The 62779-nt window shown below is 42.0% G+C and overlaps 2 protein-coding genes across 5 annotated transcripts; both read left to right on the top strand.

The window, feature by feature from the left end:
• The first annotated feature begins 3210 nt into the window (after positions 1–3210).
• Positions 3211–16489, top strand: MTA2 (metastasis associated 1 family member 2). Of its 2 annotated transcripts, XM_075188565.1 has the most exons (18): positions 3211–3354; positions 7769–7836; positions 7970–8063; positions 8804–8921; positions 9155–9218; positions 9372–9489; positions 10230–10332; positions 10549–10648; positions 10801–10989; positions 11086–11160; positions 11245–11303; positions 11386–11483; positions 11618–11751; positions 14321–14549; positions 14632–14721; positions 14801–14919; positions 15508–15659; positions 15903–16489. In XM_075188565.1, the coding sequence occupies exons 1-18, from the start codon at positions 3327–3329 to the stop codon at positions 16069–16071; spliced, it is 2007 nt and encodes a 668-aa protein (XP_075044666.1). In that variant the 5' UTR covers positions 3211–3326; the 3' UTR covers positions 16072–16489. The 2 variants fall into 2 exon arrangements, with proteins under 2 accessions (XP_075044666.1, XP_075044667.1); XM_075188566.1 differs by lacking the exon at positions 15508–15659.
• Positions 16490–20076: 3587 nt separating this feature from the next.
• On the top strand, positions 20077–31479 carry TUT1 (terminal uridylyl transferase 1, U6 snRNA-specific). 3 transcript variants are annotated; one of them, XM_075188563.1, is made up of 10 exons: positions 20077–20217; positions 23433–23623; positions 25161–25364; positions 25659–25773; positions 25859–26139; positions 28816–29003; positions 29121–29230; positions 29443–29565; positions 29650–29742; positions 30227–31479. In XM_075188563.1, exons 1-10 carry the CDS (start codon positions 20109–20111, stop codon positions 31339–31341), a joined length of 2529 nt encoding a protein of 842 aa, XP_075044664.1. In that variant the 5' UTR covers positions 20077–20108; the 3' UTR covers positions 31342–31479. The 3 variants fall into 3 exon arrangements, with proteins under 3 accessions (XP_075044664.1, XP_075044663.1, XP_075044665.1); XM_075188562.1 differs by having other exon boundaries at positions 29647–29742; XM_075188564.1 differs by having other exon boundaries at positions 20113–20201; positions 29647–29742.
• The last annotated feature ends 31300 nt before the right edge of the window (positions 31480–62779 follow it).

The following is a 62779-nucleotide window of genomic DNA, read 5'->3' as shown; positions in this document are numbered from 1 at the left end:
ATCTCTGTCTGTCCTTAAAAAGCAATTATGGCATGTGGCGGCCATGAAAGAGATCACTTACTACTTACATGATAGAGGTTACACTTTCAACCAAGTGTGGGAACCTTGGTAGTTCGCAGAACGTTCGTTCCCCTCTGGCCCTTTAAAAACTTCGTTATGACCTATGACTCCGCTCCTGTTCCGCCATCTTCTGTCCTCTAACATTTACATTTTATCTTCTTCTCGATCACACTCCTGCATCAGCCTTTGTGGTCCCCCCTCCCTTTCCTTTCTAACTCTCCTTCACCCTTCACCCCCCCCCCCATTCTACCGTATTATTGGTTCATATACTTTAACAAAAGCAAAAAAATGAAAATATGGTCAATTTAAGTTTCAAGTTGTCGAAGGGCGCCTTCGTTGGATTTTACTATAATGTTAATGTCCTCCTATGTGTATATTGTAAACGTTTTACCTCATATTGTACATGCCTTTTATTGACTGACCATCTAAAATAAAGAATTTTTTTAAAAAAGTGGCAGCATAGTGTCAATCTCCGGAACCTGGGCATTCCACTTTTGTGTACAGAGCATTACCATATCTAACGCAGACTCAGGATAATTATTCGCTATGGTCACTGCATCTGACCGTATACAAAAAATCAACAGATGTCAACATTGCAAGGGTTGAAAATACAGCATATAGTGTGTTTGGGTGGTGTGCTAAGACAGAAGGAGGCAAAAGTGGTCACTGGGAAAATAGGGTCTTTCATAAAGCCAATGATTTCACCCACACATGTGGATGTGTCCGTGCTTTCAGTAGGATGTGGGAAAATGAATTCTAAGTTACAGCGCAGGAGAAATCTGTAAAAGCAATGCCACCAGCGTCGTGAAGATACTACAGGGCGCAGAAAGCTGAAAATTATACAAAGAGCAGAGAACTCACCACTGCTCAGGTGCTGTGGAACAATATGAATCTGCTCAAAAATTGCTTTTAGGCAGGGGAAGGAAATGTAACGCAGCAAGGACCAACACATCTAGTTAACAAGAAACAAATGACCTGTAGCAGTATCTCCAGTATCATGTAAATCTGACTAGGGACCCAAGAAGTAGAAGGCTTTCCTGCTTTGGTGCGTTATAACTATACAAGTTTATTGCAGTTCAGCCCTGGTCACATTCTCTTCAATTGCATTTTACATGTGTATAAGATGAAGCAAAATTAATGGCGGTAGTCACTTGAAAGCTGTGCCTGCTTAAGCAAGGGCATGTCTATCATGCGCTCATGGAAAGTAAATTCTCTCTGCAACACATCAAAGGAAAACGTATACAAATCAGAGCTTAATATGACTATTTTATTATTTCGACAGCTGTCGCTGTTACAGATTTCTGAAGCAGCAACATTTGGGAGTGGTACACTGGTAACTCTGTGGGCAGACACTCGTGGGTCCATACACCCTGCAGAATTGGAACAACATCGTTGAACGAGATTTTTAGTTCAGTTTAAAAAAACGATACAAAAGGCTTTGGAACAATAATAGTTCATCCTTCCAGGCAGTGTTCCCTCTAAGCTGCGTGGCCGCTCAGCTGCCAAAACACCGCCGCACACTGTTCGCCTGGCTCTGCGCAGCAATGATGCACGTTCTTAAAATTATAGTTACAGTTAATAAGATAAGATGACCTGGCATGCTACTGTTGAGTGTGAGCCGAGAACTACACGCCTGGAGACGTCGCAAACCAAGCTGTTGATGTGGCACGTGTGATGACGCATGCCTGTCTATAACTAGCTTCTGAGTTGTCAGCGTTATGAGCGACCCAGATACGATGACAACACTGCTCCGCTGATGCTGGCCTATCTAGGTCGAATGTTGAATAGTAGACCATTGTGCATGGTCTGGGTTGACCGTCCAGAATCGCCACTGATGTCTTAGATGCTGTATGGCTAACCAGACTCGGGCTATAGACGCGAAAAAACGCCAAAAAAAAGAGTAAAATAACATTGACCGTCGACTGACGAGGTATAGGATCAGCTTGATATAAACTATTGATTTATGTTAAGCAAAAGTATATTTTAATATACTGTAATGACATAATTGACATTTATGATTGTGTTGTTTAATAGTTATTTCACACAACAAATACGTATTTTATCAAATACAGTAAGTCTGCTACATGCCTAATTAAAAAAATTATTGTTACTTCTGCAAGTTCCGCTCAATTTTTGCTTTATTTTTTTCCGCACACGTTATCCTTTTTTCCACACAGCCTCCAAAAAAATTAGAGGGAACTTTGGTTCCAGGCTACACATTTCTGTGATATCAGGCCAACCAGTGATCGCCCGATTATCGGCTGAAAACACTGTAGCGTGTACCCAGCCTTATACTGACTGGTGCTGCACCACACAAGTAAATGATGATGAACAGTATACGGGAACATCCTGTGTGACAGAAGAAACATGAGAAATAGACCTAAGAGGCACAGAAGAAAGAAAGAGTAACAATGAAGAGTATGGCAGATGTAACTGGACCCACCTGCTGAATAAGTAACATACTACCCTGCCTTTACAGACCCTGGGCCCCATTCATTAAGGATCTTAAATGAAGAGGATTCTTATCTCAGTCTCCTGGAGAAAACCATGTTACAATGCAAGGGGTGCAAATGAGTGTTCTGTTTTGCACATAAGTTAATTACTGACTGTATTTTCATGTAGCACACAAGTACTTGATAGCTTATTTGTACACTGAAACTTAAAGTTGATATGTGTGTGTTACATGAAAAAACAGTCAGTATTTAACTTATGTGCAAAACAGAACACTCATTTGCACCCCTTGCATCTAACATGGTTTTGTCCAGGAGACTGAAATAAGAATCCTCTTCATTTAAGATCCTTAATGAATCAGGCCCCCTGTTGTTAGACTAGAGATGCCCACCCACCCTCCTACTGGGCCTTGTAGTTTGGGTCCCACATATTCCCTGCCTCCAATATAACCTGTCACACCCCTCACTCTAGATGCCCAATCTCGTTTTCTCACTAACTAAAGTTGTGATTGGTTATCACATTGCCACGTGGTTTCAATCTTTCAGATTGATTGGCTGCAATGTTGACTTCGGCAATGTTCGGAGATTCCCATGTGTTCTTATGTCCTGTAACAGCCGGTCACACCTTCGGGTATTTTCGGAGCTGGTGACCTTTCTCCCCGGAAGTAATTCTTTAAACCATCTTACTTTTTTTTTTCTGTCCGGAAGTCCTTCCCTCTCTTCTTCTTACCGGAAGTATCCCCCTTTCTTCTTCCCCACAACGGGCACCGGAAACACACTCGGCGCCCCGAGTTATTGTGCGCGGGAGAGAGCAAGATGGCGGCGAATATGTACCGGGTGGGCGGTGAGTACGGGCTGTATGATGTTCTGAGATATGAGATCAGTTTATATATAGCGCATGTATACAATGTATCGTATGCAGTGGGGAAGGGCTCTGTCCACTGCGCCCCCTGTAACTGCCATATACTCTGTACGTGATGGGGACCCGCAGCTATTCTATGTACTGTACCAAACTTGTACTTTACAAACATGGCTAAAAGTATTAATGCGTTTTCGGACAGACTGGTGGGTGTGCTGCAGTGTTAGTGACATCTATATCCCCTGTGTTTCCTGTATCTGCAGGGGATCTATGAGGGAGTACTGTGTAACTGATGCTTACAGCACACCTGCACATACCACAGAGTAGCTGTAGTTTGGAAAAATAAATGGGGAGTCGTTTGTGTATAAAATGAACCTTTTATTGCTACGTTCTGTTTTCCATGATAGGGTTGTTCTAGTTTGAAAGTGGAGTAATGTAGTAGATTTTTGTAATTGTGTGGCAATCACAACATCGTGCAAAGAAATACACATGAACATGCAGCTGTTCCTATAAAGAAAAGTGATCGTAAAATAAAAATCATAATTTTAAATGTGTATAATTATCTTCATTTTGGCTGGCTTTTTAGAATGAATGGGGGTGTTTGCGTAAATGTCCCCCACCCCCAAGCCACTTAAAACTACCATGCATAGGCATGTCTAGTGGTTGTGGCAGGGGGATGTGGAGTGTATATATGATTTCCTGATCCCAAGACTACCACACTTATAAATTTATTCACCTCCTAGATGCTGTGTGGTCATTAATCTGTGTTAATGTAATGTTTTTGTACTAGGTGTTGCTGGATAGAACCACAAGGTCTTGCATTTCTTTGGTTGACAGGAAAGCTCCTGTTTATCTTGCTCACTTTATGCCGTCATATATTTAGAAAGTTTGTCCCGAACAATTCACTGAATTAGTGTAATTGCTTAAACTAGTCTAAATCAAAATGCCTGCTTACAGTTTTCATTTTTGAAGTGGCACAGCATTGTTGTGAGAGGCTCTTAACAGTCATTTAAAAAGGTTTACTGGAGCAGACTAATATAAGAATTGTAGCTTATTGTATACAAACACAGGAAAGTCGAGCTATATGGGTGAAATGATGATATATATAACAATGATATAAAAATAGTGCTAGCTAGATCCTGTAAGAAAGTGAAATAATCATTCAATGAAGATTTAGTTTTTGGGAAACTGGGCTATAGAAAAGACTTAGCCACTGTTTTATGTTTTACAGCCTTGCTATGCAAAAAATAATGTTGGCGAATGCTTAATTCTTGTTAACCTCTCTCTCCCATAGGCTAATTATTTCCTTTAGTCTTTCCATCCTTTTTTACATTCATGGTGATGGGTTTTATTTTCGTTTTACAAATTCCTTTCCTCGTCTACCTCATTTACATTGTCAAGTTGCAACTTCCTGCCCAACCATGTCATACCTGACCGTAGGAAATGCAGATTGCCAGTTACCATTTTTTGCTGGCAGTTTGTTTTAATTGTCTACATCAAAATAGCTCTCAATGCTAATCATTTTTTTCTTTACTGCGCTATACGGCACAGGCAGACAAAACCGCTGTCAGCCATTCTTCCATGGAGGACGGTTTTCTATCCGCTGGAAGATAGGGCTTTTGCTGATTGCAAGGATACTGATCAGCATGCTGAGACATGGCAGTCTGAATTGACAGCCTGTCATAAGTGTACCAGTGCATCTGGGAAATGAGGTGTTGCAGGCAGGATGCAAAAGTGACAGCCTGATACAAGTATATAGGCTGGTGCAGACAGCATGAGGATTAGCAACAAATAGGGACAGATTCTTCACATGGGCTGAGGTAGATAATAAAGTCTAATTGCAGGGTTGCTGAGCAGTACAATTGTGGGCTACACTTTTTCTCTTATATGGAGACATGACATCAGTATTCAGAAAGCATTTGCTCAAGTCTTTTTTAATGAAACTGCTCATGTTTGTGTGTTATTACCTGTGCAATGAATCTTGAGTACTAATGTGAAATACACTCTCAGCCAAAATAGCAGGTTAAGCAATGATATCCTTGTGATGCTGAGGAGAAGGCCTCACTATTCATTTGTGCCAAGGAAATGTGATGTTATTGCCCTTTAAAAAAAAAAAAGAGAAGGAGAAATATAAGACAATACACAGCCTCCAATTTAATTTTTCATCTTTGCTTTTACCTTTTTTTGCTCTTAACTTGTTTCCAGAAAGACTTTACTTTTTTTAAGTTACTTTCTTTAAGTAACTTAAGTTGCAGTTAGTAAACATTGCCCTGAAGGAGTTCAATATTCATGTTTAAAAGAAATTGATTAATTTATAGCAATCAGCCACAATATTAAACCACCAACAAATGAAGTGATAAGTAACATCTCCCAAATGACAGGTCTTGTGTGGTGCACCCAGTATACACTGGTTAGTACCCATTGAAAGTGGTCCAAAGAAGGACAACCGGTGATCCAGAGACAGGGTCATGGGCACCCAAGGCTCATTGATGCGTGTGGGTAGTGAAGGCTAGCCCATCTGATCCAATCCCACAGAAGAGCTACTGTAGCATAAATTGCTGAAAAAGTTAATTTTAGTTATGATAGAGAGGTGTCAGAACACTCAGTGCATCACAGCTTGCTGTGTAGGTCCAGACCGGTCAGTGCCAATGCTGACCCTTGTCCACCGACGAAAACGCATACAATGGGCACGCGAGCACCAGAATTGGACCATGGAACAATGGAAGAAGGTGGCCTGGTCTGATTTATCATATTTTCTTACATCATTCGGACAGTCGTTTACCCGGTGAAGAGATAGCACTGGTGGAGGCAGAGTAATGCTCTGGGAAATGTTCTGCTGGGAAGCCTTGGGTTCTGTAATTCATGTGGATATTACTTTGACACGTACCACCTACCTAAACCTTACTGCAGACCAAGTACACCCCTTCAAGGCAATGGTATTCCCTGATGGCAGTGACATCTTTCAGCAGTGTAACACGCCCTGCCACACTGCAAAAATTGCAATGTATTGACTTGGCCTCCCAATTCTCCAGATCTCAATTCAATCAAGCGTCTGTGGGATGTGTTGGATAAACAAGTCTGAGCTATGAAGGCTCCACCTCACAATTTACAGGATTTAAAGGATCTGCTCCTAATGTCTTGTGCCAGATATCACAGAACACCATCAGAGGTCTTATGGAGTCCTTGTCTTGACGGGTCAGAGCTATTTTTGTGGCATGAAGAAGACCAACACAATATTAGGCAGATGGTTTTAATTTTGTGGCTGCACGCTGTATACTAACTTATATCAGTTTTACGTTCGCTATAGGGAATTGCCATAATGTTTGTGACTTACATAGGTTAATGAATTGGGAATAAACACTACTTTAAACAACATTGCAGTTTATTCATTTAAAGCTGCCCATACATGTACAGTCAGCACCCCCACTGAGCTCAATTCAGCTACACACATCCTATAGGGCTCTGCTAGTCATTGAGCAAATATTCCAACATCCCCAATTGACATTAAACTCCATTCAGACATCGATCTTGATTGATGCTAGTTTTAGGCCCACGTATGAAGTGATTTGTAACCAGTTTAGTCTAAAATGAGTGGACTGGCTGTGTGTATAGGCAGTTTAAATCAGTTATTTAGGATTAAAAAAATACCTGCAGAGATATAGAGAAATAAATTATGTTAAGATTACAACTTTAGAAATGTAAACAATCAGCCCTAGATTGTATGAGTTATTAGGCAGCTAAGAGAGAAAATGGTAAATGCCACGAAAGATGTCATGGAATTCTAAGTTTCTAAAATTATGTATGATACTTGTGGTTGAAATTATTTGTATCCGGTGTATCTATTCTAATGGTGTCCATACACACTTGCATGTATATGTAGGCTAAATCTGAAAGATTTGTGACCTGATCACTTGGGACCCCATTAGTGCTGTCAGATGACATCTCATTGGTCCTATAGACATCTTTAGTCCCACTGTAGTAAATAAAAACAGGGTCATAAATAAATGGGAGCATGTTTGTAAAAACAAATTTACCATACACTTCTAATGTGATCCTGCCTGCATATCTTTAGCTTTATTTTCTTGAGCAATAAAGCTATATATTTTATGGGTGACAAGTGTGTAATTGCACGCTGGTTGGGAATCAGGAATTACATTATCTATTATTCATGAAACCAGAGGAGAAGAAGAGCTGGTACCCTCAAAGCACAATTGTTTTGTTTCATTATTTTGTAATTGTACGTTAAATTTTATGTTTTTTTTTTTTTATTTACTCGCTGATTAATTTCACCACTTGGTAAGGCAATTAATTGTAGGGTAGTATGGAAAACTACATTACTGGTTGTTGTAATATTATTCTGTGTAGCCATATGTGATACTTAAATTATTTTTCTCTTTAGATTATGTATACTTTGAAAATTCCTCTAGTAACCCATACCTGATCCGCAGAATAGAGGAACTTAACAAGGTAACATAAATGTTTTCAAAGATACTCTATCAATACATGCATTGTATACGTGTGTGTATATTTAGAGATGTGATCCAGAAGGTGAGGTTTCAGGAATATGTCATTAAAATGTAGCCCCCACCTCCTTTTGCAGACTGCAAATGGAAATGTGGAAGCGAAGGTCGTCTGTCTGTTCCGTCGCAGAGACATCTCCAGCAGCCTGAACAGTTTAGCAGATAGCAATGCACGTAAGTACATCTGGCAAAGTTAATAACTGGTTTTACTTGCATTGTGTTTCCTAGGGCATATTCAATTCTCGGTGGTTTCCGCCGCAGAAAAACTATTACCGGTATTACGGTAATAGTAAGCCGGATTTCAGCTCGCGGTTCCCTGAGCCGTCTTGCTGAAATCCAGCGAGAAAAGTACCGTTATACCAGTATTTACGCGCACTATTACCGTAATGATGGTAATAGTGCGCGCTGCGCATTAATTTTGGCTATGACGCCAACAATTGAATATGCCACCTAGAATGCTAAAGGAAAATGCTGCAGTTATTTTAAATATTGATATTGACATGTTTGGTGATGGATAGTTTTTGTTGCCTTATGTCATTTAACAAACTAATCATGTATACTTGTTATCTGATTATTTTGGATGTCGTCAAGGTGAATATTCCATCCTTCCTTTCCTCTACACATAGACTATGTTTTTATTTCTTAGTGTTCTTTTGTAATTTGTATGTTCCAGAACATCTTTATTTTTCTGTTCTGCTTTGCTAATGGGTGAAGCGAATGTATAAAAGTGAAATATAATAGCTGGACAAAAAGTTTTTTCTTGATGGTCTATTTTTGAGACAGCGTAAAAACATTTGGGCTGGTGGTCACTAGGTTTCTGTGTTGTGAGATGCTATGTATTTAGAATGTGTAAAGTATCAATTACTGAAATTGCTGTTTATTGCTGACACTAATTCATGCCTGCTTTGGTACAGGGGAGTTTGAGGATGAGTCAAAGCAGCCATCGGTGGGTGAACCACAGAGACACCAACTGAAACACCGGGAACTTTTCCTGTCCCGGCAATTTGAATCCCTTCCTGCTACACACATAAGGTATAGTCACAATAATTGTACATCTATTTGCTGTTTTCATATGACTGCATGCATGAAATGATTTTATAGAATGATTTTAAAAGATAAATGGGTTAGATGAGACCATGTGCTGACCTGTTGAAATAATTATTTTTTTCTATATTAAAACTGTGTTTATGGAGCTGACTAATTAAAACTGCAGATTCCTTTATGAGATCCATGTAGCTGATATACATTGCTTGTGTATTGTGCAGGGGGAAATGCAGCGTAACTCTACTAAATGAGACTGACATTCTAAGCCAGTACTTGGAGAAAGAGGTATCCCCTATTCTCTACCCACTCAGTGTGTCTGTTTATGCATACTGTCCCTTTCTCTCTTGTTTCCCTTTTGGTCAATTATTACTTTTCTTCTGGTTGTTGTTCAGTTTTTTAGGTATTTGCTTCCTTATGTGATCTTGCTTGTGGTTTTAGGATTGCTTCTTCTACTCACTGGTGTTCGACCCCGTCCAGAAGACTCTGCTGGCTGATCAAGGGGAGATCCGGGTCGGTTCCAAGTATCAAGCAGAAATTCCTGACCAGCTGGCAGAGGGTGAGTAATGAGAGGATAAGTTCATAGCACCTTGCACGAGTGCTCCTTTAATCCAGATTTGCTTCCATTATTTATTAAATTATGTAGCTCATAAATATTATGCAGCACTTTACATAGAGAATATTTAATCATTCACATCAGTCCGTCCCAATGAACATTACAATCTATATTCCCTACCGCGCACACACACTATTGTTTATTAATGTGTGTGTGTGTATATATATCAGTATTTGCATAATCTAACCAGTCCCCCGCCCCCTTAATAGTCCAATGTTCTTTGTTTTTTTTTAATATATAGCAGCTGATTCAATATGGTCACTTTGTAGTGTATGAATATCGCAACACTAGTTGTATTGCAGTTAATACGGTAATTTTAACCCTAGATTTTTGCTCGCGGCCCTGAGGGCTGCAAGCAAGAATCAGCGTTAAAATTACTGCGGTAACAGCAATAGTGCACATGCAGTATTATTCTTAGAATAACATGACCGAATTTAATCAACCCCATGGCATCCCTTCTTAAAAACAAAACAAAAAGTACATCAGAAGGTGTTGTGCTGCTCTCTGAAGGACAATATAAATGAAAAATTGAACATTGGTTACTATATGGTGGTTTTTTGATTTTTCACCCCATACTTGCCTATTTATTTATTTTTTGTCTGATATATGTTCCTTCGTTATGCCAGCTTCTGCTCCTTACAGGACTACTTTTCTGTTGTTTGAACTACATTTTTTTCCTTTAGGTGAATCCGACAATAGAAATCAGCAGAAAATGGAGATGAAAGTTTGGGATCCAGAGAACCCACTGACAGACAGACAAATTGACCAATTTCTTGTGGTTGCCAGGTAACTCCTCCAAGCTGTCTTTGAACATGAGATGGGCCGATCAGCTTCTTGGCTTTACAGTCCTGTCTCGGCTGTTTATGAAAAATAACTCTTGCTGTCACTTTTATTGGCAGAGAGATCTTTATGAATTGTCTGACTGATCTTAGCAATGCTGTATTTTTTATTTATTTTAATTTTTTTTAATTGTATTTCCTTGTGGTCATTCTCTCTCTTTAGAGCGGTTGGCACATTTGCAAGAGCACTAGACTGCAGCAGCTCAATCAGACAACCAAGTTTACATATGAGTGCAGCGGCTGCGTCCCGTGACATCACACTGGTTAGAATCAAGTTCCTCTGTTTTCATCAAGAAGCATTTGTTGTGGCATTGAGTCCTTAAAGCAGTTATCATGAGATTTGTGTTAGTCTCTTTAGCACTACACCCTCGTCCTCACACAAAGGTCATGGTAAGTCTGCTGTTTCTCTTTCTAGTTCCACGCCATGGATACACTACAGAGGAATGGTTATGATCTTGCACGTGCAATGTCCACGCTTGTCCCTCAGGGAGGTCCAGTTCTGTGCAGAGACGAGATGGAAGAGTGGTCTGCGTCAGAGGCCATGTTATTTGAAGAGGCATTGGAAAAATATGGAAAAGATTTCAATGACATCCGACAAGACTTTGTAAGCCAAATAGATGTATTAATTTGTGCTACACCAGCAATGGTTTTATCACCTGTGTCTTAAATATTTATCACTTACTATTTTTTCCCTCATCAGCTTCCTTGGAAGTCTCTGGCTAGTATTGTTCAGTTCTATTATATGTGGAAAACTACAGACAGATATATCCAGCAGGTAAGGATTGTGTGAATTTGGAGGAGTCATTTATGTAGTAGTGTAAAGTATGCCTTGACAGTCCCATCTATTTTTTTTCTGCAGAAACGTCTTAAGGCAGCAGAGGCGGATAGCAAACTGAAACAAGTCTACATCCCGACTTAGTGAGCAGTTTACTTCTTTGTACATCTACTGTAATGTGTGTCTTGGTGTATATGTCTGTATAACTCATGTTTTCTACCTTAGCACCAAACCCAACCCCAATCAGATTATATCTGTTGGATCCAAACCTGGACTTAATGGAGCTGGATTCCAGAAGGGTCTAACCTGTGAAAGCTGCCATAGTAAGTGAATCTTGACACAAATTGCAATTTGTACTTTTCCATATGCACTTGTTCTTTGTGTTTCTCTTTGTCTTTTTTCCTTCCTTAGTTTTTTTGTTACCCACATATCCTCACTCATATCTTTTCTCTTTCAGCCACAGTGTCCGCTCAGTGGTATGCATGGGGTCCTCCCAACATGCAGTGTCGCTTGTGTGCATCTTGCTGGATCTATTGGAAGAAGTATGGAGGGCTTAAAACCCCAACGCAGCTTGAAGGTGCAGCAAGAAATGTAGGTGTACGTGTGTGTGTGGAACACATACAAATATGATGAGAGAATTTCTTAACCTATTAGAAACATTCTGCTAAGGAGTGTATCTAACAAAGGATTCTAGAGGACTAGGTTGCCATTTGCAAAGCAAGTGCTTTATGGGTTTTTGTATTTGTGTATAATAAATATCTATGTATAGGCATGTGAAAAAAGCACAACCTCTTTCAAACTTTTGTGCTTGCGTATCAGAACATAATAAACAATCATCTAGTCCTCACCAAGTACTAAAACTTGACATAGCTAAGCTTACATGACAAATATCACATAACAGACTTTATTTGTTCATAAAAAATCCGATTAAACATGAGCCATGTATATGAAAAAAAAAGTACACTCCATTTTTTCTTTTTTTCACGATGTCCGTCTCTAACATTGTATTTGAGAAACTTTTGTCCCACTTCTGCCTTTGTAGTTCACCCATGTTTGATGACTTTTTTTCTTGTGGTGGTGGACTGGGTTTGGATTTTGCCACACAAGGTGTTGTACGTTAAGATCAAATAGCTCCACTTTTGTTCCATCTGCCCAGAGTACATAGAAACAATTTTGCATATGTAAGCTGTATTTTTTTTTATTTTTTGGGGGGGAGGTTGTTTCCTGACTACACTTCCATGAAGCTATACCTGTACAGTCTTTTAAATTTTTCTCACTGTAGTGTAATGGACTTGAAAATGGCATTATAATCTGTTCCAGACTTTGAGTACAATTACTTTTGCCAGGATCATTTATTATTTTGCCAGGATCATTTATTATTTTCTCCTTGGCGTGGTGTTCTCACAAACCTGAATTGTCTTTACTGCCAAAGGTTCTGCGATTATGTTGCAGTGGTAACACTTCCTTGTGATCAAATGGCAAATCTGTTTCAATAGTGGTTTATTAGCATTCAAAGCCATACATAATCATGGTCCTAGATACTTGAAGCAGCTTCTGATTTATAAAACTCCCAATCGCTCACTTTGATGTGTACATGGACTAAGAACAGTACTCGGCATCTCCCTTACTTCATATGGGGCCCAAGCTTTTAGCTTTGCGGCTCCTACTCTTTGGTACTTGCTGCCTCGCACAGTCAGAAAGGCCCCCTCCCTAGAAATCTTCTAAAACTAGCACAATACTTACCTGTTTACTCAACAGTAAAATCTGTTGCAGGTAATTTGTCATGTGAACAAAGCAGCTCAACTCTCCTAGGTGCTAAATTCAAAAAAACAACACAGTGAGAGTCCGCTTCTTATGGGGAAAGGAAAGTGCCAGCTCCCTCCAATTAAATATAAAAAACCCAATAAGCAACGCCAGTCACCTCAGTCAAATCAATTGAAAGAAAATAAGTTAAAATTGTGATAAATATGGCAGAATTCACACATTCATGATGAACAATAAAATCATTTAATTATTATACATAAAATACATTTTATTACAAATCCAGTTATAAAATTACCTCACAACATTCAATATTTCTTCTACATATGCTAATGGGGGTACTAAAAACATTGAGACCTGTGTGTCTCAACCTATCCTATATGAATGCAATATTTTTTTTTACGTTTTGTATGTATATAACATACACTGTTATCCAAGTATCATATGTAGAATATTGTATGTTAAAAGAACACAGGGAGGGATTGAGTGGCCAGCTCGCCCCCCTCTATATGCACCACTTGTTATATGATGGACTGGTTGGTATACCATGTGTCTTATTCAGTGCTTTCTCCTTTAACATGCAAGAATAGTTGGTACTGAATGAGAAACAGTACTTGCCATGAAGTGGCACCTTCAGATGCTGGAGGTACACAATAATCCCCCCAGCACAGACTGTGCACAGTCCCTCCCTACAAACAGTCAGCCGGATTGGATAGATGTACGGAGGGACGCCAAGTCCCAGAGTCAGATATGCTGGCCACTTAAACCCTGACATACAATATTCTACATGTAATACTTCGATAACAGTGTATGTTATATACATACAAAAAAAAAAAAAGACAGGTTGAGACACATTTTTATTGACCTCCATTTTCTTGGTACCCCCATTATCATATGTATTTATATACAGAATAATTGTTGAATTGTTTTGAGGTAATTTTATAAGTGGATTTTTAATAAAACTTCTTTTATGATTGATAATTAAAGGATTGTATTGTTAATCAGGAGTGTGGGAATTTTGCCATATTTATCGCAATTTTAATGATTTATTTTTATTTTTTTCATTTGACTTAACTGAGGTGACTGGCACTGCTTATTTGTTGTTTTTTAATTTGTCACACGAGATTGATCATATTTTAAGACTTGGTGAGGAAGATCATTTCCACCAAGGTAGTTTGTGTTTTTCTTGAATTTCCTAATAAAATCTTAACAAATCTTAACAAATGTTGAAGTACAGTAAATGGTAAATATAAATAGAAAACAGTACAGGCAGATATAACTTCAACTATATAAACTTATTTAAGGTTGTATGACAAAGTAAGAATATGTGAATGAACGTTGGAAAGCATTCTGCCTTACTCTGTCCTGTTGTGTAATAACAAGTCTTCTCTTGCTTCAGGAGCCACACTCTCGTGGCCATATCCCTCGGCTAGAATCTCAAAACTTGTCCCCGTATACCACCAGCGCAAATCGTGCTAAACTGCTGGCAAAGAACCGGCAGACGTTTCTTCTACAGACGACCAAACTAACCCGTATTGCCCGCCGCATGTGCAGAGATATCTTGCAGCCTAGAAGGGCTGCACGTCGACCCTATGCCCCAATCAACTCAAACTCCATCAAGGCGGAATGTGAGTCCTCTGGTAAAGAGTGTGTTTTGGTTTTCTTTCCTGTTGTCTTTCAACATAATTTATTTTGATAATCTCCCACCAGGTTCTATTCGGCTACCAAAAGCAGCTAAAACTCCACTGAAGATCCTACCCCTTGTGCGTCCTCCGTTGGCTGCCATTGTGAAAGAGCTAGGTAAGAACAACAAATTTATATGTAGTATAATTGCTTCCCGCTATTTCTTTTAGACTCACCTCTAACCCTATTCTCCTAGCTGCTCAAGCACCACTAAAGCCCAAGACTCCACGTGGTACAAAAACTCCAATAAACCGTAACCAACTGACTCAAAGTCGAGGTCTTAGTGTGCTACCCACCAAGAGAGCTTTTGAAGCAGTAAGTGATACACATTGCTGCTTAAATGTGACTGAACTACTGTGCTGTCTTTATGTCCTACTTTTCTTTAAGCCCATAGTTTACACTTACAGAAAGTTCCTTTTAATGAATTGGAAAGTAGGCACACCATATGACAGGCATCCATTGTTTGCAGTCTTAATTTTTAGGCTATGAACAGGAGCTTTTGGATTTATGACAATGGACACTGGGGTGTACTCAGTATGCCCAGCTGTAATTGGAGATGTCAGCTGGGGCTTCCCTCTAGATTCCTTGAAATCATCTGCTGGATATAATAGCTTTTGGCAAAGCCTATGTATTAATGCAGAGTGCTGAATAAATCTCAAGCAGAGAAATGTATGGTTTAGGAATAAATATGCACCATAATTATATCTCTGTGCTTGAGAATTATTTATGCATTAACATTTGTACTGCTCATGCCACCTCAAGCACTGATCCAGTAACTTACTTTTACTGTATTCTGTTGTGCTTTATCTTCTGTTCCTATTTGTTTTACAATATTGTCAACTTTTTTTTTTATTTTTAATTTATACATATACACAAGTGCTTAGAAACAAACCTTGTTTTCAGGTATCCGGAGTGGGGGTAGTTCCTCCGTTCTCCGCCAATGGCCGCTCCTTCTCTGGTGTCCGTTCTAGCTCTCAACCCAATGTCAAGAGGCAGAAACTCAACCTTGCCGATGCCCCTAATCCTGTAGTGTTTGTGGCTACTAAAGACACAAGGTAACTAAGAGCCCACCCTGTAACTCTGTTGTCCAATTGTAAGAGTTCCTGTCTCTGTAAAAGCCTACTGCTAATTACAATGGAAGGAGGTATTCTATATAGTGTCCATTGTTACAGTATTATTGTTTACCCATCACCCTCCTTTCCATATTCATAAGTCTAGCATCAAACTGAAACTATTCACTTGCCAAAATAATTTTTACTGTTCTTCATTGACTGCCTTTTGTCACTCTTTATTCATAGATGTTTAAGGAAATCCCTATCGCACATGGAGATGCGCCGAGCTGCTCGACGTCCCAATCAGCCGCTGAAGTTGAAGCTACCACTACCCCCACGACCAGCTGGCCTCCTGCCCTCCCTTACTACACCCCATCCTGCCAGTACAAGTGAACCCATTGTTTTGGAAGACTAAGGAACTGAAAAACAGCCATCTCCTATCTAGAGAGAAATTTGTCTCCTTTTAACCTTCCTAGCTAGTACTGCTTGCTCAGTACTTTTACCAGTTGGTATACATGCTTGAGGACAGAGGGACACTGAATTAAGACCTCCCATACTCCAATCCAGAACTCCTGAACTACCCCAACCTAGCTGCGATAGGGGCACGTTTTTTGCTCTTTCGCTTTCCCCAATTACATTCTACCCATGCCTTTTTATTTTTAATATATATTTTTCTTCATATAACTCACCCAATTGTTGGGAGACTTTGTTGATCCCAGTTCATGTTCCCAATGTTTTTTTGTTTTGTTTTTTGTGTTCTTGTTTAGTTTATGCTTTTTTTTGTACAATGAAACAATTTGAGGTCCACCAGTAAAATAAGAAAAGAGGAAAAAGTGTACTGAATTTCTGGGGCAGGTAGCGCGTGTGAGTATGATTGGATTGTGTGGTTAATGTAGAATATCTTCCATTGTACAGTGTTTTGTGGATAAGATGACGGTAGCAAAATGTGATTTACCTGGGACTCAATATAGCTTAACAGGGAAGAGAGGCAATTTTTTATTGACCATAGATCAGTTTAAGTGCTTTTTACAGTTTTAGGTGCCTATTGGTTGCGTCCTTTGGTCTCATGGTAAGAAGCTCAAAATTTACCATCTTTGAATGTTCAAGAAGGTACATTTTTGGTGTGTTCTAAGTCCTTATGTGAAAACAGTGGCCGCCTACTTAATGATCCAGAATAGCTGAGATGAAGACATCATTCACAGCTGGTTGCAATGGTCTGTAGTGACAGTATTTTACATTCTGCCCTGCAAAAGAAAGACTGTTAACTCCACCGTACTACAGACACACACATTAATGCAAAAGCATTTTATTTTTCTACAATGCTAGATAAAAGGCTCAGGAATTTTACTATTTTAGTCAATTTCCCGTGAATAATAATCTCACCATTAATTAACAATGATTTCATTGCACACTGTAACTTGAAGTGCCTTCTATAGTCTGTGCTAAATAAGGGGCAACATAGACTCTTGACAGTGTCTCACCTCTAACTGAAGTGCCTCTGCAGTAGCTCTTTTCTTGCCTCCTGAGCTTCCTTGCTGCCCTCCTTCCCAGCCTCTCCCTCACTTCCCTCTTCTCTTTCCTCCACTGGTACCTCCAGGCCACGACTTAATGCCATATTGTGTAGCACACAGCAGGCTACAAAGATTTGACTGACTTTGAGGGGACTGTATTGAAGAGATCCCCCGCGCCGGCTTAAACAGCGAAACCTTGATTTGAGACAGCAGAACACATGGGACACGACATTGAGGGCTGCTCCGTGAGATGAATTGTACCGCAAATCTGCTGGAGACTGAGGGTCTTCTATTGGGGTCATCAGCCAGGGCTTCTGAATGTAACAGCGCCCTCCTGTGAGGCAAGGAACATGAGAGAGGCAGAGTGAGGGAACTGAAAGGATGGAAGTGAGGTGCCTTTTCCGGAAGGCTTTGAGATAAATCTTTGTCAGGGTTTGCTTTTTTTATTTTTTTCTTCTGTGTAATCATGCACACTAAGGATTTGTTTAAACTTTACAAAAAAGCTGAGAAAAATGTCTGTGAGGACTTGACATTGCAGTTTTTAACCACAGTGGGCTATGCAGAGTATCAGTGATAAATGTGAACAGTGTATAGTTAGGGGAGACAAGTTTCAAACACACACTGTGCTTACCTACTAGCCAGAATTCTTCATCTTTATTTTGGTTCTGGAACATGTGGCCCAGGCTTGATTGTCCTAAAACATCCTCCTCTGACATAGAGCCTGGATATTCTGACACTATCTGTGTCAGTGCCCCTCTGGCGTCGCAAACAGCCTGCATGTGCATTGAATGATAACGCCAGCGATTGCGATATTGACTTTCATGATCTGAAGGGGGCTTTAGTGCCACATGAGTGCAGCCAACTGCCCCCACTGCTCCAGGGAAGCCATGAATTCTCAGAAAATCTCGTGCAGCGGCCCTGCGCTGGATATGGCCTCTTGGAAATCTGATGAACCTATGGGCCCTACGTACAATGGCTTCAGTGACTTGTGTCACACAACGGGACATACTAGCTTGGCTGATCCCTGCTGCGTCACCTGCTGGTGTCTGGAATGTACCAGATGTGTAGAAGTCCAGGGCAGCTGTCACTTTGACATACACGGGCAGGGCATGTGAGCGTCCTGTGGAGGGCTGCAGATCGCGCTCTAGCAAGTGACACAAATCACGGATGAGGGCTGGGTGAAGACGATAACGCTGCATAACTACTTCCTCAGGTAAGTTCAAGAACTGTGTGCGGGCACGGAAAATACGTTCCTGAGGTGGCCGTCGCCGCCGGCGGACATGAGCACGTTGAGCAAGCAGTAGAAGAGCCATATGTCTGCCACAACAGGGGGACTCCAGCGTGACAGCCAATGGACCTGATAAGAAACAATGTCATATTTAAAAACTATGGAGCAGAAATTTCTGATGAAAGGCCTGTATCTAAGGCTGCATCTAGATGAGCATTTTCTTCTTTTTTTTTTTTTTTATAAATTTTATTGGAAACTATTCAAAACAAGTCTCCATTCACATATATGGGATTCAGTGGCGATCTTAATAATAACTTAAAAAAAAAAAGCAGCCCTGTTCCGGTTGTGTAACAAGAACTGTCTCATTTTCTGTGATATTGGACAGGAAAGAAGAAGAAAAAAAAAAAAAAAAATCATCTAACCTTAGTACAATAAACAAAAAGGTGTCTAGTGACATAAGTGTGTATTACAAATGATGTATGCCTACTACTCCCCTTCAATATGGATAGCATCAGTTATCACAGATATGTTATACAATAGTAACACAGCTTGTATTATATCATGGCAACTGTTACCAAATAAACTGATCTGTATGTATAAGTTTATATAGCACCAAGCAAGTGTGTTGCGCTTTACAAGAACACAATAGAGGGAGCAAAATACAAAACTGGGAGATAAAAAGTGCAGTATTGCAGTAGCAGGTATTGGGAAACAAAAGGAAGAGGCCTAGGGAAGCTTGATCTTATTAGGTAGGTATACAGGCAAACAAATTGAAACAGCAGGTGACAATGTACTGTGCATATTAATCTTGCCTGGAGGGGTCAATAATATATTTGACTGCTAAACTAAGCCAGTGGTACTTTAGAAGATATGTTTTGAAGGTATGAAATGAGGATTGTAGATGTTGTAAAACAGAAAGTGCATCAAACTGAGATGTGCAAACAGCTGTAGCACAATACTTTCTGAAGATAGGGAAGCAGTGTTTGGTACATTGACTTGGTAAAAACTGGACTCTGAACAGGGAGCATCAGAATGGTTACAAGCAGTACACCTACATTTACACATTACACTGAAATGGTGTTAATGTATATCTACCACAGTGCCCTCTAGGGTGGCAAAGACTGCCAACTTGACATGATATTGCCAACTGCAAATGATGAGAATTCAGGTCATTTTTCATTTTAATAATCAGTTTAAAAAAATATGCATCATACAGAATAAGCACAGATGCTAATAAGTAAGACTGGTGAGCTGAAATACACAAATTATACAATGCAGTTTATCAATTCACAAAGAAAGGATAAACTTAAAAGGACACACTTTCAAAACTTGGAAAAGATGAATTATGCAGCAGCACACACATGCATTTTTAATAAAGATATAAATATTTTACTACCTACACTAAGTAGTTGAATTATTCATATATGACATTTTACTGTCTATACACATAGCTTTCTTTTCAGTGATATTTGTTCCCCTGGCTATACTGTGTAGTGTGTCCTCTGCCTGACATGCACTAGTACCCTGGTCTCCTGGCTGCCTGCTCACATACATTGTACACTCACCTCCCAGGTCCTTTGTCTTTTCATCTCATTAATATGCATGGCGTCACCAGAGCCTAATGAATATTCATGAACGTCTACGCCCACATCGGAAGCTCTCTTCGCTGTCGGACGTCATAGTTGTGCGCCGGAAGTGGCGGCTGTGTGTGTCATGGCGGCAGAGGAGCCATCTGCCAGCTCTCAGGTGCTACCTCCTGATGTACAGGACACAGGCCGGGGCGGGTTCCGCTGCCTCCTGTGCGGGGTTAGCATCCCGAATCGTGAGTGAGCCATGTGTCTGTTGTAGCTGGTATACCCTGGTGCAGTGGTGGCTTATATGTGACACACTACCATCACACTAGTGCAATGACACACAGCATACGTAGTATCTCACTGCTAGACAAGCTGCTGCTCGTTACCACTGTGGAACTTCAAGCCCCAGTATGCTTTGCCAGGGAATGTTATGCTAGAGCTTCTATGTATATGTTTCATGCTATTGTATGTTTATATTTGTTATGATTCCCATAGTATACAGTGCTATATGATATGTTGGTGCTTTATAAATAAATGATAATAATAATATGCCACTTGTTTTCTCCCATGCTACGGAGTTTGCAGATTTTATGGCATTCAGTATCTAGGGACAGCCTGACCCCATTAGCTGCTAAGTAATCAGATGTGCTGTTACAACAGGTTTTACTTACTAAGGATTTACTAAACGTCCCCATATACAAGACGTCTTGTAAGAATAACATTATTTTGGTATTTGATTTATTGAACTTATAGGGGGGAATTCACTTGGCTGCGTTACTTGAAAAAGTAATGCGACCTGTGCACTATTACCGTTATTACATTAATATTGCGTGTAAAAACCGTTATTACAGTAGTTTTAATGCCGTGCGAGCAGAAAGCCAGGTTAATATTACCGTAATAACGGCAATATGTTTAATGCGGCGGTACTTCGGGGGGAATTGAATTCCCCTCATATATTTACTATACTAAAGGGCAGATTCAATTGGCCCCTTAGAATAGTAAATATACTAAGGCTGCACATTTTTAACGTTTCTACAGTAAAAATGAACGCTCATTTTTGCCACACCTCTATGGGATGCGAGCAAAAATGGAGATTTCCGTATAAAAAAATAAAATATATGCGCATTATTATCCTAACTACGGTAGTTTCTCAATTAACTTTTGCTTGCAACTCTGTGAGTAGTAACAATAATAATGCACAGCTATTAACTTAGTAATGGTAAAAGTGCGTGGGATTGAATCTACCCGTAAATGTACTAATATGAACACACTTGGAGGTGTTGTCCCTTTCAGTTGATCTTGGCAGTCAACAAGGGGAGGGGGAGAGGAATCTCAATTCTACATTTTTTTTTTTTTTTTTTTCAAATAACACTTTATCAGTACCATCTAATGTGTACAAACATGATTAAAAAACAATCTCTATCTTACACAAAGAACACAGAAAATAATAGTGCAATGTGTAGATAGTAATAACTGCACAATGAACACAAAGATGGAGTAGCATGATGTTGATGCCTGTTTTAGGTATAAATAAAAGTGAGGGGGGAGGAAAAGGGAGACGGGGGGGGGGGGGGGGGAATCTTTTGGGCAACAGATCAGCGGAAGGCTACATTTATATATTTTGTCATAGTTATCACAATAAACCAGCTGCATGTATGAAAGAAACTGCATATTTATTTATGAGCACGTTTTTGGGCTGTAAAGTAGCATCTTTAGGAGATGCATTTGTGGATCAGGTTATGATCCTAGTTATGCTGGAAAAGCCCCTTCAGTAAGAGGGTGTCCCAGCGAAAAGACAATTCCCATGAGCGAGCGTAAGTTTTGGGTTCTGTCCCCTGCTAAACTGCACATTCACCAGTAACTTGACAGAGGGATCTAAAAAGAACCCTCAATCTATCGCCTTGTGATACAGTGCCCATAGATGTCAGCTGTTAATGTAATTTTCAGATGTGTTGCCAACCAACTCCAGTTTGCCTTCTCCATAGAAAATTATGACATTAAATAGCCCAATGCTAAGATTTGCCAATTATACTTTCTTTAAGGCAAATAAATGCTTGATAAATAAGCCCTAAGATCCATCTGTCCAATGTTTATGATGTTATGCTTGATTCATTCTTATCTTGCCTAACTGACAAGTTTAACTATGTTAAAAGACCAGTACAGTACAGGTTTATGGATAACAGGTTTCTGTAGCACAACGTTATTAAAAATAGAAAAAAAAAAGCATAATTGCTGCTATTCGGTAAGTCATTATGTATTTGTGCATGACATTTAGTGCTTCTTTCTGTGGTCACTATGATGAGCAATTGTAAACAATTTGGGGTAGTGGGAAAGAAAAGGTTAATTGTGAAGTATATGTTAGGCATGGTGCTTCAAACTAGGATAATATTCTGGATAATAGAGCCTTCTATATCTAAATTACAAGTTGATTTATGAAACTGCGATTTGTAATATTTATAAGTAAACATTAGAGATGTAGCAGAAGTACAATTTATTTGAGGTGTTGCTTTGTTCTTTGGAGTATGTATTTTTCTTTTCCAGACAATTTCCTGCTTGTAAGTTTATTGAAGGAAACTGGTGCTTTTTAGTACTTAAAATAACTAAAACAGAGGACAATAGCTTGCATCTTTTGAGATGGGGTCTTGCTTTAGATATTCGCGAATGTTAACAGATGGATCGTTATATATTAGGTTAGCATAGTTTGCATTTAAGCTCTTTTTCAGGAACACCAGTGCTGAGAAGTACACCTAAGTGTCGCATGTATAACTGTCCAGATGGACCTTAGATGTTCTTCAGCCCCAATCATGACATGTTTATTGACCTTGATTATAATGTAATTTTTGCATTCTGAATTCTCATTTTCAATAAACATCATCTTCTAAAGCAGTGCTTTAAGAGGAAAAATTGATTTGTGAAGATTTTACAGATGTTAGTGTTTTTCCACAGTTACACAGACATTTTAATTGAGCCTTTAAAGCTGCAGCACTGCCTAAGAAATCATTTTTCTAATGTGGTCCTTCCCTCTAGCCAGAGCCCTGTGAAAAACATATGCATATAGCAGCCCATAGGGCTCCAGTTCTCTCTCAGCCCCTGACGAGACCCGGGGAAGTGTGCGTGTGTGATTGGTCCTCCCGTTCACAATCAAGAGATTGTGTACGGGAGGACCAATCCCAAGCTGCACACCCCATCTGCTGCCATTCAATATTGGATAACAAAATTAATTTGTAATTTTTTATTAAAGAACTATCAGCCCTGGGAAAAAGCACTCCATGGAGCTGCAGCCGGGGATCCAGCTGGGGGATGGGTGTCTGGGCAACCAAATAAGCTACTTTATGTATTGCTGTGTGTATTGGTTTTTAAATAGTGGTGTAAATACTTTAGGAGCACTTTGCAAATAATTCATATAATAGGTGAGTAGAATTTCGTCTGACTTTTTTGTTTGTATTTATCATTTATTTAACAGATCCAAGCCTCATTGATCACCTTCGTGGACGGCGTCACACTGCGTTGTGTGTGGAGCGGAACAGGCGCCAGCAGCAGCAGGAGCACAGTGTTTTTGTCAGTGGCTTCTCAAAGGGAACCACAGAGGAACAACTTAAAGATGTCTTTCAAGCAATATCCTCTGTAAAGAATATTGTCATGGATAAGGACCGGGTTAGAACCTCATTTTTTTCTGTCCTATGATACTAATGACACTATTCAAGCCTTGAAACCGAACTGCCCTTGGCCCTGCATGACTTCATGTTTCTACTAATACTGTCTACTTTTGGAATATATGAGTATATACAAATGGGTGTTGTGGTATATTATACACACGTTAAAACTGAGGCCAACATTTGCAAATGGGATCATAATCCATTGTGCATTTTTATGAACATAATTGCATACTATTTGCACATGATTGGACATGCATTGTAGAAATCATTTATTAAATACAATACACACAGCCTAATATGGAACATACATGTACGTGCCTAGAGACAACTAACATCTGAAGACTGGATCAAGTTGTTAAAGTGGCCCCATTGAAGAGGATCTGGTAACAGGTCCTCTGATGTCATTTTATTGATTTACTCCATTGTGCATTATGTAGTTATTAAAACATGAGGTTACTCTCTGCTGGCATGAATGTGGCCAGAGAGTGTCATCTCTGCAGTTAGTACTCTGATTTTTCTCCATCACAACAGGGGTGATTCTATATAGCTTAAAATTTGCTCTATTTCATCTCCTAATCCTGGGGGCTAGAAAGCACCTGATTAAGCTTGTTGGGCCTATAGCCCGTGTTTAATTGCTGTATCTTGGGAATCCCCAAGCCCTCCAACTAGATCTTAAACAGTCACACATATTTGGAAAACATATCAAATGGATTGTATGACTAGCATTTGAGGAATTTCTCTTTCTTTTTATAAAACCTGCACGACTTATCTATTTATAATCCGCCCTTCCTACTATGTGAATAAACCCATCCTTCTGAGGTGATTTGTCCTGGTTCAGTTGAATTTTGTCTGTTATTACCCTTTGTTTTCAAAGCGCCCGAGTTGATCCAGACCCCACAGCCCTCTTTACCCAACCATCCCCCATCTCTTCCTTTTTCTTTTCCATTCCCCCTTCCTTTGCTATCTTGTGCTCCAACGATGTTAAACTCTCTCATCGAATGCTTAATTTTTTGCTTTACCAGGCTCTTTTTGTTGCAATTTAAAACATTTATTTTGTAGTCCTGTCATGTGCCATTGACCTTGTGCTTGAATCCTGGTATTTGTTGCTTTTGAAAATAGCCTATGATGCATGCTCTAAAACGGCTCTCCTGCAGATCACACAGCAGGAGAGCTGTGACGTATAGAGGAAGCTTGCCCAGGAGAGCATAGTGTAGTCTGATAAATAGACTCAGAAGAGGAGCCAGTCTGTCACGTGTCCAGCATAGCACATAAAGAGCGCACTGAATGTAATGCTGTCAGTGAAACCCTATTTTGTTTTGTTTTATTGCTAACTAAATTGTGCACAAGCAGTTATGTAGTAAAGCAATAAGACCTCAGATGATCTCTAATGTTTATTCTATTAACACAGGGACATAATTTGGGTATAACTACTAGCTTTTGCAGCGCTATTTACACTGCTAACAATGTGAGGTATGTGTTTATGCACCTCCTGTGAGTGGTTTTGTCTATTCTAACTACCTGGTCTTCCTTTGTAGGGTCTTTATGCCATTGTAGAGTTTGAGAGCCAGGATGGGGTTTGCCTGGCACTTTCACAGACTAATATTACATTAGAGGGCCAGCGTCTGAAAGTGAAACCTCGAAAAAAAAAGGAGTTTAAAAAAAAGAAAGGAGGAACACAACGGAATCTTCAGCCCCCCGATCCAGAAGCCCTAAGCAAATTGCTGATGCGCTGCACTGATGTGAGTGTTAGTGGGGCAGAATGTATGTATGTTCTCTGTATGTTTGTGTGGTGTAAATTATTCTGTATTCTCTGTACTGTGCTACGTAATATGATTGGTGCTACATAAATAAGCCATAATAGAGGGAGAGATGAAAGTTATGGATCTGAACTTGTGAAACAAGGAAACATTTGCAAGACAGTGAAAAATTAAAATGGAGTTTGATACTAGTGGTTAGATTGAAACAGTGAAAAAGAATGAAGTAGTCCGAGTACATTATAAAAACACAAATGTGTTGATTTTTTTCTCTTTAAGGTGGAGGATCAGATGAAAAGCATGGTCACTCTATGTTCTCCCTCTCACCACGAGAGTCGTCTTCGGGAACTGCTTCTTTCTCTACTTCGAGAAACCTTCACTGAGTTCTTTCCAGGTGATTAGAAGACTATATGACCAAGTTTGATTCACTATGTGTATGCTGCCTATGGGTTATTGTCTATATGTTTTTATATTGACAGGTTGTCAGCTTCTCCCTTTCGGTTCCTCTGTAAATGGCTTTGAAATCAGTGGCTGTGACCTGGATTTGTACTTGGAACTGGGAGAGAATGATGGGAAAGAAAAAGACGACTTAAACAGAGATAATGAGGGTATAGAGAAAGTAGATTTGGAGGTAGAGAATTTAGAAAAAGATGTGAGGATTGAAAAAGATCAAGAAGATAGTGATGACTTGCAGAAAGACGATATATGTTCAGAGGAGGAGGATGAGATAGAAGAACTAATGGATGCTGGAGACAATGAGGTGAGATCCTGTCTGTGTTTAGCTATAATGATATCATCTCTTAACAAAGTGAAGCAGAGAACCTTTAGTGCTGAGGTTGTCTATATTATAAAGGTTTAACTTGCAAGGCTGCAGAGATTGTCAAAAGCCACCTCCTTTTTCATCTTATGTTTAAAGGAATTTTCTGGTCAGGTGTAATAATGTTGTTAAGATCACAGCAAAAATGTGAGGGGTGGGTGTAATAACTTGGGTATTAGTGGCACAAGTGGACGAGTGTTACATGAGTCTAACATCTGACACGAGCATACACCACTCTTAACAATCATTCCATTGGTTATTACACCTGACCAGCTGGTTTATACAGATATTTTTTTTTTTTTTAAACTTTTTATTAGAAACATCTTTTCCCATAGAAAATGCATTACAGAATCTCAAGAGGTTAAACAGAAATAAATAACACATGTTTACATACAACAGATTCTCTCGCACTTGGGAGATAAATGTATATTTATCTATCTAATACTGCAAAGATGTTATTTTAACTTTTCAAGTTTGATGGGTATAAAAAGGGGGGGGGGGTGTAAATGATTCACGCATCCAGTAAGAGAACAAGTATGTTTGCTTAGGAATATCTTTCCACTAGAACTGAAGTGGAGATTGATTGTGATATATGGCCCATGGGGTCCAGGTTTTGTAGAAGGAGACGGAGGAGCCCCTCAGCACACTAGTAATGTGTTCCATCTGGTAAGTGTGCCAGATCCGACTGCAGAGCATCTGGAGTGTTGGTGGTGTGGAGCTTTTCCAAGAGGCCGCTATTTGACATGTGGCAGCACTGATGATGTGCCTAAAGAGTTTGTGAGCAGATCTAGTAAGGTCTGGAATGGGTAGTGGCAGTAAGATGTGCTGAGGGTCAGGTGGTATGTGAGCATTTAGGATTGTTGAGGCTAGAGCAAGAACTGCTGCCCAGTATGGGCGGATCCCCGGACAGTCCCACCATATATGCATGAATGTTCCCGTCTGACCACAGTTTCTCCAACAATCAGCGCTGGTCTGTGGGTATATTTTTTGTAATCTCGAGGGGACATAATACCATCTGTGCAACAGTTTGTTAGCATTTTCTTTAATGCGGACATTTATAGAACAGTGAGCCGTACCATCAAATACATCCGACCATTCTTCCTCATCCAGTACAGTCCCCAGGTCAGCCTCCCACTGCGTCTGAAAGCGATCCTTAACAGGCGGAGTGACAGGAAGTAAAGTATTATATAGAATAGAAATGAGACCTTTGGAGGCTGGGCCCGAAAGACATAGATTCTCAAATGTGGTAGATGGCCTGGAAGACAGTTGAGCTTTGACTGTTTGGTGGTAGTGCCTAATCTGAAGATACTGATGGAACTGGCTCGGAGCAAAGCCACACTGTTCAACTAACTCTGAGAATTGTGGAAATAATGCTGTTCTGGTTATATGATTGAGTAACAGCAGCTTGCCCTTAACTGCCCATTTCATATACATAGAGCGAGATAATCCGGGCGTAAAGGCTGGGTTAGGCCACAAAGGTACTAGAATCGAAGGGGTAGGACAGAGGGAAGCTAAGCGATTGTATCTAGACCAAATTGATAAAGACAGGGCCAGAACTGGATGGGCTCGGACAGAGACCGGGCGCTGTGTGGCTGGTAGCCATAGTACAGAGCAGATCGGTGGGCCACCCAGTATGTCCGACTCTATGTCCACCCATATCCTAGTTCCAGGGGGAGAATGCCATTGTACACACTGGGCCAGCCTTTGCAGCGTAATAGTAATTGCGGATGCTAGGGATGCCAAGACCACCCGCAGCGGGAGAGCGCTGTAGAATGTGAGCAGATATCCTGGGTCTCTTGTTCGACCATATAAACTGCATTATTAATGTTTGTAACATTTTTAGGATAGAGGGGGGGACCCCGATAGGAAGAGTGTGGAAAAGGTACAATAACCTTGGGAGCAAGTTCATTTTCGCAGACGTTATCCTCCCCACCCAGGATATCATGAGTTTGTCCCATGCTTTTAAGTCTTTTCTTATACAGGCTATGAGGGGGGGGGGGGGTAATTAGCCTGGTAGATATCTTCCACCTTTCTGGTAAGGGCTATGCCCAAGTGGTTTATACAGATTTTATTTAATCTATAATGGTGTTTTTCATTCCTCAGAATTAATGCATAGGAGTACAAATGCATAACTTATTGACACTGGTGGATGTATCCATCTTGTTGAGGAAACTCCACTAAGGACTTTAAATTGTCAGTGATCCTTTTATTAATCAAACCAAAGCATAAAAAAAGCAAAATGAATTCACCATAGAGCAGTCCTGACAGTCATCATTTCTCTACAAGGATCCACAAACTTATACAGATGAAGACATTGTTTATTTGTGCATATGTGATACCGATTAAATTTCAGCTTTGCAGAGCAAGATAATTATTTTTTATTGAAAATATAATTCAAGGACACTTAAAGCCAAATCACTGTCTAGTAGATTTCCATAGGACAAAACTAAAACTCCAGCTTTCTAAGTTATCTCTTAGGCCAATATTACACCTGAAAAGTTAAGGTGACATTTGTACTTTTTTCAGACGAGCACTAATGCTGCAATAGTAATGAATGCAATTTGACTATATATGTAATTAGCTTTTTCACTTTTAACCATCATCCTCTGTGCCTTACAGAATATCACTCCCGGCCTGTCCTTGCAGGGACTCTCCCATGAAGAGATCCTTAATGTTGTAGAAAGGGTATTACGACAATGTGTTCCTGGAGTACATGGGGTTCAGAGTGTTCCTTCCGCACGGCGTCCAGTTGTAAGGTTTCAGCACAAGACATCTGGGCTGAGGGGAGATATCACTCTAAACAACAGGTGAAACCGCTGAGCTATTGTGCCAATTTTACCCCCTCAATTAATATATTTTTATAGTTTTGTTGCATCTTATCACACTCACAGACTTTCGCCTTCTTATATGTCTTTGTAAACCAGGCTTGCTCTACGTAACTCCTCCTTCTTGCGCCTCTGTTCTAATCTAGACCCTCGGGTCACACAGCTTGTGTACACAGTACGATACTGGGCCCGGATGAACCAACTTGCAGGTGAGGATGAGGAGCAACGATTGGGATAGGGAGGTACAAATATGGGAGGACAAGGCCTACACAAACATTAATGAACTTATAAGTTGGGGTTGCATTAAAAGTGAAGAGTTGGGGATATAGTTGAGATGTGTTGTTGTGATGACACCTAATCTTGAACAAAGATCTGGTGAAATCTGCCATTCTCACTTATGTTCTGTATTTCCAACATCCAGGTAACCCATTAGGGGGCGGGCCTCTGCTGAATAATTATGCTTTGACGCTACTTATTATTTTTTTCCTACAAACGAGGAGCCCTCCAGTGATTCCCAGTGTAAGCCAGCTGAGAGAGATGGCTGGTGAGTGATATACAATTGTGAACTAACTACCTCAAGGCCTGTAGACCTGTTGCTGCAGTTGACACCATTTGTTTCTTACAGCAGATGAGGCTCCACATATGATTGATGGCTGGGACTGCACTTTCTCCTCTGACCCCACTCCAGTTCAAACTGATAGTGAAAACCAGCAGAGCCTAAGTGGGTGATTCGTAACATATTAATGTTTGGTTTTTTTCTTGCTGGATGGGATGTTCTAAGCATGATAATGCTATTCAGAAATGCAAGCAAAGATTGCAATTAAGTTTGATATGTTTTCTAATTACGTTAATGTTAATTTGTTAGATAATTAGTAGCTGCAGATTGACATACAAATTCGGTTATCCTGATAGTTTGGATAAAGTGAGACATTTTGCTGGATCACCCCAGTCCTTCTCAGTCTTTATAAATGCCATAACATTGCTGCTATAATAGATTCCAGTTTAATGTAAATGTGTTTTTTTTAGTATTTGCTTGAAAATTCCAAAAGCATAGATCTAAACAAGCTGATAAATAAAGCAATTAGTAAGTAAATAGGAAGTATTGTTATAATGTGATGCTTTATCATAAAACGACATCAAATGTTGAAGTCACATTTGTCTTTACCCTCTAACTCTTTATCCTTTATTTTTCCATTTTCACACAGGTTGTCTTCTTTCAGAGTTCTTCTCTTTTTTCTCATCTCTGGAGCTTCGTTCAAATGTTCTCTGCCTCCGTGATGGTCAAGTTCTGCCCCTCCCTTTTTCCTCCTCACCCCCCTCCTGGGCTGCAGGTTTCCGTTTCGGCTCCCTTAACATTCAGGATCCATTTGAACTGAATCATAATGTTTGTGGTAATGTCAGCTCTCGGATGGCTCGTCGCTTCTCCTCACAGTGTACAGCTGCTGCTAAGACCTGCCGCTCTCCTTTATACCACCTACGTTCTCCGTCCCGCCCTTGGGGCATCACTTTAATACTACTTCCTCCAGCTGCTGGGGAGGAAAAGGGAGATGGGACAGACATTTCTGTGTGCATTAAAGGGGCTTCAGTGGGGAATGTATTTGTAGCAGTGAAGAGGGTCTTAGTAGAGGTGTTGTTGTGTAGTTGTGAGAAGGAGCTGGGTAGGGAAAAGGCAGCAGAAAAAAGTGTCGGACAACTGGACAAAAGCAAGGATGTGGCAGTGGGGGAAAGTGAGTGTGAAAGTGAAAAGGCAGTGCCACGCCTGGAGGGGCTCATCATTGGTGACAAAGTATTGGAGATAACAGACGACAATATGAGTGAAGATGGGAAGAAGAATGAGTCAAATGGAAGGAAAAGGGAAAACACAGAAGAAATTCACAGCGATAGCAAGAAAAGGAGAAGGATGGAAAAGGCTAACAGAGATGCTTGTGCAAATGATCACAACAGCATAGTTCCTGGACAAGTTGTCTGTAAAGAAGAGCATGCAGCTGAAACATGCACAGGACTCTCCATGAGGGTGTATGTGTGGCATCGGGTGTGGGAGGGCAGACGCAAAGAGCGGAGGAGCTTGCAGGGAGAAGTAGCCCAAAGAATAAAACTGGAGACTGCAGTGTCCTATGCATTGTCTTCAGCAAAAGGCGAGAATAAAGGGGACAAGCCTCTAATAGAAATAACAGTGAAGGCTCAGCTGGGAAGTGAGGGGAATGTACAGCTGCAACTCACCCCAGATGCTGACTCGTATGGGTTCAGCACCACTTTCTTCCACTTTTTAAAGGGATTTTTGCCTTCAATGGTTAAAGACGTTTTAATGGGGGAAGACTGAATGTATTTAGAAGCCACCAATAAGGCTCAGGTCAGGGACAGAGATTAAAATCATTTTGGTCAAAGGCATATTGATCAGTTTTCTTGAAGAGTGATTGACTACTAGAATTGCAGTGTAAATAAAGTTTTATATGTTTACAAAAAACAGCTGTGATTGAACCTATTGTCAGTCCTTTTAGATCTAGCAACATTTGTTTAAACCAACATGTAGGTAACCAAGCTAGAAAAACAATTTGTAAACTTGATATGATTTCCAAACCCGCTGGCTGAATGAATACAGATTACACTCTACTGGTTTTCCGATAACTTCAAAAATGATGGCAAGTTTTCCAAATGTACAGTTCAGGTCTCATGTTTATCCTCCTGCAGATAGATTAATTTACCTTATTTTGATGTTCTGATCAGTTTTGCTAAGTTTTTTCAAGTTGTGATGGCTTTTCCTGAGGAAGTAAATTAGTAATAGTACTTAGTAGTTGTCCACATTTGTGTTAACATTTAAGTTGTTATGGTGATCCACCTCCAAATAACTTTGTTGCATTAGTCATGGCCAGCTGAAGACTAAAAATTGCATAGGTTCTCTTTCTGTGGAACTTGACAGTGATTTATTCACATGCTCTGATGGTTAACATGAAAATGACTTCTTAATACAAACATTTGGCATGGTGCTCCTACCATTGTCACTGATCCGACAGCTGTTTGTGCATGCAGTGTTCTTCATTAATCATCGTAGTCTACTCTTTTACTCCTGGAGATTAGTCATCCATATGTTCCAGGAGTAAAAGAGGGACACAAGATAAAGAGGATTAAAACTATAAAAAAAAATTGCTCCTGAATGTGCTATTATATTTTAATTAAAACCTAATACATTTTAAATGTAAAAATGGCCCTGATGCAGCATAGTATGGATAGAATAAAAGATGTATCGATATACCAATCAACACACATGGTAACAGGCTAGATCAAAGGTGGGCATCTAGGAGCACTCACAAGGGGCAGATACTGTCCCACATCTTAGATTTAGAGTGCCACATAATTTTGGGTCTACAAGGAAGGATTAATAGCATAACCTACATATGCACCACACAACGTTCTGATGGCTAACAATCTCATGCCCACAACAGCTCTATATACAGCCCTCTGCCCTGTATTATACCCACCACAACACCATTATTCCCACAATTTAAAGTCCTCTTTCTGATATAACAGGCCCAACCCACCAAAATAGCCCCTTGTTCCCAATATTACACCCCCAGCAATCTAATCTGTGTGGGGTGTGTATCTTCTCTACATGTTTGTGTGGGTTTCCTGCAGGTGCTCTGCTTTCCTCCGACTGTCCAAATCCATATCGGTAGTTTATTTGGCTTCTGATGAAATTAACACTAGTATGTGTGTTTGTGTTGGGGAATACAGATTGTAAGCTCCAGTGGGGGAGGGACTGATATGAAAGATTACATTATGTACAGTGCTGTGTAATTTGGTAGTGCACAATAATTAACTGTTTATAAATGCTGCAGAAGGCTGGCAGCAGGGCAGTACCTGGAACCTTTCTCTGACAACTAAACCAGAATGCATCAATTCTCAGGCCTAGACTGGCTGATATGCCAAGACAAATATAAGTACACGAAGGAAGACCTCCAAAGTGCCCCAGAGACATAATATCCTCAGATTAATAGAAATATCAGAATATAACCTGTTTTATTGCTGCATATAGTGGCAGAATGGCTGCCATCCTAATTGATTGTGCAAATACATATTTTAGGAATATGAGAACCCACAGTAAGATGAAGTACTGTCCTAGCCCTGCTTCCCAATTATGATAAAGTATTCCTCCTTAATGTATTTTAAAAACAGATTCAGTACTGTTTAAAAAACTATTCCTTGCTATGCAACACAAAGAGGTTGTGCCAGCCTGCATGGCACTATTCCAATAAATATAGATAATTTACACTGGTGTATCAATCAGTCCATTGTGGGACCTTACTGGCTAATGGTAATGCTGAATCATTTCAAGCAGCTAGCCCAGCCAGGGACTTGACTGGACCTCACTTTCCATGCATCTGATCAATGTTTATAGCAAAGAAGCATAATGACTAGGTATAATCCTTGTTCAAATATCCAGTCTTTTTTTTTTTTTTTTTTTTTTTTTTAAATTATTGTTTGTTCTCAATTGTAAAGCACTACAGAATATGCTCCCACCATATAAATGTTAATAAATAACAATTCCAGCCCACGGTCTCTAACTATCACACAGGTTATAGATCTACTGAATCGCCCCCACACAGCGTCTCACACCCCTATACACTTCAGGTTTGCCACCACCTTTTGAATATGGGCAATAGGACCCCAATTTACTGTCCCACACAAGGCTTCTGGTTACCCACAGGCTAGCAAGGCCCACACCAGCAAACAAAGGGTTAACTCTTCACACCTCCAGACTATTACACAGATGTAAATGCAAGCACACACTAGGCTTGTTAGTCAAATGTCAACAAATCACACTGGCATTCAAAGGGTTAACTTGGTCGAGCTATATTCTTAACAGGCTAATGTATTCGTTAAGAGTATCAAGGACGCAACTTACTAAATTTATAAATTTAATATACAAAGATACAGGGCATTAAGATATAAAAAAGCAATTCATAAACAATTGACATAACATACACAAGCAAAGCAATTTAAAATAAAAGGGTTTACATTCAGAGTATAACTTACTTGTGTTGTATAATCTGTGCCATGGGAAATTGGCTAGGAGGATGGATAGCTTATCAATGTGGATTGATTTCCCCAAAAGACTGATAATTTGTTGTAATTGGTCTCCGCTTTTTAAAGACACTTCTACACCTGTTCCTACCCCCAGGGGTTGTGGTCTGTGACACTTTTTCCAATCACCATTTGCATGTTGCCTGATTTACTACCCAATTCTACTATGTGACCTAACTTTTTTGTGGAGCGTCACACAATTGCAAATTTATTATTAATAGATCCCTTATGAATTTACCCATCTATTGATATCAAACAAGCCTCTGTGTGGTAAAATTCTTAATTTGACATATGAGCTGCCTTTCATCATGCGGAATATGTGGTTAATCGCTACTTTTATTGATTTTAAGTGGCATATTTTAAAACTGAATTCTTTTTGTTGTATATAAATTATAGCCAAGTCAGCACATGGTCTCTTTGAGCCAGACCCCATGCTGAGCTGTTTCTAAATCTATTCGGGTGTCAAAACTCCATCCCTGGCCAGGATATATCTCACTGCAGAGCCCTTAGAAGCTGCCACAGCTGACACCCTCTACTAACACTGGAATGTGCAGAGCCCCTGAATGCACAGACACACAGACTCTCTGGCTTCACATTTTACACTTTAGTAGCTCAACTTCTCAATCATCATCACCATTTATTTATATAGCGCCACTGATTCCGCAGCGCTGTACAGAGAACTCATTCACATCAGTCCCTGCCCCATTGGAGCTTACAGTCTAAATCAATGGATTTATTTGATATACCATATTTACACTGCAGTTATGATTTAGGCCTTAGTCCCCACAATTATGTGATGGGTTATCCCTCATAAGTAACTGTATGTTCTCTAAGTTCACAACAATGGGTATATAACAAAAGTGTATACAGGGGATCACTAGGAGTATGCTCTGATATATAAACTTTTAAGTAATCTTGGGAAGTACTACCTGCATAGGCAAACCGAGGTTGGGGTGTCTAGTGTCTGGAAACCCCCCTCCAAGCCTGGGGCACTGTATAGGTGAGGTGGCTGAACCCTGCCCCCGCGTCACACGGCTCTGCTCGAAAAGGGAGAGCTGCGTGCACCTAACAGTAGTGCACGCAGCATTGCCCATTTATATTATGGCGATAGGGAGAGTTGGAGAGCAGCCAAGCACTGTCTAAAATTATAGCTACGCCCCCATGCATGCTGGTCACGCCCACTGGCGGTGTGGTGTGGAAACCCCCCTCTACAAATTCTGCGTTTGCCCCTGACCTGGAAGGTCCTTTGCCCTGTCGTCCTGGACCGTTATAACCATGGATGCCAGCCTTCAGGGCTGGGGAGCTGTGGTACTTCACCACCGCCTTTAGGGCTTTCATCGGTTCAAGAGGCCTGACTAACAATAAATGATTTGGCATTAAAGGCTGTGTTGCTGGCACTTCAGAGAGCTCAGTCACTCCTTTAGAGGTCTCCGGTCCGCATCCAGTCCGACAATGCCACGGTCATGGCATTGGTCAACCAGCCGGGCGGGACCAGGAGTGCCAGAGCAATGCAAGTGGCTGCTGTTATATTGACTTGGGCGGAACTTTTCATCCCAACGATATCTACTACTTCAACAGAGATGCAGTTCTGCTGGGGGGAATGGTCTCTACATCTAGAGATCTTCCAGTCGCTGGTCCAGATGTGGGGTATACCTGACACAAACCTCATGGCATCTTGATGGGTGACTGGATTCTGCTTGAGGACCAGGGATCCCTTGGATGCAGTGGATATCGCGACCATGCAGTGGGAGTTCCAGTTGCTCCCATCCCGATGCATCCTCGAGTTCTCAGGCAGGTGAAATGGAGAGGACTTTTGGGGATACTGGTGGCTCCCGATTGACCCTGCGGGATCTGGTACGCAGACATTCTAAACATGGCAGTAGGTGTCATCTTCCTATTCGTGTCAGCCTCTTCCTGCAGGGTCCATTTTGACACCATGGCCTGCTTCGGCTGGTTTTAATGGCGTGGTTGTTGTATCTGGCGGTCCAAGGGGCTCTCCTCCAGAATAGTGGATACTATGCTGCGGGCCAGGAAAATCTACCCCTGCACTCCTTTACCAGTGGGTGTGGCATAATACATCAGGTGCTGTGAGTGGAGTGTCTGCTACACAGCTACTTTTCGGCTTTCCTATTTCCTTGCCTTTCTACAGGATGGCTTAGAGGTGGGTCTTTTGCTTGGTTCCCTGAAGGTACAGATGTTGGGGGTCTCTATTTTTCCCCCAGTAAATAATAGTGGATATGCCTGAGGTGTGGACTTTCCTTCAAATGGTTCTACACATACAGCCCCCTTATATTCTGCCACTACACCCTGGCACCTAAACTTGGTCCTGGAAGTGCTTCAGAGGCCGCCCCTCAAACCGTTTAGTTCAGCACAGTTAAGATTCCTGACGTGGAAGCAGGTGTTTCTCCTGCCCATTGCATCTGCGCCAGATGTTAGAACTTAGTGTGAACGACACGATGACATGGCTGTGTTACATACAGTTCGTTCCTTTCAGTCACATGTGGTCAGGGGCGGATCTAGGCAACTGCTCTACCCGGGGCGATTTTAGGGGGGGGGGGGGGGGGGGCGATTTTAGGGGGGGGGGGGGGGGGCGATTTAGGCCCCAACCCATTTCTAATTTCTAAGGCTGCTGACAGCTGCACAGTATTTGCAGGTCCGTTCAGCATTGGCAGTGTGCTGTCCCGCTGCTCTGATTGCGTTTAAACGCAATCAGAGCAGCCGGGCAGCACACTGTAAATGCTGAACGGACCTGCACAGTGTGCAGCCGTCAGCAGCAAGCCCCTGCTAGGGGGGGCGATCGCCCCCCCCCCCCCCTGGATCCGCCACTACATGTGGTTTTGGGTTTTCACCTGAATCAGGAGGTGGCTGTCTCTTTTTGCCTCCAGTCCACGGTTTCCCTGCATATAGTTCATACTCTCAAAAGTTATGTGAAACGGACATCAGCCACTCAGCAGACTAACTCTCTGCGTTGTTTGGAGCCCATAAACGGGGCTGGCCGGTTATTAAGCAGACTGTTGCCAGGTGGATCATGCTTTCTTTCAATCAGGCCTATGTACTGGGCTTTATAATTACACTGAGGAACTACAAGGGGTTGCAGTGGGGATGAGTACATTATACTACAGAATTAACTAGTTAAATGCTAGCTCCACGGTTCCCTCATCTATCATACAACCCCATGGTAGCAGTGCCCCCCAGATGGAATTAGAGAAACAGATTTATCATAAATGTAATAATCCTTTTCTACCACTATACCAGGAAGCACACCTGTTTAAGAGAGCATAATCTAACCAGGTCTAGGGTGAGATTGTCATTATTTTATAGAACTGCTTACTATTTACGAATGAAGACACGGAAAATGGAGAAAATAAAAGAAGGCAGCACGAGCGTGAGTAAGTTACTCCACCCATTTCCTACCACAGGATAAGCAGGTTATTCTGTTGGTTAAGTAGGAGTTCCAGAATCAATTTCAATTATCTGCGTTATAGAATTCAAAATCATCAGAAAACCGCAATCCACAGAAAACAAAATAATCATCCACAGAGTGGGTTAAAGAATTGTAATTCACAAAATGAGATGACAAGTGTACAATACAACAGCTCCCACCCAGTCTTCAGGCACAGCCTTTTTGTGTTGAACAAAACATTTTGGAAGTATATTTATGTACGTAACAAGGCACTTCTTAATGTTCAGTGTATTTAATTGGCAACAGAAAAAAAGGATTGTTATATTACTTAGTGATTTATGTCTTCTGTGAAGACTTTAAAGCCGAGGTGTCCAAACTCAATCCTCAAGGGCTACTAAGAGTTCATATTTTCAGGTGAGCTAATCTTTTTGGCTGGGTCAGTAATTATCCCACCTGTTTCTACAGACAGAAATCCTGAAAACTTGGCCTCTTGGTTGCCCTAGAGGACTGAATTTGGACACCTCTGCTTTAAGGTAAAGGGAGGATTGCTCCATTATACAACTATGTCAGGATTAGAGATGTTCACTGACCCCCTGTGTTTTGGTTTTGGATCTGGATTAACTTCGTGTTTTGGTTTGGGTTTTGGATCCCTATTGTTTTTTTTTTCTTAAATCACATAATTAGGATTTTGTTTGTTCCTACATTATTATTAGCCTCAATAACATTCATTTCCACTAATTTCCAGTCAATTTTTGTCAAGTGACAAGAACACTGCTACCCCTCCCGTTTCTGTATGAGCAATGGCACTGAAGAATGGAGAGTGACAAGAACACTGCTTCCCCTCCCGTTTCTGTATGAGCAATGGCACTGAAGAATGGAGAGTGACAAGAACACTGCTACCCCTCCCGTTTCTGTATGAGCAATGGCACTGAAGAATGGAGAGTGACAAGAACACTGCTACCCCTGTTTCTGTGTGAGCAATGGTGCTGGATCTCCTGGGGAGGGAGGTACTTATGGAATCCAAACCCTGTGAGTTCCGACAACGCAACAATGATGTTTTGCCTTGATTCAGAGCCGAGGACACGTGAAAGTATTGAGTCGGTTCACGACCCTACTCGGATCCCCTAAGTTCAGCTGGCCTCGATTTTCAGAAAACCGAGCCTGAGCATCTCTAGTTAGGATACATTTCCAATCCTTACTATAGATGGAAAACCTTCTAGTTCACTGATCAGATATTGGTAACTACAGGAATATAATGTTTGTTTCTTTCAAGGGTACAAGTCATCACAAGCTAAATTTTGCTCCAATCATATATTAGGCGTATTTTGACTTGAAATTCAAGGTCCTGACATGTTTTCATAAACTATTATAACTTACCACTGGTAGTGTTAAAGGTGAAAAGGGTACAATGTATAATAAAAACAGAATTAATACAGATCCATCTAAATGCATGGGCACTCTGGACAGTTGCCTGGGGGCCCCACGAGCATAGGGGCCAACTTTTCAGTATATTTAGAGATTTATTCAGAACCTTCAAACCATCTTTATTAAAATGATTAAGTGGACTAATCACCTCAGTATTAGCTGTTATCTGTACATATCTTGACCTTGACGAAAACAACTTACACTTACTAATTGTACATAAGCAAGACAAAATCAAAACACTTTTTTGAAGCCATAAAGCTATAATAAAGGTCTTCTAATATGTTTAACAGTCCATGTTAATTGTCTTCCCCCGCTACCTACTAAACACAAATAATGAAAGGAATGGAAAGGAGCGCAATGAAGTTTGAAGGCTATGATGTGACAGTGGCTTTCACTTGGTTTTCTTTTACTCTGTTCTACACCCTTTGATGGAAAAACGTCTTTAAATCTACTGATACAATAGTGCAACAATTGCGCCAATGTGACATTAACAAATAAACAAGCAATGATAATGTTTCTAAAGTAAAAAAAATTCTTCTTGTGAAGTGTGAGTCATCTTTTACTCTTATATCGTCCAAACGTTTGTGTGGATTAATCTCTGCTGTACACAGAGCCGGATTTACACTTCATGGGGCCCTAGGCAAGATATCGGTTTGCCCCCCCGTCCTTCACACACACAGTGGCCCCTCACACACGCATAATACACACACGCAGTGGCCCCTCACACACGCATAATACACGGACGCAGTGGGGATACACACACACACACACACATAATAGACGGACGCAGTGGGGACACACACACATAATAGACGGACGTAGTGGGGACACACACACACATAATACACGGACGCAGTGGGGACACACACACATAATACACGGACGCAGTGGGGACACACACGCACACTTAATATACTACCCCACCCCTCCCCCAACTTACCTTTTTCCTTGTAGGAGCTGTGGAGTATTCACCCCCTTCACACATGGGACGGCACTTGTGATGTAGTGCAGGTCCCATGTGACACACAGCAGGCCACACAGAGGAGGGAGGAGACCAGCCACCACACTAGCCCCATGTGGCCCCTCCCCCGACTCGCGGCACCTGACCCCCCCTCCCCCCGATTCGCGGCCTAGGTTGCCTAGCGGTAAATCCGGCCCTGGCTGTACAGCATGTTTTTTAATGTTTAAACACTGATTTTGTAGGATGTACCAATAAATATAAGCTTAATTTTATCAATAATTTACATTTTTATTCCTATGAGTGGTTAGGTAGGTAGGATCCCACTGCACTGCTTTTTCCGGGGTCCTATAATGCTGTTAAGACGGCTCTGAATAAAAGCTCAAGGAATAGCAGACAGGAGACAAAAGAAGCCTACGACCTTCTGTGAATCAGCTAGTACATGCAAAAGTTGCTCCAGCGCGTGCTAATACTAGAAACTCTAGTGTTAAATCGAAAACAATAGGAAAAAATTACAATAGTGTACACTGTGTCATGTGTTCATTTTCATTAAATATTGAAGAGACTTATTGTTGGTGGTCTCTGCACTTTGGACATTTTTACAGTGATGTCCGCCGGTGGATGTACGATGAGGTGACAGTGTTGATCCAGGTGTTCTAACCATTGAATCTTGTGGCGTATTTTCTCCTTTGTGTTGTCAATTGTCCATATTATATATAGACGATTTAGCACTTCCAAATTTATACTTCGTACGGTGTGTGTGTATATGTCTCGTAAGAAGTATGCATTTAGAAGTGCTGGTATGGATAATGTAAGTGAATAGAATGTGATAGTTTTACAATGGGAGCAATAGGAAAGTATTGGTATGGCATATCACGGTATACTTACTATGAGCACTGTATATGTATATACAAAGACATGGATAATCTGCACTCACCAAATACACAATTAATACTGCTCGAACTACTTTTCTATATTAAAAACATGGAATGTTAGTTCCACATATTGTAATATATGTTAAGATGACCAACTCCTTCCAAAGTATGTCCAATCTGGCCAGTCCTAACACGATCAAATGCTATGCTTTATTTATGTGGGCTACGGGCTTACCTGCACACAGCTTTTAAAGGCAAGTCTTTCCCTGGAACTAGCAGCCATGGGACACCTGGGACTTACCTGACACAAGTTGGAATTAAAGTGAATGCACACACAAACACACCACCTTATTAGGTACACCTGCTCACTAATGCGAATAAGTAATCAGCCAATCACATAGCAGTTCACTTCAATACATAGAAGCATGCAGACATGAGGTTCAGTTGGTCAGACCAAATACTAGAATAAGGAAGACATGTGATCTAAGTGACTTTTATACAAGATGTACATATTTCGCTAGACAGGCTCTACTAATGGCCAATAAACCCCAGGGTTTCCCTGTTCATCACCACGCCAAATTTCATATTTTGCAGTTCCTCTGCTCAAAGGGACATAACTTTATTTCTTAGTACATAAAAGTGAATTATATATTGGTTTTTTTCAGGAATATATGGCTTTCTTTTAGCAGTATATTAGAATAAATACTTTTATATTTTATATGCATTACATAGAGAGGAATGAGATAAAATTGAAAACGATACACTTTTCCACAATTATTCCCATGTTTCACATATCTAGAATAGCATCTGATATTCAGCCAAAATGTAATTGATTATTTCTCTCTGGTACAGAGATGACAAATATGTGTACATTATACAAGGCTTAACATAGGGCCCAATATCTAATGTGTATATTTTAGTTTTACTTCTTCCCCTCATGGGATGCTACCACTTCACATGGGTACAACACACTTGTCAGTATATTACATAATGAATATCCAATAGTAAATCAAACTGAGGGAGGAATTAAGCCTGAGGTGAAAATAAAAGCTGAGGTGTGATAATCAGGGATAGTGTCATAAGGGGAGGAACAGAGGAATAGGTTAAGAGAACTGGGAGAAGTGGGAGTAGCTCTCTTGGCTCCAGGACAGGCAATGAGATGTTTCACAGCTCCCTTCTCTGTTGTTATTTATTCTTGTCTCCTTTGTGTATTTTCTGTTGTTCTTTGCCTGCATTCCTCCTTTTTATATATATTTATCTCCCTTTCATTTATCCCTTTGCTTCCTCTGAATTTTTCCCCCTTCTCTCCTATATTTCATCCTACCCCTTTCTCTCTCACCCCCTCCATCTTTCTCCCCCCCCCCTCTCCTTCGAATCACCTTTTTGTGTCATGTCTTCCCTGCCTCCTGGTGCTGTATTTCCGTAGGGGCATCTGGAGGTCCGCGTAGGAGAGCATCCAGTGATCAATCGCATGGAGGACGCAGTGGTAGCCATCACGTAGTGTCAGCAGCAGGTAGTCAGGGTCGTAATAGGTCTCCCTCTGTTTCCGCTGGGTCGCAGGGGTAGCTGTGTTTGTTTAGCGAGGAGGATACTAATCTCTCTCTTCCGGCAGATAATACGGTGGATCAAGCCATGGAGTCTGTTGGCCATGATACTCGTGGAGGAGTTTATCGGCACGACCGGACGAGAGACGACCTGGCTTCCCTATCGGGTTCCTCTGGCGGCTCTTGGGGGCTCGGTGAGTTGGATGATGAATATGCATATGATGACTTGCCTGTTTTTTCTGTTTGCTATAGTATGAGTCAGGACTTTGATAGCTTTGGCACCTGCCCCTCTAAGCTAGTTAGAACTTTACGTTAATATTCTGTACCACAACGGGGTACATTGGTGCGTGGCCCGTCTCGCGGGTCAGGTAGGACTAGCTGGCTCATGGGCTCTGAGATGCTGCGCGAACACGGCTATATATTGCAGGGTGTGAGCGTCCGTTAGGGACAAGATTTTCAAGGGCTGGTACGTGTACATGTTGACAGTCACGGACAAGGCTAAAAAAGCCGCTGGTGCGGCTATGGCGAAAGGTGGCGGAGGGGAAGCTAGCTTCAAAACCTAGCGCAACTAGTTAAGCTGAGCATATTTGTTTATGGCCTGTTATCTTGAGTCACACCTCGGGGAGTACATGGAGGTACTCAAATACCTTCAAATGATTCACGAGATGTATATGGCATCTTGTCCGGGTGTCTGGTTGCGTATGATCATGAGTTTAGGTCCAAGTACGATAGTCACAGGACCCTTTTGTTGGGTTTTCGGGACGTCAAAACTTGGCTTAAGGTTACAGAGGAGGGGCGGTTCCTTCCCCTCGGTTAATAAGCGCCCCCCGTGGCTAGGGAGGCCTGGCACGCCATTTCCGCGCAAAAGGCAAAGGCTATGCCTTCAATAAGGGACAGTGCCTGCGTGGGCCAGCGTGCAGATTCAGCCATACCTGCACACTCTGTGGTGGCGCACACAAGGCCAGGACTTGTGGCAGGGCAGGAAAGGGGGGTGGGGGCGGCGTCCTTGCACCCCCTGTTGCTATGTAAGACCCCCTCTACCATCATTTTGTCTAGCCTGGCCCGTTGGCTAGCCAGGTATCCCCAGCGGGCAGATGCTGAGTTTCTGGGTTCAGGTTCTCGTTCTGGTTTTCTTTTGCCGATAGAGGAATCCGTGGAGATCTCTCAGGTTAAGAATTTAAAGTCAGCTTTTATTTTTCCAGAGATTTTAGCAGAGAAAGTGGGTAAGTATGTCTGGCCCTTTCACAGAACCCCCGATAAAGGACATGGTGATCTCCCCCATTGGCGTGGTGCCTAAGAAGACACAGGGTAGGTTTCGTCTTACTCAGCACTTACCCTTTCCAACGGGTGCGTCGGTTAATAGCGCTATCCCCGACTGGTACTGCATCGTAGCCTATCAGTCCTTTGAAGCGGCACTAGACCTGGTGCGTAGTTTTGGTAATGGGGCCCTATTGGCGAAGGTGGATATTGAGTCCGCATTCCGGCTGCTCCCCTTGCACCACGATTCCTTACCCTTCATGGGATTTAAAATGGAGGATAGGTTCTATGTGAACAAATGTCTCCCCATGGGATGTGCAATCTCTTGCTCCTTCTTTGAGTGCTTTAGTACCTTTCTACACTGGTATGTGACCGCGGGTACTGGGCATCATGAGGTCGTACACTATTTGGACGACTACCTGGTCATGGGCCCGGGTCAGTCCGCAACCTGTGGGGAGGTGTTATTCTCCCTGATAGCCCTTTTCTACTCTATGGGAGTCCCAGTAGCTTATAAGACCGAGGGTCCCACGACCCTATTATCTTATCTGGGGATCGAAACACACCGAGTTGGGCCTGTGTAGGTTGCCGGAAGATAAAATCGCGAAGATACGGTCACTGATTAATGAGGCGATTGAATCCCCGAGGATACGATTGAAAAAAGCCCAATCGTTGCTAGACATGTTCAAGTTCGCTTGCAGGGTAATACTGATGTGCAGAATATTTTGCCACAAGTTAGAGAGGGCAACCGCTGGTTTCGCCAGCCCCCATTGTCACATACTCCTGTCTTAGGAGATCAGGGATGATCTGGGAGTGTGGTGCACTTTCCTCCGGGACTTTAACGGGATCCGTGTCTGGCCCGAACCCCCCATTTCTAGTTGGGAGTTGTAGCTGTTCACAGACGCCACAGGTTCGGTTGGGTATGGGGCATACTTCGCCAACGACTGGTGCATCTTGCGCTGGCCTGGTGAGTGGGTTCGGGCAGGACATACAGCCAACCTGGTCCTGCTTGAGCTATTCCCCATCATAGTAGCAGTGGAGCTGTGGGCTGACAGATTTAGGGACAAGCAGGTGGTCTTCTGATGTGACAATTTGGGAGTGCAGGTCATTAACAAGCAGAGCGCTTCCCCTCCCCCGGTTATCTGCCTCCTGCGCCGGCTTGTACTGTGTTTCCTTTGTCACGAAATCTCCGTTAGTGCGCGACACGTACCCGGGATGGCGAATAGCCTGGCGGACGCCTTGTCTAGAAGTAACTGGGACAAATTCTGAGCCCTGGCGCCTCAGGCATCCCTCACCGGTTACCCATGTTCTGCTTATGTTTGCAAGACTCCTCACTCCAGCTTCGCAATCTGCCAGAGTCCTCTTTAGCGCCGGATACTTTGAGGTGATATCGGTCTACCTGGCGGGAGTGGCTGTCATTTAGGAATAGAGATTCTAGTGGGAGTGGAGATGGGCAGACCTGGATTCAGGATTTTATATGGGCTGGCTACAACACCAGTAAGTCAAAATCAGTGATGTCCTCATACATTGCGGGTATTTCCTTTTTCCTCACGATTGGATGCTTTGGCTGATGTGAAGAAAAGGTTCTTGATTACTAAGGCACTACGTGGTTGGGTACGGAAGCGCTCCATCCTCTCTGATGGCAGCAGACCTGTGAGTCACAAGCTTTTAAGGGATTTGCTAGGTTCTCTCGCGTGAGTGGTGCGTGACCCCTATGAGTGTAACCTATTCAGCTGGGCCTTTGTTATGTTGTTGTTCGACGCATTCGGGTGAATGAGTTGGTAGTCTCTGGTCGGTCGGCTCCACTCTCTGGGATGTTAGCCGCGAATGTGGTCCTGTCTCCTCACACGGTCTCCTGCAAGTTACAGAGGTCCAAGACTGTTCAGCGAGGTAGGGGGCGATGGGTTACACTGTCGCCCCGGCGCGCTTGCGAAGTTTGCCCTGTGCAGGTAGTCACAGGCCGAGTAATGCATTACCTTGGCTAGTGCATAGAGACGGGTCCCCCCTCACAAGGTACCAGTTCACGGTGGTGCTTTTTAAACATGCGCTTGACGACCTGGGTCTGAATAGAGCGTAATTTGGAATGCATTCATTACGTATAGGTGTGGCTACAGGGTGGCTACGTCCGCTGCTCTGGATCGGGAGTCTGGCCCATATATTCAGGAGTTGGGCAGGTGGAAGTCCACTGCATATTGGCGGTACGCAAGACCCTCTCTTCTCTCTTGAGCTCTTCTTCCTCTCAATTTCCAGGATGGGCACAGGACCTAATTGCTTGCTGCTTTTGGGAGCAGGGGCAATAAGGGATTTCTCTGAATTTTCCTTTTAAAATTGGGCCTGATTGGTTGTTGGCACCACGAGCTTTTGATGGTTTTACCTTCGCCTGTTTTACCCACTCCTTTCATATTCTCTTTTTCTTTTTCCCCCATTTTCGTACCTTTTTCTCTCTCTATGTGAGTGGGTCTCGTGGGCCCTGGCTTCAAAGCAAGAGGGCCTATGTGATTTCTGTTTTGCTGTAGGGTGCTTTGTTTGTTTTTTGCTGCCTTACAGTTCATGGGAGTCCGCTGACGATCTGGGTCCTCGGTCACTCGTTTGTCCATTGGGCTGCTTTGCACCGGGCAGCTGCTGATACGACTGCTTTCCCCTGCCCAGTAGTGGTTTGCAAGAGACAGCGAAGCATGGGGTTCCCCATATTTTAGTGATTCATTTGGGGGGAAATGATGTTGAGCAAGGTAAGTCTATTGAGCTACGATTGGCTATATTGTCCGACCTGGAATGGGTGCATGCCTCCTGGCTGGAGCTTTTTCTGTGCTGGTCTGACATAGTTCCCCGGTTACAGTGGAGATCCTTTTCAGATAGGTGGAAAGCAGACAGGGTGCATAAAAAAGTTAATGCTGTTGCAGTACACTATATTCAGTCCATGGGGTATATTTACTAAACTGCGGGTTTGAAAAAGTGGAGATGTTGCCTATGGCAACCAATCAGATTCTAGCTGTCATTTTGTAGAATGCACTATATAAATGACAGCTAGAATCTGATTGGTTGCTATTGGCAACATCTCCAGTTTTTCAAACCCTCAGTTTAGTAAATCTAGCCCCATGGGAGGTATTAGAATAGAACACCCTGGTATTTGCTTTCAGGACCCAGCCCTTTATAGACCAGATGCATTTAAGGGACAGTGTCCTCAATGTTTTCATAGCAGAAATATATTTGGTTTTGAGCGAGTTAGTGTGGAGTTAGGATGGTGGTGGGCCTAGGTGCTGGAGGGAACCTGGCGTGGCAGGTGAACACTGTACAAGATAAACACGGTGGGTGAAGCACACATTCATAGTAGAAGGTTTTAGGAACCCATTTCCATCGAAGATTTGGCTTAGGTTTGGTGCAAGCACAGCTCATCAGGGCTGGCTTGTGGATCATTACGTTTAGCCCAAAGGGTTGCGGGTTCCGGACACCTGGGGGACAGTTGTCCCATTAACATACAAATGCTAGAGGCGCTTACAAATAGGCAAGGCAGTACAGTGTTCTCTTGCCACCATAATAGCAGTTATTTAAATAAAAGAGTTTAATTTGCCAACAAAAAGTCGGTATAGTGTCTTTTATTATAGCACATAAGGGTAAGACAGAAGGATTTGACGTTATGTCATCAACCGTTAACCATTTTATACACTTTATATGAGTACTGCCAATCTGGTAGGAAGAGAACAAAACAGATTTGGGAAAATAGAGGGGCACACCCACCCACTTCTCAAAAGGTTGCAAAATCTTCTCAAAAGTAATGTCAGAGTTGATCAAGATACTTATGTGTTCCATTTCACGGGTATACCAAACACAATTTATTACAGCTGAGAGCACCAGGTGTTCTGGAGACCTGCAGGGAGCCGCAGTTTGACACGTGGTAACATTACAAATGTTTCAAATAAGTTTCTTAATAAGGTTGTTAGCACCAGGAATAGATATGGGACGGGCAGGAGGAAAATCCCGGTGACTAGGGAATTTTGATAGCAGTAATGGAATGGATTAGTGGCAATTTACCAACATTGCATGAACCTGAGGTGGATGGATGAAGGCACGCATCCTGGAGGGAACTTGATACCACCTGTAATGTATCAGATATATTTACTTCATCCTGACATACATGAAAAATTTGCAATTCAATCATGATCCAGAGTAATCACCAGCTACTCCCATTTAATCTCATTAGAGGTTTTCTCATGTGGATGAGACCATTAATTATTTTTGACCAGGGTTGAGAGGAGCCTGTTGGACGTGGAATGGAATAAACAGGACCTTCAGAGTGGACAGAGACCTTGCAGGTCCCTGTGGATATCTTCAGCAACATAAATGTTGGAGTTGCAAAAACTGGTGGAAGTGTTTGTAAAAGGGAGTCTGGCTTGCAGGTCAGGGAATTTGGAAAAGCTACCCAGTAAGGAGAGGAAATTGAGAAATCCTATTCATATAATATAGTGAGGAGTATAACAAATTACATTTATTCACATTTTTCATAGGGTCATAAACCAAGTGATCATACTTGGTTTTAATATAGGCAATTAGTTTTAGCAAAATTTTGGCTTTTATCGCCCCTGCCAAAGAACCTCTGAAGCCACTTAATAGTATTTGCAGCCCTATTAGAAAGAAGAGCATTAAGTTGGCCTTTGAGCATCACTAGTCTACGCCCTAATTTTTGGACTGAAATTAGCATTACAGTACTGAGATAGTCTTCTTAGTTTCCCTTTTTTGCACTGCTGATATGCTAATCAGTATTTTATGAATTATCGTATTATCGTCAGAGTTAGATCCTCTGTGATATTAAGATCAAAATATTCCTGGCCTGGTTAACCCCATAACTGGAATGGGGCATATTAATTCTTAATTAATTGTCTCATTTTGTTTGCAAGTCTTTTCAGCATCATTTGATGACCCCCTTAATTGTGCTACTGTGGAGACCCCCTAACCCAGTTAAAACAAGTTTGCAGACTTCACCATAGGGCAATTCCACCAATATCTGCAGAATAGGCATTTCCATCAAACGGTCAAAAACCAGATGTCAGCTCTAGCGCCCACTGTGTTCGAGAACCTCTGTGTCTCTGGACCTTCATCAAAAGGTCTTTTCTCTGTACTATATAATGCTATGCTTACTCTCACTACGGAGGTTAAGGATGGTTTCCAGACACAGTGGGAAGCAGGTCTGGGAGAATCTTTAGACCACGAAGACTGGTCGGATATATATGAATGGACAGCGTGATGTTCATTAATTGTACTAATTAAAGAAAACGCCAAAAAATTATTCCATTGATGGTACTATGTCCCCTCCAGGCTTCACGATATATACCCACAGACGAGCACTACTTGTTGTAGAAACTGTGGCCACATTGGAACCTTTATGCATATATCGTGGGACTGTCCCAAACTACGCCCATTCTGGGCAGCTGTCCTTTCTCTAGCCTCAACAATTCTTGAGGTCCCTTTTCCATCCGAAACTAAACATGTGCTTTTGCCCTTGCCAATCCCAAACCTCCATTCCCATGCCCATAAACTTTTCAGACATATTATTAGTGCAGCGACCTGTCAAATAGCTGCTTCCTGGAAGAATCCTACTCCTCCAATGCTTCAAATGGCCTGCGGTCGGGTATGGCACACTTACCAGATGGAACATATTACCAGCATTCCGAGGGGCTCCTCTGTGTCTTTCTACAAAACCTGGTCCCCATAGGGTTCTTATCACAACCTTTACTCAGATTCTAGTCAATAATGAATTCATGTCTGGACTCCCGATTAGACCACACCTGCATTTTTATTACGTGAACTTCTTTTTTCCACACTCCTTTCTCCTCACACCCCCCCCCCACAACCCTGAACTGTACCTCTCTCATCCCTACAAACTATACCCCTTCCCCCACCTGTTAGGAATGTTAAAACTATAACATCACTGTAGTGCAAGACTGGCATATAGCGGACTTCATAATGCAAAAGTATTGTTGAGAAGTGTTATGTAATAATGTGTTTATATAATGCTACTACAGAACCTCCCTTGAATTATTGTAATGTCTCTCTTTGCACTTGATGTTATTAATAAAAAGTATTTAAAATAACCCCCCCAAAAAAAACAAAAAACAAGTTTGCAGATTTATGATATATCACGGAATTCTGGAGATTGGTGGATCAATTTTTATTGAGTCTCAATTAAATCAGTGATGGGCACGATTGGATCATCCTTGATGATCTGAAGGAGTTTATTGCTCGGTGTGCCACCATTGACATCCATCTTACACAGGCCGCCTCTTCTTGTTACATGAATTCTCATGCCAATCCTAGACCCACTATCACCGAGGAATAACCCATGCAGACTGGTGAGGTTTATAGTTTCTTCATGAATGCCATTACCATGGCAAATTCAGATGAGGGGCAGGAAATACCATGACTAAGGCATCATTAAGGGCCACTGTTTAGGTCCTGCTAAGTGTTATCCTTTGACCATACTTATATTATATTATCTCCAACTGTCATTCCTAGATGCTATGTCTCTATCTCTCAATGTCAAAATTCAGAGCAGCAAGGTGATCCTACCCACTGTCTTCATATAGACTTCCCATAGTCTATACGGCCTCTTCAGTTCCACTACAAACCATAGATGGGTCCCCACTGCTTCCGATCAGTCACTATGGAGACCCAGGTTCCAGATTACAGGTATCAATGAATCTCTTGTATTCAACCTGGTCCAGTATTTTCCTGTCGTTCTGGGCAGGTCACGGCTGTCTCTTCACAACCCCAGTATCAATTGGGAAAATATATTTCCTGTTACAGCACTATTTGTAATCTTCAATCAATTTGCATCCTGAAATATATTGAGATCCATCGATATGCTGAATTATTTATTTAATTTATTTAAGGATATAATATTGCTTAAAAAAGATTGCATTCCTTCCTTTACACTGTGCTGATTGATAATGGTGAATACTCCTGAGAATAACTAAACAATCATGATGTGATTGGCTCACAGACAGTTTAAATACTACACAGAACCATCTGTTTAATCTAAATCCTTCTGATGAAAGTGCATGCAGCACTGAAACGCGTCAAGGTTACGCTTGGGATCCAAACAGCATTGGGAGTGCTATTCTATGTACTATTCCTGCAAACTAAATACGAAGATTCTATGGAAATAGATATTTATTGATTTCACATTTAACTCTGCAAGTGTGGAGGACCCTCCATTATAAGGTAATTACTACCTATATCGATTTCAATATTGACTATATCTAAGCACATTGAAACGGAAAACGTTACATTCGATTTGGGCAAAACATACTCTTTACTGATGCACGTACTCATCCATATATTGGAGAAAATAAGGACGGTTCTTTTTATTGCAGTATTGTTTATTTATACTTTCCTCTACGTGGAGGTCATGTGACCTGGTCTTTTAAATACATCTGACGGGACCTGAATAAAAGTGCAGAATAATCTCCAGGTTGTGGGAGTCACCGTTTTTTCTTTAGTCATCCTGAAATAGTGCCTGCCTCTCTTACTGCTTGACAAAATAAATTGTGGCACTAGTATTATTTGTGAGAACTCCAACTCTTAGGGCTAGATTTACTAAGCTGCGGGTTTGAAAAAGTGGGGATGTTGCCTATAGCAACCAATCAGATTCTAGCTGTCATTTTGTAGAAGGTACTAAATAAATGAAAGCTAGAATCTGATTGGTTGCTATAGGCAACATCCCCACTTTTTCAAACCCGCAGCTTAGTAAATCTAGCCCTTAATCTCATAGTATTCATCATAATATCTCTATTTATTACAGATGCACCTCAATCTCTTTGGAGATTGAGGTGCAACCAGCCAGGGGGAACAACAGTACAAAGAAAACAAACAAAAGACTGGACTAATTGTTGGTGCACTATGGAGTGCTACACACAAACAAATAATAACTTGGAGTATTCATACACATTCATTGTATAATCTAACTTTTATCCATTGTCTAAACAAGAATAAAATATTTTAAAACCAGGGACACGAATTTGTGAGTGATTAGTGATTTAAAATAGCTGTCTTCAGCTCCATTGCAATAAAGTACATATTTTATTCCTAATTGGACTCAGTTCTCATTTGTCTGACAGTATATCATTTCATGCTGAAATTACAACTAATAGTAAAGTTCCTTTCTGCTAGGTATTCTTCCCTGTTAACCATATGTGACTGGATGATTTGCTGAGCAGCCTATTAGGAACATTTTAAAGGACACAGATTAGAAGCCTTTCTTTGAGGATGCTCAGTAAAGCATACTTGCCAACTTTTAAAAATTCATTTCAGGGAGAAAGTAAAAACCATTGTGGGCGGGACCAGCTCCACCCACTGGGCGTGACCAGCTCCACCCACATTTATGTACAGATATCTTGATTCTTTATAACTTTTTGAGTCATATTATATATATGTATAAAATGTGACCTGTTATTTATTATGGTTCATACATGCGCTGATCAATTACTGAGTAACCAGTAATTAAGTAATTACTGCACTTGCTGATATCTCTGTCGTTCTTCCCTCTTTTTAGTAGGGATGTGCACCGGCCACTTTTGGTGTCTCGTGTTTTGTGTTTTGGATTCGGATTTGCTTGAGGTTTTGGGTTCGGATTTGTTTCGCAAAACACCTGACGAAAGGTTTTGGTTCGGATTTAAGGTTTTGGATTCGGATTTATTTTGAAAAAAACATAAAAAGTGTTAAAAACAAGTTTTGTGGGTTTATTTTCACTCCTACGCTATTATTAACCTCAATAACATTCAATAACAATCATTTCCACTAATTCCCAGTCTATTCTGAACACCTCACAATATTGTTTTTAGTCCAAAACGTTTCACCGAGGTAGCTTTCTGGACTGCATAGTGCAGTGGTCCCGGTACACAATTTGGTACCGGGGCCACAATACCTCCACCTTCAAGTGGTCTGAATTCCACTGCACAGCTGCCTGCTCCTACATCCTCTGCAGCATATACAGGGTGTAGTTTGAGCGTGTCAATACCTCTTGTTTTTGACGATGACAGGTCATTTTCATTAATTTATGATTTGGCAGCAACAGTCAACGTTGTTTAATATCTAAAACTCCTCTATCTGGACTGCATAGCGGAGTGGCCCCAGTACCCAATTTGGTACCGGGGCCACAATACCTCCTCCAACTTTCAAGTGTAGTGTTTATAATTTATAAAAACTACAGTAGTTATAGCACGTCAATAACTCTTGTTTTAGACGACCATGGTACAGAGCATTCATCATTGAGATCCCATCAAGTATGTGAAAGACAGACAGGGTCGAAGTGTTATTTGTTGACTTTGTTAACAAAAAAACTGTCCCTGTTGCAAATATTCGTGCAATGAAGAGTGACTTTTTCTATTAAAGGCTCAAGCTTTCAAGTGTAGTGTTTATAACTTATAAACAGTACAGTAGTTCTAGCACATCAAAACCTCTTGTTTTTGATTATGACAGGGCATTTTACTTTTGGTTTAATTTGTTGAATTTGTTTTAATTTTGTTTTACTTTGTGCTCATGGCAAATGACTGTTGAATGGTCACATAATGGCAAAAAAAGAGTTGCAAGATGGAATTGTCCTTGGGCCCTCCCACCCACCCTTATGTTGTTGAAATAGGACATGCACACTTTAACAAACCAATCATTTCAGCGACAAGGCCTACCAAACAACTGTGGCTGAAATGATTGGTTTGTTTGGGCCCCCACACCAAAAAAGCTATTCATCTCTCCCTGTACAAACTAAACAGGCTCTACTGAGGCAAGATGTCGTCCTCATCCTCAACCTCTGATTCCTCTCCCCTTACAGTGTGTACTTCCTCATCCTCACACATTATCAATTCGTCCCCGCTGGACTCCACAACCACAGGTCCCTCTGTACTATCTGGAGGGCAGTGCTGTACTTGATTGAGGAATTGATAATTCATTTTTTATGAACATCATTTTTTCAACGTTCTGAGGAAGCAACCTCCTTCGCCGCTCACTGACCAGGTTCCCCGCTGCACTAAAAACTCTTTCCGAGTACGCACTGGAGGGGGGACAACTCAGATAAAATAGAGCCAGTTTGTACAGGGCCTTCCAAACTGCCTTTTTTTCCTGCCAGTAACAATATGGACTGTCTGACATGTCTATTTGGATGGTGTCAGCAAAATAATCCTCCACCATTTTTTCTTTTGTGACAGCATCCAATGCAGCAACAGTAGACATGTCTGCAATGGTTGGCAGGTCCTTCAGTCCGGACCAGATGTTATCAGCATCCCCCCCCCCAGCGGGTCTTTTAGGAAAACTGAGCTTTTTCCTCGCAGCCACAGATGTGGAAGAAAATGAGGGTGGAGCTGTTGGCATGTCACGGTCCTCTTCAGAGGACAATCTCCTGACCAGCAGGTCTTTGCACCGCTGCAGACTTGTGTCTGCCGGAAACAGAGACAAAACATATGCTTTAAACCGAGGATCGAGAATGGTGGCCAGAATGTATTCCTCTGACTTTAAAATAGTGACCACCCTCGGATCCTGGCAAAGCGTACGAAGGACTTCATCCACAAGAGCTACATGCTTGGTGGAATCGCAATGGTTTACCAGCTCCTCCCTCACTTTCTCCAGCTGTTTCTGCAACAGCCTGATCAGGGGAATCACCTGACTCAAGCTGGCAGTGTCGGAACTGACTTCTCGTGTGGCAAGTTCAAACGGCTGGAGAACCTTGCACAACACGGAAATCAGTCTCCACTGCGCTTGACTCAGGCGCATCCCCACTCCTTTGCCTATGTCGTAGGTGGCGGTGTAGGCTTGAATGGCCTTTTGCTGCTCCTCCATCCTCTGCAGCATATAGAGGGTGGAGTTCCAGCGCGTCACAACCTCTTGTTTGAGGTGATGGCAGGGCAGGTTCAGGCTTTTTTGATGTGCCTCGAGCCTGCGGTAGGCACTGGCAGAATGCCGAAAGTGTCCAGCAATTTTGCGGGCCACCGCAAGCATCTCCTGCACACCCCTGTCACTCTTGAGGTAATGCTGCACCACCAAATTAACGGTGTGGGCAAAACATGGGACGTGCTGGAAATTGCCCATATGCAATGCCCGCACAATGTTACTGGCATTGTCTGACACCACAAATCCCCAGGACAGTCTAAGTGGGGTAAAGCCACTGCAAAATAATTTCCCTCATTTTCTCTAATAGGTTGTCAGCGTTGTGCCTCTTATTAAAGCCTGTAATACACAATGTTGCCTGCCTTGGCACGAGCAGACGTTGTGTAGATGCTGCTACTGATGCAGCTGCTGCTGTTGCTGCGGAAGGGGATGCATCTACCCAGTGGGCTGTCACAGTCATATAGTCCTTCGTTTGCCCAGAACCACTTGTCCACATGTCCGTGGTTAAGTGGACAGTGGGTACAACCGCATTTTTAAGAGCACTGAGGACACTTGCTCGTACTTCTCTGTACATCTTTGGTATCGCCTGCCTAGTGAAGTGGAATCTCGACGGGATTTGGTACCGGGGACACAATACCTCCATCAACCCTCTAAATCCCACTCCACTGATGGCGGACACCGGGCGCACGTCTAACACCAACATAGCAGTTACAGCCGCAGTTATAAGTTTGCAATAGGGTGACTACTATCGTATTTTGTGGTCATGGCAAACGACTGTTGGACGGTCAATTGTTTTGTGAAAGACGTAGCGGTCTTACGACTTCCCCTCTGGGAAGATGACCGACTAACAGCAGCAACAGCAGCAGTGGCAGTAGTAGGCGTACCGCTGCAGGATTCCTCGGATGAATCCCGTATAGAAGAGGACTCAGTCTGGCTGGTGACATGGCCTGCAGTACTAAATCTGATGGAGATCGTGGAGGAAGTTGACGAGGAGGGTGTTGGTGGTGTGTATCCAACAGGACCAAGGGATTTAGGTGTCCCTGTACTGATGACGGTTCTAGGCCCAGTTCCTGAACTAACCACTGAACTCTGAAGGTTATTCAGGTGACGTATAAGGGAGGATGTCCCTAGGTGGGCAAGATCCTTACCCCTGCTTATTTGAGCTTTACATAAGCTACATATGGCCATACATTGGTTGTCCGGATTTGGATAAAAATAACTCCAGACCGAAGAGGTGCATTTTTTGGTCTTCTGGCCAGGCATGACAATGGGCTTTTTCATCCCATGGACATCAGCTGTTTCCCCCCTGGTGCGTCATTTACAATAACCACATCACCATCCTCATCATCAAGTTCCTCCACAGCGCCAGCTACATCAATAGCCTCCTCCCGGTGTACAACATTGACACCTTGATTATCCAAATCTGGATCTACACTGTGGGTGATCCTTCCAACATATGCAGAGGGTGTGCTGCAAATGCTGGATGGAGTCACCTCTTCCCGTACAGTGATGGGAAGGTCAGGCTTCACAACCACCAACACCCTTGGACTCGCCTTGGGGATTTGTGATAATTTCTCTTTAGAAGGCAGAGTTGTTTGCTGTTTTGTTGTTGTTGCTGACAGCATAACTCTCTTCATTTTTTTGTAGGGGGGGAGGAGGAGGGCTTAGATCCTTGGGTGAAGCTGGACCACTAGTCAGGAACACGGGCCAGGGCCTAAGCCATTCCTTGCCACTACGTGTCGTAAATGGCATATTGCCAACTTTACGTTTCTCCTCAGATGATTTTAAGTTTCTCTTTTTGCTACTTTTTGAGAACTTGGGCTTTTTGGATTTTACATGCCCTGTACTAGGAGATTGGGCATCGGGCTTGCCAGACGACGTTGATGGCATTTCATTGTCTATGTCATGACTAGTGGCAGCAGCTTAAGCATTAGGAGGAAGTGGGTCTTGATCTTTCCCTACTTTATCCTCCAAATTTTTGTTTTCCATTATATGTAGTACAAGAGAGTGTACCCCTAAGCCACACACACTCGGCAAAGCCTTTAAAAATTATATGCGGCACAGGAGAGTACCACTGGACTGAAGTTATACAGCAGTACCACTGGACTTATACTGCTGAATCAGTGAACTTTGTATATCAGTACCACTGGACTTATACTGCTGAATCAGTGAACTTTGTAATATAGCAGTACCACTGGAATTATACTGCTGAATCAGTGAACTTTGTAATATAGCAGTACCACTGGACTTATACTGCTGAATCAGTGAACTTTGTAATATAGCAGTACCACTGGAATTATACTGCTGAATCAGTGAACTTTGTAATATAGCAGTACCACTGGAATTATACTGCTGAATCAGTGAACTTTGTAATATAGCAGTACCACTGGAATTATACTGCTGAATCAGTGAACTTTGTAATATAGCAGTACCAATGGACTTATACTGCAGAATCAGTGAACTTTGTAATATAGCAGTACCATTGGACTTATACTGCTGAATCAGTGAACTTTGTAATATAGCAGTACCACTGGACTTATACTGCTGAATCAGTGAACTTTGTAATATAACAGTACCAATGGACTTATACTGCAGAATCAGTGAACTTTGTAATATAGCAGTACCACTGGACTTATACTGCTGAATCAGTGAACTTTGTAATACTGCAGTACCACTGGACTTATACTGCAGAATCAGTGAACTTTGTAATATTGCAGTACCACTGGACTTATACTGCAGAATCAGTGAACTTTGTAATATAGCAGTACCAATGGACTTATACTGCAGAATCAGTGAACTTTGTAATATAGCAGTACCAATGGACTTATACTGCAGAATGAGTGAACTTTGTAATATAGCAGTACCAATGGACTTATACTGCAGGATTGACTTTGGATATTTTTTTTTTTCAAAAAATTTTTTTTTAGAATTATTTATTTTTTATTTTTTTTATAACTTTTTTTAAAAATTTTTATAACTTGGGAATAATGGGGAAATAACAATGACCTTAGAAGGACAGAGCACAGGACACAGCACCACTGGACTGAACAGGACACAGCACAGGACCCAGCAGCACCACTGAACTCAGAAGGACAGAGCACAGGACACAGCACCACTGGACTGAGCAGAACACAGCACAGCACAGCACAGCACAGCACAGCACAGCACGAGATATAGCAGGACAGAGGACCACCTAACACAACCTCCCTCTACCCTGATCAATGCCCGAGTGAAGATGGCGGCGGCTAGCGGGGAATTTATAGAATACGAGTATCGCGAGATCCGAAAGCGGGATTATGACTCAGAGCCTCAGTTTCAGTTTTGCAATTGGCGGGAATACCCGGATCTGTCTCGGATCAGGCTCGGATCCGCAACGTTCGGGTGGGCTCGGATTTCAGATATCCGAGCCCGCTCATCTCTACTTTTTAGAGTTGTGCCTAGAAGTCACCACCCAGTCAAAGCCACAGCAAACATAATGGCTGTGATTACAGTCACAAACTATGGCTTTAGTTGTTACCTGCACTCAGTAGTTTTCATCAATGCAACCCAGGAAGAATACTACTCAGAGGTTCAATATTTTAAGGTTTCACTTTACTTGTTAGGGAAGCATTATGGTGCCTCTACTGGGATTTGCACTGATAAAACAAAGTATTGCTCTCATTGATTTATACATAAAACTCATTAGCCAGGAAACTAGAGATGAGCGGGCTCGGATTCCGCTAATCCGAGCCCACCCGAACAGTGCGGATCTGAACGGGATCCGAGCACTGTTCGGATATTTCAGGCGGGCAAAAAATAAAAAAACGAGGCTCTGTCGTCCAAGTCTCGCGTCGAATCTCGCGAGGGGTGGGAGGGAGGGCCCAGAACAATTCCATCTTGTACCTCTTTTTTTGGCATTATGTTCTCAAGCTACCTTGGTGCAACCTTTTGGCCTAAAAACAATATTGTGAGGTGTTCAGAATAGACTGGAAATGAGTGGAAATGATTGTTATTTTATGTTATTGAGGTTAATAATAGCGTAGGAGTGAAAGAAAAACCACAAAACTGGTTTTTAGCACTTTTTATGTTTTTTTCAAAATAAATCCGAACCAAAACCTTTCGTCAGGTGTTTTGCAAAACAAATCCGAACCCAAAACCTCAAGCAAATCCGAATCCAAAACACTAAACACGAGACACCAAAAGTGGCCGGTGCACATCCCTACAGGAAACGTGCCATGAGTATATTCATATTATGTTAAGAAACAGAAACAAAAATGATAATCAGACATGCATACTAATCTTAAAAGCAACTCCTTTTTCTTCCAAAATGCCAATAATTCTCTGCAAAAGCAAAAGAGCTAATGTTATGGCGTGTTTCCTTAGTGTTTAAAAAAATCTGCTTCTATTGACTCACCATGTCTATAAAATTTTCACAGTGAAAAGTGATACTCCTTCATTGCAAAGTACAATAGTATCAGCATATGACAATGGAACTTTGACAAGCACATAATATATCCATAAAGAATGCAATGCACTCATAGAGCATATATTACTCACAGCGTGGGCGCGGGAGCTCCGTACTCCGCAATGGCCGGGGTGTTCTGGGTGATTAGAGTCGCGTCATCACGCCGATGACGTCACCGGCGCATGCGCACTTTGGGGGGAAAAAAATCAGCCGCAAAATTCGGGATTTCCGTGTCCTCTCCCGGGAGTCCGGGAGATATCCCAGTATTCCGGGAGTCTCCCGAACGTTCCGGGAGAGTTGGCAACCATGCAGTAAAGACTTGTGTCAAATATGCTATTTTGAGCTGTAATTTATAGTAAATAACCGACAGTGCCAGTGATGTGACTGTCAGGGTGGATTCCGGGGTCTGTAGGAAGGCTGGCAGTATCTGTGGCCCTCAGACCCATTAGACTATAAGAACATGTTGAAGATATCGTGGACTCTCACAAAGAAAGGAGCCAGCTCCAATATCTTATTCAGTGGAAAGCTTAGAGCCCAGCTGAAAAATCTGGGAAACATGCAGGGCTGGATTTACCGCGGTTCTCGGGGGGCCCAGCTGGGGGGGGGACAAGAGAAAAAAAAAAAGTTGAGTCGGGTTCCGCGAGACTGGGGAGGGGCTACTGTGTAGGCTGGTCCCCACCCTCCCTCCTCTGTGCGGCCTGATGTGTGTCACATGGGACGTCCCATGTGTGAAGGGGATGCACAGAAGACTGCACAGCTCCTAGATGTAAAAAGGTAAGTTGGGGAAGGGGTAGGGTAGTATATTAATAGTGTGTGTGTGTGTGTGTTTGTATTATGTGTGTGTGAGGGGCTATTGTCTGTTTGTATTATGTGTGTGTGAGGGGCCATTGTCTGAATGTATTATGTGTGTGTGAGGGGCTATTGTCTGTTTGTATTATGTGTGTGTGAGGGGGCATTGTCTGTATGTATTATGTGTGTGTGAGGGGCCATTGTCTGTATGTATTATGTGTGTATGAGGGGCCATTGTCTGTGTGTATTATGTGTGTGTGAGGGGCCATTTTCTGTGTGTATTATGTGTGTGTGAGGGGCCATTGTCTGTATGTATTATGTGTGTGTGAGGGGCCATTGTCTGTATGTATTATGTGTGAGGGGCCATTGTCTGAATGTATTATGTGTGTGTGAGGGGCCATTGTCTGTGTGTATTGTGTGTGTGTGAGGGGCCATTGTCTGTGTGTATTATGTGTGTGTGAGGGGCCATTGTCTGTGTGTATTATGTGTGTGTGAGGGGCCACTGTGTGTGTGTATTATGTGTGTGTGAAGGGCCACTGTGTGTGTGTTTGTGGGGGGGGCAGTGTATTTATATTATGTGTGTGTGAGGGGCTGTTTGTGGGAGGGAAATAGGTTTATTTTTTAAATGGTAACACTATTAATTTAATGTTCTGGTTGGAGGGAGGCCTACTTATAATATGTGGGTGCTATATTGATTTAACACTGGGGCTGGTTGGAGTTCACTAAATTTCATTTACCCATTTTTTTTTACAAATAGGGGCTCCAACATTCCAGGATCCAGACAAGCAGCAACTAATCTAAAGACACAGCAGCCACAAGTGATGAAAGTGAGAAGAACAGGTAGGAGAGAGCAGCACAGTCTGCCAACTATCCTGAATCTGGTGGGATTTATATTATGAGGAGGTCTGACTTGTTTAAATGTTGCACTATGGGATTCATGCAGAAGACTGGGGGGGCGTGTGGGGGGCCCCCAAACCAATAACTTGCCTAGAGCACCATGAGGTCTAAATCCGGCTCTGGAAACATGCAGCCGATACTCATGCACCTCATCTCATTGTCTCTTCATATTTGCCACACAGGCAAACCTGGGGCATTTGGTATTTTCCGTGGAAGAAAGGGGTCACTGCTGAAACTTTTTGCATTCCCGCAAGAAGTGATGTTTCCTATGCAATTCTACACGTCAGCAACAAACAACCAGCCCCGCTCTATAATAGGTGCTGGCAGGTCACCAGCTGGTTACCAGTTTATTGAACTTGCTACTAGCGTTCCTGTTTATTCTTCATAGGATTGATTATGTGTCTGAACATTGACTTTGCATGACTACCCCTCCGGCTCTTTGATCCCTCTCACAGTCTGACTACTCTACAGGCTCTCAATCTAATATCTTTGGATAATTCTTCGGGCTATTTCAGCACACCCATCCTGAAAATTACCCCTGTCTATACAAGTACTGTGACTTTTAGTCAAAAACGTTTATCTTTACTCCTGGCATTGGAAACTACAGGTTTATATTATTATCAGACTTTTTAATCAAGGCATGTTGCTGTGAGGAGAAACACAACCCCCCACTGCAACCCACATTTGCACACAAGAATACTGTGACAGGATGGACCGCCTATGCCACCCTGTCTGTTGTTGCTGGGAACCCGCTGGGCTTACTTTGCCACCGTTCCCTTTTGTTATCCCAAAAGCGTCCTCTTTCCTCAGTAGGAGGGGCTTTTAATGCTACCACCAATGAACTGCTTTATGGCGCTCAGAACCACGTTCCTTCTGGTTAACTGTCACTGCTAGTGTACTCCTGTGCTGGTACACTTGGGCTGGTAACTCCAGACCTCTTACTATGGATCCGGGTTGCTGTGGATGGATCCTCCCTGGCCTATCACACTGACCAGAGCTGCAGGTAGCAGGTAGCAGGCAGAGCTGTGGTACTGGAAAAGCTTGGGTCCAAACCTCAGAATCAGCCGCAGAACGGATTAGATTTTAGGGTCTAATCGGCAGGTCTCAGGATTTACAGCAATATTGAAGAAGTTGTCAAGCAGGTCTTTGAAGCAGAGTGATGTTTATTGCTCAAGTGTCCTGACAAGGACAGTCCCACTGATTTAAGGCATCAGTGGTCAGGTCAGATGGAACATCACAATGATACATTTCAGTGTACAAGTCAGAGCATTTATACCTTTCAGACACATGCTATTTTTAGCTTCAGGATATACTCTATTTACACAAACATAGATTTACATGCATTGCAAAGCCGCTAATATTTATACTTAGCTATGAAATTCTTAAAAACCTTGCTGTGATTTCCCGAACCTTATTTCAGAGGCAGGAGACCCACTAGCAAGTCAAAAGGTCTGACTGGCATGAATGAATACTTCAGACAGTCGCCGAATACCCATTCCCACAGAACAAAAATAACAAAACAAGCTAATTCCCCACATCACAATACACCAAAGGCTTGGTAAACACAGGCTCATTGTATCAGATATATACATCAGAAATAGGCATATCCTATAGCACGGTTAAACAAGAGACAAATTTCTTCCCCTGGTCTCAGAAAAACCGATTTCCTATCTCACAATATACTCAATATCAAAAAATAAGTGCACGTGCAATTACATAAATAAGTGCCCTACGCTATTTGTTTTAAATAAATTTTTACCAAAAGTTATTTCATAGTGATCCAGTCACAAATACAATACCACAATGCACAGTATACTTTACTACTCTGTCCAAAAACTGCTGCTTGACCTAGCAGAAATTCTGGGCCTAGTGCCCTGCCCTAAATAACTAGGGCCTACTTGCTAAGGGCCTTGTGCACTGCCTGTGAGGCTGAGACCCCTACCTGAGTATGGGCCTAAAAGCCCGGGACTAACTGACTAAGGGCCTTATGCCCTGTTTCTGGGGCTGAGCCCTCTGCCTGTGCTATGGGCCTCAAGCCCGATAATAGCCTACAGTGGCCACCCCTAACTGCTACTCAGGCTTAGTGCCTGGTGTGCTGCTTGGGCCTTGTGCCCGGGGTAAGATAGGTGCCCAAAGAAGGTGCAACAGAGTGCGGGTGCGGGCCCAGGGGATGTGGTGCCCAGGGGGCCTTACCTGGTCCAGAGATATCTCTGGCTACCTC

The sequence above is a fragment of the Mixophyes fleayi genome, chromosome 10 (assembly GCF_038048845.1).
Source record: "Mixophyes fleayi isolate aMixFle1 chromosome 10, aMixFle1.hap1, whole genome shotgun sequence".
Taxonomy (NCBI): domain Eukaryota; kingdom Metazoa; phylum Chordata; class Amphibia; order Anura; family Limnodynastidae; genus Mixophyes; species Mixophyes fleayi.
Note: the sequence above shows the minus strand (reverse complement) of the source record. Positions and strands in the feature narration are given on the sequence as shown.

Coding starts and splice junctions, on each gene's coding strand:
- TUT1 (XM_075188562.1), top strand. CDS start 20,109: ATGGCGGCAGAGGAGCCATCTGCCAGCTCTCAGGTGCTACCTCCTGAT. Junction 20,218..23,432: donor CGGGGTTAGCATCCCGAATC/GTGAGTGAGCCA, acceptor TTTATTTAACAG/ATCCAAGCCTCATTGATCAC. Junction 29,004..29,120: donor GATATCACTCTAAACAACAG/GTGAAACCGCTG, acceptor TTTGTAAACCAG/GCTTGCTCTACGTAACTCCT.
- MTA2 (XM_075188565.1), top strand. CDS start 3,327: ATGGCGGCGAATATGTACCGGGTGGGCG. Junction 9,219..9,371: donor GCCAGTACTTGGAGAAAGAG/GTATCCCCTATT, acceptor TTGTGGTTTTAG/GATTGCTTCTTCTACTCACT. Junction 14,550..14,631: donor AAACTCCATCAAGGCGGAAT/GTGAGTCCTCTG, acceptor ATCTCCCACCAG/GTTCTATTCGGCTACCAAAA.